The 72,089-nt window shown below is 49.9% G+C and overlaps 1 long non-coding RNA gene across 1 annotated transcript; it reads right to left on the reverse strand.

The window, feature by feature from the left end:
- Positions 1 to 20,334: 20,334 nt before the first annotated feature.
- On the reverse strand, positions 20,335 to 45,173 carry LOC126570152 (uncharacterized). Its single transcript, XR_007607825.1, has 3 exons — positions 45,022 to 45,173; positions 43,381 to 43,460; positions 20,335 to 20,417 (listed from the first exon to the last, which is right to left on the reverse strand). It is a non-coding gene; the product is annotated as an uncharacterized LOC126570152 (long non-coding RNA).
- Positions 45,174 to 72,089: the final 26,916 nt, after the last annotated feature.

The following is a 72,089-nucleotide window of genomic DNA, read 5'->3' on the forward strand; positions in this document are numbered from 1 at the left end:
AATGTCTGTGAATGTGTTCGGATTGCAGTCACACCCAACATCGCTGCCAACAAACGTCATCGGATGTGCATTTCGTTCTGAGCGCGCGACACACATTCTTCTCTGCCTTTTTCCCGTTTTCCGAATGCATTTTCCAGCTGTCCAGCCTGATTTGGGGCACGCGCCTTTTTGGACGAAGAATTTTCCACGCTCCTCACTCAGCTCGCTTGTCACTTTTCTTCGTTCCCTTTTGGTACGGAACTCCTTTCATTTCATTTGACAATAATGGAACGGGGTGGGCCGAGGGGTTTGAAAAGGATTTGGCATGCTGGGTGCAGCAGGGAGCACATTTTTCATCTCAATTGCTCCACCAACCATCCTCACCGTTTCCTTCTTTTTTTCTATAGAGCACATACACCACAAACGGACAGCATTTAACAAAAGAAAAGCCAACGGAATGGATGAAGGATGAAGCGAAGGAGACCCCCCTTCTACCACGGAATGATCCTTTCGCAAGGACAAAACAAAAGGGAGAATGCAGGCAAATATCAGAAATTAAAAACTTATCCTCCTCGAGGCCATTCCGAAATGTGGTGCCCACCAACTCCTGGTGCAGCAGAAAGGAGGACAATGAGGAGAAGATAGCGAGCCAGACAATCCGTTATGAATGAATGGGGCCCGGCCGATGAGTGATCGGATGCGAATGAGCCGGCAGAAGAAGCGATTGTGGCCTTGCCTGCCCGGTGTGCCCGGTTTTTCCACAGGATGCCGGCGACTCAGTGAAGGGAAGAACTCACAGCGCTTCAAGCGGTGTAACCGTTTCGCTCTGATTGTGTTTCCTGTTCGTTCCTCAGGGGTTGGCACAGACGGTGGAAAGACGGCAGAAGCAGAAGCGAACTGAGCCAAGAGACCAACCGACCGACCGACCGACCGACTGACTACCCGCGTTTCCCAGTCGGTGGACAGTTCTGATGTATTGCTGCTTTAATTCCCACCGATGGAGAGGATGATGATGATGATGCTGCTCGGACTGAGATTCACTTCATCTTCTTTCTTCGTCGGGAGCAGCCATTGTTTGGATGAAGCGGAAATTTGTTCCACCCTCTCTTTCGCTACTCAGCGTCCCCGTCTGCGCCTGTTGAATGTGGCCACTAGACGCTGGAAGCTGGCGTAATAAAACATATTTTAGCAAAAGCATAGAACCACCAACACAATGACGACAACTTAAGTGACACAGAATCATGCCACCGAACACAGGGAATCGGAGAGATAAGGTTGGGGATGTGCACGGTGGTGGTGGTGGTGGTGGTGGTCACGCAAATGAGGGTGAGTGAAATCATATCCTCCCCAAGGGGGAAATGGTCATGATTGCGGCGTTTAATTAGCGCGAGCGCACGGTAACTATGATGGCGGGAACTGTCCCGGGACTGAGCCAACTGAGCGGAATCGGACGCTGCGACCCGAGGGACCGTGCTACGCTGAGCTACGCAAGAAACGCACGGTCCTCCCACTCAACATCATCTCCATTAACCAGGGCACCATTCGGTGTGCTCGATTACAACGTGACAACGAAAGTGTTTTTGTTAATCATCCGGCGGAGAGCAGTTCATTTTTGGAACAGGATTTGGAGCCGTCGTAAATATTGGTCTACCTTTCGCTCCGTCGAAGCGATTAATCCATTAAACGCCTGCTAATAACCCAGACTAAACAGCGCGACGGTGTTTCGAAGCGGGCACGTTGGGACTTGTGAGTGAGCTCCAAAACAAACCAAAGTCGAGGATCCCCAAAGAAAAGGGTGAAGAAGTTAGTCTCTTCTGTGACGTAATGTTGAAAAAATCGATAGCTGAAAACTTCAACTCAGCGTCAGAATTCCAGGAGAAGACCTGGATGGTTCACTTCTCGACGATTCAACCACATCGTTCCCGCGCTGATGGAACGGAATCGGTCTGGCGGTGGTGGTGGTGGTGTCTGTTTACTCAAGTAAACTTCTCCCGCCCCCAAAAACCTCGACCGAGTGCAGGAACGGGTTAACCGCGAAATCGCGAGAGAAGCAGAGAAGTGAGAAGGAAGAAGGACCATCATCATCATTGCTCTTGCTTCAATTGAAGCCTCTGTTCGGGGCTGGTATCGTTTGCCCAAGAGATCGGCAGCAAAGAGAAGAAGACATAAGGGAGGACGAGAAGGAGGACGATGAATGCTGCATATTTCCTGATGATAAATTTCATAAAACCCACCCACCACCCAACCACCAAACCGAAACCGCGCATGCAGCACAAGGAATTGGATTCGGCCGATGCATTCCGTCCGTTGGTGAACGATTGTCTGCAGGCATCCGTCCCGGCTAAAGCGAGACTCCGAGGCAGAGTATGCGACCTGGAAGAGCAGAACACTGATCCCGTCCATCCGTCCGTGTGTTGGTGGTCCATCGTTTAGTGCATCCCGTTTGCGTCTCGCTAGGAACGCCAAATTCCTCGCCTCGGCCACTCGAAGCGGACGACGAACAACTTAGTAACATATCAAAATATCTTTCCTTCGCCATCTCCGGAATCGTACAAAGTTTCATCCACTTCGCAGTGACTGAGAAGTTCGCGCGTCAATCCCTCAAGATTGGAGCACCAGCAAACGGTCCACTATCCGTCGCCGTCGCCGTCGCCGTCGCCTTGCACCTTCCCTTTTCTTTTGCTTCCATCTCCACCACGCTCTCTCACTGTTATCTGGCATTCGACAGGCCAAAGCCACACGGCCAGGACGAAGAACATGCATACAGCGTATGCGCACAGAATGGCAATGGCGGGATAAAAATGCCTTCGCTAGAGCGCTCACCACTCACGGATGCTGCAGGCATCCGGAACCAAAACATGGGAATGTGCACCGGGAAGTCACGGGAACTGAATCCCCAAACAACAACGGTGGCACGTGAGCGCGGCTTACGGAGTCCGACTCCTGAAAGTAATACATCAAAATCCCTCCCCAGCACCACCGAATCCAAGCGGGGCATTGTCGGGGCGGAATCCGGAAGTTTCACGGATCCGGAAGACCTCTCCTCTCCTTGCTTTTTCGGTAAGTACAACACGCGCAAGCACCATCAAGCTCTTAAAAGGATTTTTCATTTCATTTTCGTTACTCGCGCAATCGCGCGCACTCGACAGCAGAAGCCGGGAATGGTTTGTGGTGCTGCATTGCACTCCACAAACAGCACAAAACACGGACAACGTTGGGATGCATCTTGGAATTGGCTTTAAAGGCACTTTGACGCAAACGATATGGCAACACAAAACGCCTTCCTGAGCCAGCCAGCCAGCCAACCAGCACGGGATGGATGGCAGAACGGGTCTGCTGAAGAGCTGAAATAAATGTGTGTTCCTCATGCAGGCTAGCAGTGGCGCTCGGGAAGGGAACTGCAGACGATCGCAACGGTTTGCGGTCGCTGCACACAATCAGCCACAGAGCGCCGGAGACAGAACGGCGGACGGAGCAGCTCGTCTCTGCTCTGCACATGCGTGACAGTAAATCATAAATTCTCACCCACTAAGACGTTGATAAAATGGGTGGAGGGAGGTTGGAATGCGCCGTGGATAAGCTTCACACTTCAGAGTCTGGTTCGAGATGGAACTGTGGGGGTGTGGGGGAGAGGGGGTCTTACGATGTTATGTAGAAAGTATTGCAGCAGATGTGTACCATCACAAAACGATTCCGAAATTCGAGGGGACTGCTGTTGGTGGCATAAAAATCCAAATGCCCATCGACGAGAATTACGCAACTTGATCAGGCACACCTCGAAGACATATTTCTGCCAAATGAACTGCACAATTCATGCTAGAAGCCTTTCAATCGGTTCATCATTAATGTAACTATCCGTAACGAACAGAAAATCAGTCAATAGAGAAATCTGTTTGACCCACGGAAATGATGCCAGCTGTCTAGCAAAACGGGGGTGCCAGCTGCGATTCTGGTGACGTGCGTGCGATCACGAGCACCTTTCGATCATCATCGATGGCAGCTGCACCCTTACCCGGTAAGGGCCGGCAGCTCGTGTCCACAAATCCGTACCTCACATTTTCGTCATCCGTCGGAGCATCGGTAATGTCCTTTGTTTACCCGCCTTTCTGTCCCTTTTTTCGGCTCCTTTTCGGGTTTCTCCAGGTAGCTACACTCCCTTGAAGACTCGGAAAGGACTGCTTCGATCGGTTATGCTGGCTGCACACATGCATGCTGAGCTTGTGCTGGTTGTTTGCCCAGATGTCTTTATGGTGGCCGTTCGGAATACCTTTTGTTTTGCATTCAGCAGCCAGCGTAATCATCGGTACTTTTCTTCCAAATTTAATGGAATAACAATAACGGCGGCCCAAGTGAGCTAATTTATGAATGACATTTTGTAACGAGCATCATTTCAAATGTTTGATGTGACCAGGAGCAACAGCAGCAGCAGGCATCGGGGAGAAGGGAATAATTCATTTCAACCCCCGGGAACCCCCCCCGTTCCGGGCACCGATTGGCGGCTCATCCCGCATATTTGGTCGATTGAAAGTGCTGCCCGCTAGCCAGCTAATTAACTGCCACTCGAGCGTATCGACGGAACGAGGTAAATTTGTCAAATTAAACGAACCGATTCTGTGGCCATCGAAGGGGTGGGAAGGGAAACAGAGTTCGGCTTCCGGTTCATCCGGCATTCAACCTCCCCCGAGAGTTAGCCATTTTGCACATGACAGCATAGCACAGCCCAGCGGCAGCAGCAGCAGCAGGAGTGAAGTGCCGTGCGTTGCCGCACAAAAATTATGATCAATTTCAATCATCACAAACTGACACACATACAGCCCCCGCCCCTTCTGGATCGGTAGCACCAGGGAACTGACTGACTGACTGACTGGCTGGCTGCTGCTGCTGTGGCCGCTTTAAAAGCATTTTTTATGCATTTAAAAATTCCTCGACTGATAATTTGCAGATAAAATCAATTAAGTACGCACTCACGCACGCACGCACTGCGGTCGCTCCATCCGCAAAGAGCATAATTGTGTGCAACAATCCGATCCCCACTCGTTCTCCCACCGCTATGGCGGAACACACGCATTACCATTTTGTATCATAATGATTCAATCAATCGCGCATAAATTCCTCGCGTCAATTGAAACGAAGTCCATCATCTTCTTCACATCAGTTCTCGTCTCTCCCTCTCTCTCTCTCTTCCCGTGGCGCGTGAAGCCAATTGCCGCCAAATGGAAAAAAACAAACGCAATTCACGCTCCCCCTTTTCTTCTCAATCTGGCGGCGCGCTGGAACCACAGCACACCGTGGAGTGTCGTTCGAATCTGGTTGGAGTTCGGTTTTGTTTTTCGCGTTTCGTGCTGGCTGGCGGCCACATCGTACGAGTGTGTTCCGGGCATTCCCGTCAGCGACGGCAGTTTCTGTTGATAACCCCTATCGCTCGTCGTCCATCCGTCGCACGGTTTCGGGCTGCTTGCTAGTGGAGCTAGTTGCTGAAAAACACCAAGCGGGGAAAAACAACAAAATGATCGACGATGAAAACGAAGCGGAATACCAGAAGCGGATTTTGGATGGTGTGGTTCCCTAGCTGCAAACGGGGTTTCCATGGCACACAAGTGGTAATCGGATCGCGAGACCGTGGGACCGCCGTGCGTCACTTCTAGGTTCTTCCACAGACCGCCGCCCAGGGGTTCACATCTTCTCGTTCGCCGCACTCTTCGCGGTTACTTTTGGATGACATAAGCGTTCGCTTCACCACCAGCGGCACCCGGGGCGTTCGATCCAAGTGTTCTAAGAACCTCTTAACGGCGACGACAAAGTGCTTAGGCAATTGGATCGCGGCGTCTTGATATCTTGCGGTTTGTAAGGGAGAAGAGGATGCAAACGAACGCGGGGCGCGGGTTAGCGTGAAGGTCCCACGAGCGCGTCGCGAGCACGAGTAACACTTTTCTTATCTTATCGGCGGAACGAACCACATAGCGTCTCGTTATCACACATCTCACACTCTCTACACGACGGCGCAACAACACTCCTGTTGCCTGTCGCCACCGCACGGACCATCTGGTGGTGGTCTGGTCGATATCGTCAGCGAGCGAACGGCGATCGAGCGCGGCTTGTTGTATCCCACGGTGGTTAAAGGTGACCCGGGCCCTTATCAGTTCTCCGTCCAGTCGGTTTGCAATACACACGGGGCGAAAGAATGATAAGGGTTCGAGTGCACCGGTGCATTTCCGATAAAAATGAAAAACCGTTGGAGGGGACGTTCTCTGTTTCAGGAGGTACAGTGGAGAGCAGGAAAGGAGGATACACGCCGTACCGATTGTTATGCTGCGCCGGAAGCGGATTAAGGGCTGGTTGGTTGGTTGATTGGTTGGACTGGGAGGCAAATCACAAAACACTACACAAACAAACGGGAGATTGGTGGTACTAAGCGCTTTTTGTGGGATGAAGCACAAACACATACACACGCAAGGAGAGTGAGAAAAGGGTTTAGGATAAACGGATACACACTACACACTACTACGGGACTACACTACGGGTTTGTGGTTGTTAGGAATATAAAGAGGACAAGAGGAAAGAGGACAACACAACACGACTACAAAGGTACTGGGAGAGCTGGAAGGGAGGGAACCGATATTCATTTTCTGGAAACACACCGCACGATGGATGGCAGGCTCACTTTGATTGTGCCAACTATGATTCACAACGATTTGTCGTTTGCTCGAGCTCTACGATCAGGTTTGTCAACGCATTCTCACTTCCGTTGCGCGCACACTCATCCTAGGAACCATATGTTGCTCGATCAAGAACGATCTCGGCGATCTGTGGAGTATAGAAGAGATGGAAGAAATGGTTTAAAAAAAAAATTAAATGTTTTTTTTCTTAAAATTTTATAAATTCGATTGACAAAAGCTACAACCTCAGTTTATTCGGTCACAATAGACCCGAGATGACCTTCGCCGCAACTACTCTCACTAACTCCTTCCCACGGATCCAGACGAACACAAAGTTATCGAGAAACCATTCCGCCCCAGGCACAGGGAGCTACCAGGAACATCAGCTTCCGCTCTACTTTGCTCCTCTTCCTCTCTCATTAGGCATCCCCGTCAAAAGTCGTGCAAAAAGGGCATACGGCACAACGGTCCGGCATGGTAGGGGCGTAATGGAAAGTTCGTGTTTTGCGTTCCGAGTGGGAAACGAGCGTCGCCAAAGCCAAAGGCCCGAAAAAACCAAAAAGGAAAGTGGAACTTTTCGGGGCGGATGGCAACACAGCCGATGCCCAAGCCGCCAGTCCGTTACAGTCCCGGACAGTGAGATAAGGGAGGCAAAGGCGAAGAAGCGCGCGCCAGAGAGTGAGGAAGAGAAAAAGGAAGCGAAGACCGAGGAAGAACCTTGATAACGGGCTCGCCTCGTGCCGTCGTCTGACATTCGGGCGTTAATTGAGATGTATTTGTGTCTCGCTCGACCGTCCGTCCGTTCGTCCGCCAGAATGCCCTCCAACCTTGAAAGTCAGCGTAGAAGAAAGACGGTTATCGGTATTCGAGGGAGTGGTTTTGTTGGCTTCTAGAAGTGACCGCGGGTTCCAGAGCAGTTCGATGGTCAAACTCGGTTCGGTGGTCAATGTGTTGACCGTCACGTGAGATGGAGAACATAAGAAGCTGCGCTTGCACATTCATTCCTCATAAGAACTCGGATCTGCTGCTGAGATATGTTGAGGCAACGATTGTGTGGAGCCATTTGGCTTACAAATGGTACCCGGATTACGTGGATTGATAACATCCTCTACATCGAGCACCATCTACAGTTATTTGACTGCGAGCATTGAGGCATTGAATTCACCCTGACACACATCTTTCATCGCCATCGTCGTTGTCGTCGTCGTCGTTGGCCTCGGTTGCGTGTCCGTATGCTTTATGGATTGCGATCAGCACCCTGCGCAGCTCTTGGTTGGTCGGCTGCTCTTCTCGGCCACTCGGTATGCTCACGATGCTCAAGAGCATAGCGATGGTGCTTCCATCACCGAGGGAGAAGCTGAAATCGCCTGGAATGAAGGTAATGGAGGATGATAAACTAACTCAGCCTTGTAACAGAGGACCGCGGCACGCTCGCTCGCTCACTAAATTGATGTAACGAAGTACCATGGAGTGCCGGGCAACCGGGCGTCGTGTCCGAGGAACCAGCAGACACTCTCGCCAGCGATGATGATGTCTCATCTGACTGCGAGCAGCGTGGCAGTTGATTTTCACATGTTTTTCGACATGTTTCTGGCGCATTTGGTTTCGATTTTACATACAAAAAGACATTCAAACTGGCATAAAAAGGTTACCTAGCGGGCGTGAGAGTTTACGGAACGGTGCTCGATCGCTCGATGTCATTATCTCCTCCGCCCTCCCCCGTGGGGGCCAAACATAAATTGATTGCAATTTGTAAATCCAACATCACACTCACAACACCCCGCCCTTCGTCCATCCATGCGGATTGGTGACACCATCGCATCTGCGGACAACGAGCGGGGGAGACCGACCGGAAATGGAACGGGAAGTGGGCGATGTTGCGCGATGTTACGCTGGACAGTTATTTATTGCCAGCTAGTGCCAGCCCGCGATGGGGAGTTTTCGAGTGTAAGCGAAGGTCCGCAGAGGGTTTTCGCTGGTCACGGTACGAAGGATGACCGGAAATCGATCTAAAACTCGTGTACAGGCGCGTGTTGCGCACGATGGACGCTTCGATGGAGGCGCCAGGTATGTTTCAGTTTTTTTTTCTTCATTTTTCAGACCATTTAAGCCTACTAGAGGGACCATTACACCCTTTCCACTCGTAGCCCTTCAAACTCAAACCAAAGCAGGCCACGCAACCGGACCGGAATGCACAAATTGGCTACCGACTGGCGATCAACGATGGCTGCTGCCGAGGTCGCGATCCGTGGTGACCCGAGGGAAAGGGAGTCGCGGTACATTATGCGGTGCCGAAATGTGGTATGTTCTGGACACAGCCAAAACACAGCCAAACACACACATGCACACCATAAATTATGTGTTTCCTCTTCACAAAAAAAAGGCGACAAAAAAGCGGCCCGCAACGGCGTAAACGACATTGTGAACGAATCAGATTACGTGAGGCCACCAGCGCGATGCGATGATGCTTGCTCCACACCAAACGGAGGGGAGAAGGTTAAGCTCCAAAGCGACGGGTGTTAGCACCGGAAGTGTGACGCCACGAGCGCGATGCTAGTAGCGAATCAAACAAGCCTGATAACACGAGATTTCACCATAATCACCCCGAAAATTAGAACTCTCGTCGCCCTCTCTCTCTCTCTCTCTTTCGGTGGCAGAGAGTGACGCTTTAAATGACATGCCCCAACGTATGTTAGGCAACTGGGAGGGGGCCTAGAATGCCAAAGAATGCCGCCAGAGCGACCGCCGGAGAGACGCGGAGCGAGCGAGCGAGTATCCAAAAGGGAACCAAATGTGCAACCCATCAGCAGGCAACCCCCCCGCCCCGCTACATAATGTAAACATGCTGGCAGCAGCAGCATGGTCCGCTTCACCTCGCTCCGGATCCACCGCTGGTGGTTAGGTTTCGCGCTTTGGCGTAAACATTTACAAACAACGCGCGCGAGCACCATATGCCCCCCGCAATATGTATGTGTGCTGCGGGGTGGTCTTATCTTGTGACCAACATCTTTGGTCGCACTGCAAACATTCCCCTTTTCTTCGTTGCTCTCTCTCCTTCTCCGTTGGAATAGATGCTTGAGAGGTCTGCAAAAGAGCTGAGAAATCAGTTTTGCCTCCGTTGCAGCCAGCCAGCCGTTACAGGCGTGTGAGGAACGGGGTTCGCCAAGCGCCACGACCACTTGTGCAAGACGATATCACCGCGACGCGACGCGACGCTCCAGGCGCGAACGCCGTTATCGTATGGTGCCGCTCGCTTGCTCGTTCGCGATGACGCGAGTTGCGGCCGCTTGGAGACGTCAAGCCTTTAGGCGCTTCCTCCCCAAACCACCCTTGTGTCAGGGGACATTATAACAATTTATTTATGTTTTATCTAATCAACTGATTAAATATTTGATTGTATGTTTGACGGAGGTAAACAACGATGCAGGGCGCATCGTGGCCGAGTGGTGATGGAGCGTGTGGCTTGCGTTTGGTTCCGTTCCTGGAACTCTTTCCCCGAAAATAAGCGCTAAAAGCTGTGGCCAGCTGGAAAATTAAGGAGCCCAGGATGGAGAAGTGAGGTGATCTCTTCTCTGTGTGGGGCAAATGGCGACCATTTTGTGTGATCTCATCCAATCCCCTCTTTCCTTCTTCCCCCTTTTACTCACGATGTTTTCAAAACGTTTTCCGCGGGGAGGCGGCTATTATGCAGAGAGCATTTTCCGGCCATTTCCGGCCAAATGGAGGGTAGGGAAAAGCGTAAACCAAGAGACGAGAGGCCGAGAAGTGAAGGTAATTTTGTGAGGAAGGTATTTGTGGCCAAACCCGTTGGATCCGTTTGGTCCGTCGGTCCCTTTTCAGTGTCACCCTCGGAAAACTCGAGCAGCAACCACAACCCAAAAAAGGAGCGCAAAAAAACCCAGAAAAAGGTGAACAACGACTGAAGGACGACGTGCCGGAATTGGTGGATTTAGGACGCGCTTCGGATGACCCCAACCGGCGCAAAAAAGGTATTTCCCCGCCCACACCCCCACCACGTGACGGTTCATCTGGCCGCGCAAAATGAGAAAGGTTCGTGGCGTTCCACACGGGCCACGTTGGTGTTTGCGACTATCGAAGAGAACCACCGGAAGAGAGAGTGTGTCAATAGAAAATGAATTGTTTTTTTTTATCGGGGCGTTGTTGTTTGGTTCCACAATTAAAACGAACGCGTTTTGTGGAAATAAAATCATTGACCTGCGGGAAGGGAGAGTGCGCGACTAGGGAACCGGAAGGTTGAAAAGGGACACAAACAGCACACGGGGGCAGCCATAACATTCCGGCATTTACCGCGCGGGACCCCTTATCACTCGAAAGAGACCGAACCGGCGCGCAAACAGAAGAAGTGACTGTATGTGTGCCTTCTTCTTGTGCTGTGATGTAGCTGATAAGACGCCAAAAAAAACTCATGCCAGACCGCGCCACACAACACGTGGTGGCCGCGCTACGCTTGGTGCTTCCAGATGGTTTTCCGAGCTTCGAGTTCCCCCTAAAAACGTTTCTCCATTTTATGCTGTTTGAACATACTTTTTCCAATTTTTCCTTCCTTCAGCGCTAAACGAGTGCAGTGTGGCTGGTGTCCCCTCAAAAAAAAAATATATGGGGTGACGAGAGGACGACGGAGAGTGAGGTGTTGCCACTAATTTCCGCTTCCGGCAGGCGGATGTTGATAAATTCAATACCATGTCGTGGTGTGCGATTGCGCTCAACGTCGTACTGACCTCGCTATACTCCCGAGATGCTGTAACTACACGAGGGGGGGGGGGGGGGGCTGCTGAGTGCATAGCTGACTCTCAGCATGAATTCCTCCTCTCGACCGCACGACCATTGGTCCAGAATGGTGTTTGTGGGATAGAAAAATGGAGAACAATAATTGAAGGGTGTTGTAAAAGCCGATGTTTCGATCTACCGTAACCACCCTCCCTTTGAAGGTGCTTGAACTTTATCCCATAAATTGTATCCCCATGGGGGATTGGCGACAACGAAGAGGACGGTCAACTTTCTTATCCAGTGCTCCATACAGCCACAGGTCAAAGCGTGCGCGACTTTTGCTCCACAGAAAATCGAAACTCGGAAACCAGGAAGGTAATCTCGAACCCCAAAAAGGATACTCAGTCGACCTTTGTTTCTTGAGCCAGCATACGGCCCGATGCTCCACAGGGCTCTGCTGCTCGGTGTAAATCATTTAAATCAATTATCCTTTCTCTTCCCACCGAAAAGCAAAGGACGGAGACTTCCTTCTCGTTCGTTCAGTTTTGGAGAAGGAGATTCTACTCCATCTTGACCGCACAATAAGGTAATCGGGGACCGTGAGCCCATGCGGGCTTTAATTGAATTTCGAAGTCCACCTCTCGGTCACGAGGTTCGAGGACACTCTCTCCGGTTGAGGAGGGTTGTTGGTCGTGCCAAAACAGCAACAACGGCAACCGCCATAAAGTAGGCTGAAATGTGCTGAATTGGCAGATCCTTTTTTTAAGGTGGAGGTCGACGCACTGCGGCGGATTCTTCGTAAATCATCGAAGCAAACCACGTCACAAGGTGTTAACGACGACGAGTGGGGGTTCTTGAAGAGTTATGGAAGATTGTTTCTTGTGAAAAAGGAAGGTAAGTTACTAAAAGTACAATTTCTTTGGAACACTTCAATCAAATACGCAAGTCCGGTGGAGTACCATATGGTAGCGAAGTGTGTCTGGGGATCCGGGATACGAACACTCACCACGCGGGCGCCCCGCAGGTCATCCAGCGGTATGTGTGATGTATGTGAACGAGTTTAGCTTCCACCGGATCGTGACATCATCTTTTCTTCATCGTCATCATCATCATCTTGCTCATCGGTAATTCCGGAATACGCACACGGGGACTCTCCGTCACTAATTATCCTTCACCACCACCCATTCCCTGTCACCGAATATTTAAATTCAACGGATTCTCGTCCCCTGCATTCCGTGGCAGCTGCTGCAGAGTGGAAGGAGCGGGGGACATGTCTGGCCAGTCAGCCGTGGTGGTGATAGATTCGCGAGAGGAAAAGCGAACGGAAAAAACTGCTCCGTCGTGCCGTCGCGCGGAACGAGGGCAAAAATTTGCACATTTTAGAGCGAGTGAGATAGACAAAGAGTCAGAGCACGCGAGTGAAAGAGATGGCACACGAACACACACTGTTTAGATAAACGCACACAGGGACGGGAACGAGCGCACACGGGAATGCACACAAAAGCGCGCGCAGGCAACCAAGAAGCGAACGGCGATGGATGCGTCACGCGGAAGGCCAACTCAACGCACGTGCTCCCTTCTTTCCTTCCACGCCACGGATCTCTGGAAGCAACAGGGTGACCAGCTTTTCTCTCGCCGCTAATTTGTCTCTTGGCCACAAACGCGACAAACTTGGGCACACTGAACGCACTGAGGACACCGCGGCACGACTTTCTCCGTCGACGGACGCTGGCGAAATGAAAAAAAACCTTTTTTTTTCGTGCGTCCGTGCGTGCGTGCGAGACGAGGGACACTCCTCGTTCATCGTAGTAACCCGATTCCGAACCGAACCTGTCGTCGTCGCCGGAACGCACACCACGGTACAGTCGCGTGCGATATGGTTCTCGGACACCACCACTAGCACAATCCGTTCGGCCACACTTCGGAACACCGTCGGGGTCGGGTCTTTGGCCGAATTGCCATCCTTCCATTCAGCATCCTGCCCCGCTGGCTTCTGCCACCCCGGCTCTCTTGAACACGTTTCGACAGCGGCCTTTTGTTCGTGTTTTCTGTGTGAGTGCGGCACAGTCCTGGCCACACACACCGATGGGTTGATTTTCTGCGAAAAGATTATCGCCCAATCCTTCATTACACCATCGTTCGCAACGGAATCCCGTCCAGGGGAGGAAACTGTTGAATGCGAACTGCGCTGCGAAAATCCGAAAAAAGGAGGAAAAGAACAAGGACACGTCCGTTCCTGGCCATGCGGGACGGTTTTTGGCGGATTCCGTGGCGTCTGTCGTGCCGTCTGTGATGCTGCCTGAACGTTGGAGGGGCGCGCGGAATATCTGTTTGTCTGCCAGGGTGCCTATTGTCTTCGGTGTCTGGTGCGATGCGATGCAAGAAGGGGTAAAGCGGACGCAGGACACGAAAACTGCTCAACAAATAAGGATTATACGCACGCACACAGACATTCCGACGAGTCTCAGCAACCATGTGCGCCACCGAAGCACGCTGGATTCACAATTTGTTGGTTAGGTTGACGAGCGAATCCAGCAAAGAAAATCATTGAACTGCTAGTCTTTAATGTTTCCTGATGGGCCCAAAAAAGACGCAGCAAAGGATTCGGGATGCGAATGTAAATCCTGACTCACATCACATTAATGCTCACAAGCATCATAAAGTATGCTGTAACTGAAGGTATGCTTTATGCTACCGAACCGCCGATAAATGCCACCACGGATCTGTACCTCTCTCTTTCTCTGTGTGCTAAGATGTTTGAAAAGACGAATAAATCGGGCAGCCACCGTTCATGCCATGCCGCGACCCAGTCATTTGACGAAAGCATAATCACCGCTAGCATAAATACATAATTGTGAGCCCCGTTTCCATATGAAAGGCATGGATTCCCGCATTTGAACCAAACCACAGAACCAAACGGCCCCGGACCGGAGAAAACGGGAGCAATGAGAGTGGAGAAGAGAAGAAAAGGGGCAACTGGAAAAAGAAGAAGCAACCCAACAATCCCAACATCCGTTCGCATATGCTGCTGCTTTCGGTCGGTTCACATTTTTATGGCCCTGGAAGCTCGCGCGGCCGGCAAACAAATCATGTCGACGGCGATGACGACGACCTGGTCCACAACGCTATGTTGAATGATTTCCTCCTCTCGTCGCCGTCGCTTCACCCCCACCCACCCACCAGGAAGAGCGAGGCTGGAAATGTACGCCACATTACCCCCGGGGACCGTGTCTGCATGTGTGTGAACGTAGGTGGACGCATGACGAACCGGTGAGGAATTGGATAAACGTGTTGTATCTGCCCCCGGGATGGCCAACAGAGTTCCACTCAATTATGGATTGTTTCCATTAATTTAAATCCTTTTCACGTTCCACCACCACCACCACCACCGCCACGTCACGGCGGTTCAATCGTGCGTGCAATGTGTAAAGATGATGATGCTCCACATCGTAGAGATCCGATCCGATTTACGGCCGGTGGGGATGGCAAGCGGAGCGAAGGCAGCGAAGTGAGGTCCGCATTATGTTTTGGCGTGCCCTCGCATACGCTTACACGTCCATATTGCCCGTCCTGTGTCCCACGAGAATAAAGGATTCGGAACGCGACGGAAGAGACGCGTTTCGTTTCTTTGGAAACTTTGCTCGCGAGACTTCCTTTGAAGAAGACGTGCTGTCGCGATTAAACCATTCGTCTTTAAAGTATGTTCCTGGGTGCGTCGGGAGCAGGAAAAATGCTTTCCGCTTCATGCGAAGCAACGCCGAGCAGGGATGCGCGGGATGATGTGTAGGTGTTGATTTAATCATTGACACCATTCAGTGGGGTGAGGGAGGCGGTGGAGGGTAATCAGTGCTTTAAGCCGCGTGTTGTACATTCACGCGCCTCCCGGCTAGCTGGCTCGACGCACCGGGAGGCAGGATTATGTTCGACACCTTCCGTGCTCGGTGGCATTAAAACATAATATCTACGTGCACATTTATGTATTTGCGTTTTTGTGTTGAGCATAACAAATGCGGTATGGCTGCTCTGTTGATGTATGTTTTCGCTTCGGCTAAAGCTGGTTGTCATGTTACTGATATCCTATCCATTCTATTATCTATTCTATTAGTCACTTTTACACTTTTTTGATGTTCGGTTCAACGGAAATTGGTAAATTTTCCATTTTACAAGTTTTGCGAATCCTTATGACTTTTTAAGATTTGAATTAAATTTTTTTTTCCAAAAGTAATTTTCGTCAGTTTCCACAAAAATCAATCCAGTTTGCTGGTAATTTTTGGTCTTGTATATTTACAAACACTGAGTTTCAAATGCTTTTTTTTAATTATGGGAGCTTTACTCAGATTTGGTTTATTTGCAAACATCTCTTAGCTAATCAAATAAATATTTTACGTCATTTATCCTCGACTATTATTGGATTTAATATTCAAGTTAGTATTTCTACTCTCAGAGACACTTGTTCCATTTTTAAGTTCCTTTCTTTAATTAAAATTAATATTCATCTAATAATATGCAAAAAGGGCGGCTCCAGGCTTCAGTTTCACTAATGACCTCCAACTTGCTCTCTTTCGTCCAGTGCGCATTCAGAGTCGGAAAATTGTTTAACGCCCTAACTGTGCTCCGACGCACAAAATTTCAATAACTTCCAGCCCTTTAAACGCCACCAGCCATCGTCGCGACTAATCGCTTAGCGAGTCCAACCGAGACCGAGTTCAGTGACGCGTCTCGCGAACCAGCCCACCATCCCACCTCCCACTCGCGGAGAGGGAATAGTTTGACGTGCGGACGAGCAGAGACATTCCACCGTGCAGTCGTCGCTTTTCCTTCAAATTATTTCTAATCAAACGTGCACGAAGGCTCCGTTGGATGCCGCGAGTGAGTTTTTGGCCTTTCGGAAAACTTACTTTCCCGAACTTGAACGTGAAACACACAGGCACACGTGCACGCCCAGCTCACGGAATGGAGGGTGGATCGAAAGTAACCTTCACCCCCTTTCCCACAACGAAACAATGGAAAATGGAACTTTTGCCAGCATTATTTCCTGCCCGGGCGCGCGTAATGAATTATTTGGAAGCTCCGAGACCGAACACAAACGTGGGTGGGCCACACACAGATACACACGAATCGTTATCGTCTGTTCCGGCACATCCTCGGCCTGCGCGTGGTTTTGGGACCACCCGAAATCCGGAAAGTGAACCGAAAAGTTGATCCAGCAGCAGCAGCCGCCCGTCCATTTCCATTTCTCACATTCGACGACGGTGGGTGAGAAGGGGTGCCGGAGGGTGGTGGCCATGCCACGTATTCATAATTTTCCACCCACCCCTTGAACCGAACCGGACATGGAAGGCCAGCTAAACGGCCAAATGGCGCTCATCCGCTGACCAAGCACCATCCGCACTCCCGTCCCTTCAACAACAACAGGAACCTAAATGGACCCCTGGACTGTGTCCATGTGTCTGTGTGGGTGGTTGTGTGTTCCCGGGGTTTTAATTATTGTTGTAGCTACACGATGGTGAGATGGCCTTCGGGGGGCTTTCGGGTGTTGCAAACAACATTTAACGGAAAACCAAGAGACTACCACCAGTGGGAGGATGATGCTACCCACTCCCCCCTCCCGCCCACACATGGAGCGGCCAACACATCATCATATGCTTCACGGTTGGGCGATGCTGGGTGCCGGAATGAATGATATATGGCAATCATGGTGCTGTGGTGTGTGCTGTAAAGTGCTGATAAGCTACCGCTCAAGGACCACTCGCTGGCTCGCTGGTATCGTTTTGTGGTGCGCTTCTCGCTCTTCTCTATTTCTTGGAACCACCAGAGAAGCGTTTAGTGTGCTTATTGTTTTAGATCAAATTCTTATTTTATGTTTTCCTTTTTTTCACACGCCAATAGACGACCTAAATACCGAACACACGGAGCACGAGGGTTCGAGAGTTTAATTTCACTTGGCGTACCAATTGGAAAATGTCTGCTTTTCCGACCATCCGCCTACCACCATCCGGCTCCTGATGTCCTAATGTCTGTGACCCATTCACTCGGAAACGATCGAGTGTGAAAGGAAGAATTATGCTTGGGCCTGGTGTGGCCTGGCCACTCCAAAAAGTAAAGTGATTTATGATGGCCAACCGCCCCCCCCTCCCACGAAAGGATCGCCAGGATTAGTTCCCACGGAATGAGCATTGGCAGCCAATGGGGGAGGGGTGGCCAATGCTCGCCATGGCTCGTTTGCTCCGTTTTTGCGATCCTGAAGCCCAGGAAATCCTAGGAAATGACCAAAAAACGGAGTGGAAGGGAGCAGACCACACTCATACACAAGCACAAAGCAAGCAAAAACCAATTTTAGGACATTTCATTCAACGGAGGTCCGAACGGGAGCTCCAAGCTTCAAGCATTGCTCTCTCTGCTCTGTTCTGTTCTGTTCTGCTTTTCGATATGTTTCGACTGGAGATTGGACTGAAGCAAAAAGCGCCAATAAACAAAACATCATCAGCGTCCTCTCCGTGTGCTTGGTATTGGACAACCACCCGCTCGAGGAGAGACAGAGGTTGTGCCTCCATTGGTGGTTCGGTAAATATCGGAAAAGTTGGTCAAACAAACACCATATACAAGCTGGACGCCGGAGGGAGGAAGGATCGTGAGGATTGCATATAAGATGGAGCATAAGAAATATGCAAGGCACCACACCACCCCGAATTTCCCGGGAATGTCAAACACGGGACCAATCCCGGACTAACCTACAATCGGATCGTCAGGATATGTGTTTTTGCAGAAAACGGAAAACAGGAAAAATGAAAAAAAATCAAAACATTTGTCCCCAAAGCTTTGTGAGCGTTGGCGAGAACGTTGCTGGCCAGTGGTCAGTGGCAGCGGTGGCGGCATTCCGTTTATTGTTTATCCTGCGATGATGATATTTTTTTCATCTATTTTGTGGTGACCGTACACGGGTTTTCAAATTTTCCTTTTTCATTCGAAGCGCTCTCTCTCTTTCTATCTCTCTATCTTCTATTCTTTTCGTGCTGGACTCTGAGCTTCAAGTCGCATAGAATCATGAGGTACAAGGAGTACCTAAGTCTCGTTCTATCTCGGAAGGGCGCACTCCCGAATTTCCCGCAAAAGCGCACACGGAACCGTAACCACGGACAATTCATTTCCCACAAATACGATTAATGTGGAGACCACCTCACTCCTTATATGCCCCCTCGTCCAGTACGCCCTCGAAGAATCGGATCTTAAATCCAACGAACGAAGGAACGAATTAAAGGGAAAAAGAGAGGAAAAATCTCTGTCCATTCCAGCATCCATTTTGTCCTCGTGCTTGCCCCCCACCCAACTGGGCTGTGCTCGCAGCGGGTCTGCAAATGAGTGAGTCACGGGGTTTTTTGGCACCCGAATGTCCGGTTGCCGGGAGATTGTCAGGAATTAGCTACCGGAAGGGACTGGAGCGCAGAGAGAGGGAGCCACGTGCCAAATGCACATCCTCTGCGTCCCGTGGTGCTTTGATTTTCCAAAATGGTGGTCCCGGTCCGGTGTTTTTGGGGTACGGGCTCCACTCCACGATATGACACTCCGGGAGGACCGGTCTCGAACCAATTTGGCACGATGCCACCGCTGCCGGCTTGTTATTAAATCTCGATCTCTTCAGTGAGCTCGCGCGCTCTCTCTCTCTCTCTCTCTCAAACTCCTCTTCCAAGCGACACCTAAGCGTTGGAGCATCCATTTTGCAGCCCGAATAAATATGTCGTATCCGTCCGATTGGGACTGGCGGGTTGCTGGTGCTTTACGTAAGCCTTGGCCACCCCTATAATGCTCTGCCACGGCTGTGGAATTGATAATGATAAGAACTTTCCGGTGTTCACTGAGGTGGAACCGGTGTTCACTGAGTGGTTCTTGATTTGTTCTTCTACGAACGCTGTTCGTTCTGATCAGACGCTGCGCTTAAAGCTGCGTCAACGAGGAAAAGGGCATTCCCGGGAAGTACATTTAATTACCACCGCTAGGCGTTCCGGGGAATCACTAGCTCCGAGTCACGGCTAATCAGCATCAGCATCATTCATCATCCAGGAGATGAGAACCCTTGGACCCTTGGAGGATAGCCAGAACCGTGCCATGCCGTGTCGTGTCGTGGCATGTCGCGGGACAAATGTCCAAGATCACAAACATCCGGACACTTGTGTTGCAGACGGGGCAAGACCTGTTCATCCCGACACCGGTCCTGTGACTTGTGCTCGTCCTCGTCGACGTGTGTGATACGCGAACCATTTATCATCGTGGCATCGTGGCGACTGGACATTTGCGCGACACCCAGCGATCCCGGGGCTGGCCAGCAGCGGTTGCAACATCTTTCCGGACATGATCTGGCCTGGTAACGGTGCTGTCTAAGCAGACTGCCGTTTAGACACCCCCCCCTTTTGTGCTGAATGAACCGGATGAGCGAGACTGATTAACAGTGGAATGTGGAGTGGCGCGTGGAATGTCACCGAAACCGCTCCAGGTCACAGGACGCGCGCCGCTGGCGACTTGACAGTGTGGCGCACTCATCATTTATCACTCCGAAAAGGGGCTGTAGATCCGAGCGAAGCGTGGGTTTGTTTGTTGTTTGGTGATAAAATTTTGATTTAAAATTAGAAACCAAATCCTAAGCCAAGTTTGTAGCCTTCGAGCCTGAGCCCAGAATCTCCATAACGCGTCATCGTAGCTTATCGCATTCTTGCTGCAAATCCTCCATCAAATGGCCATTTAGCTTACTTCAAAACACTTGCCAAGTGCCAACGATTCCGATAATACCAAAAGAGCCACTCCCGGGTCCTGGTTCGGCATCTGGCGAGCCTCTAGTGTCCTATCCGGATCCCCAAAGCACACAACTTACCTGGCCTGGGTGTCCTTGCGTCGCTACGGAGCTTGTTATTCTTTGTTTGATGGCATCTTTCCGACAGATTCTTATCTGCTTCTCCTGGACTGGAGGCCTGGACGACGACGACGATGGCGTCATAAATTCTAAGAACACTTCACCTTACGCTCACAGGTGGGCTCGGTGGGTGGTTCTGGTGGTGTTGGAATCTGCAAGAACAACAAGAAAATGCAAATCAATTGCTATTTGTTTCGCATAACGAGTCACCCTAGCTGCTGCTGCTGCTGCTGCTGCTGCTTGCATAATTTATCTCCCTTCTCCTCACTAACTTCTGGACAGCTCAGCTGGTGTATGTGTATTTTGTCTGGTTTTCTAGTACACACCAGCATGTCTGCGCTTATGGTTTTTGCATTGCGAAGATTTAGCACGATCTTATGGCTGCGGTTAGCTTTCGGAATGTTGGAAAGAGATGCCGGATCGAAATCGATTTTACATTCATCCATTCTGAAGGCCCCGTTGCTCGCGATACTGACCAGCAGCGGAACGGGGATTAGAGCGCCACCAGCGTCGCACATCTCGGCACATAACGACCGATAGCACCTCACACCCCAACGAGCACAGAGCAATCGAGGCGCTGTCGGCTCCATCTTCAGGGCGGGCCCGTGAAGAAGACCAAGTAGGCCACTAAAGAAGAGCAGTTTGCATAGCGACAACCGCTTGCCTTGCTACTAAGCCGCCTTCCAGGAAAGACTCAATCGCAACCGTGAAAGTCATAGCGCGAAAAGAACATTTCGAGGGCTTATCGATGGCGTAAATGATGATGATGACGACGGCTACGATGCGGGCTGATCATCGCATCCGATGGAGATGATTAAGGAGGGACCAGAATCCGGGCCAGGCGAAGCGTTAATCCTCGAAGCGTTAAATGGCCACCGTCGCCGTCCCAGGGGCGATCGATCGTCGGTCACATCGTTTTGCGTGTGTTTGCTGATGTCTATGCTGCTGCTGCTGCCGCTACTTCGGTTGCTCATTGTTGTTTGGAACATAAATTCACACAAACACCCACCCAGGTCCCCATTTAGGTAGCCTTCGACCACATTCCCGCTTATGCTCCTGCCTTACGCCGAAAGATGAGCCACCGCAAAGCAAACGTTTCGGTTTCGGTGCGCACCAACCTTGAGCGTATGCTTTTAATGCCTCCGTTTGGAGAGATTTATCTACCGTGGGCTGAGCGCTCACTACGATGCCAAAGCTTTAAATCTGGCAATGGGCCCTTGGCAGGATCGAGAGAGAGAGAGAGAGAGAGAGAGAGAGAGAGAGAGAGAGAAAGAGAGAGAGAGAGAGAGAGAGAGAGAGAGAGATAGAGAGAGAGCAACTTTCCAAAAAACACAATTCAATCCCCTACGCTGTGTTCGGACATTTGTTTTTTTTCTGCGATTTTCTCCAAAGCACCCGAGGCTGCCAGGTTGGGTGAAACTTTACAACTTTATCACTTGGCGGTTTTTGGCGGACCGGTACGCACGGCACCATCAAGCCGGAATGCCCACAAATCGGATGGAATGCAGGGGCCCCAAGATGAATATTTCATTGGGATCGATTCAATTTGCGAGGTCGGTCTCGGCGGAGAAGCGGAGACAGAGTGTTGCCGTTGGGAGTCGCTTACATGATCACCTTCCAAGGAGCGCACGAAGGAGGATGAGGTAGGAAAAACAAAGAATCACTAATACCTATTGCATTGCTACTTCTCTCAGCGTCTCCTTTTCCACCTCTACGTCTTTTGTTCACCGCGGAAAACGATTCCTTCTGGGTGCTTGGAAGCTTCGCTGATGTCGAGCCCGAGACCAAGTTTTCTGCCGCAGTGCACCGGCCACCGGTCGATGTGCCTGCCTCTCCGCCTTCAAGTTAGCTGGTAGTAAATAAAATTGATAAACAGGTTCTGGTCCTTGGTCCTCTTCGATCTCACACTCAAACCTCTCCACGAGCATAGTGGCAGGGAAACTGGTAAAACTTTCATTAGCCTCTCCACGACACAAGGGTGCTAGAGCGAATAGAGCGTCCAAGTTGCGAATGTGCTCTCCGCTAACCAATTCCCGGAAGTCATTCGTTTTTTCCCGGGCCACTCCAGATTCCAGAGGCCAACTCTTGACTCTCTCGAACAGTGGTACAGCGCACTCCGAGCTCCGAAGAGACCAAACAAAAGCACACGAAGCACACTGTGCTCGTTCCACCAACCTCACCATCTGCAGCGAGACGAAACCGTCGTGGTCGAGGTCGTGGGATTCTGCGGAAAATGCGAATTAATTTGCATAAACAAAATAACGAACCAACCCAACACACACAACACAGTTTTGTACAGCACCAGACCAGACTTCGAGAGACGAAGGACCGGGACCGGAAGTGCTTGGCTGGAAACAAGGTCTGTTGAGACCAGATGACCCAAATGACACTCTACTACACTGCACACAGCATCGCATCGCATCGCATCGCAGAGTAGGTAATGGCAGACCACTGCAGCCACCACACCCAGGAGTGTCCAGGAGTGATGTATCACTTAGTGTGGTCCAGCAAGTTGCCCGCCAGCAAGCAAGTGGTGGCAGAGAGAGAGAGAGAGAGTGTGGCAGGGAGATGGTCGAGTTACGAGTGAAGTTTGGGCCTCCTCCCATATCATGTAACCTGCCCGTCGCAACCAGGCGCGGTAGAACGCAATTAATTTGTTTGCCAAACCAGAACCGAAGAGGCGACCACCGGGAGTCGCTCTCTAGCTTCTACGAGCTGTTCCCGGGGTCTACATTTGTAACAGGAATCAAACGTTACGCTCGAAAGTTTACCTCAGAAGAACCTGGGAAGGGACTGAAAGACTTTCCCCAAACACCAGGGGAGCGACCGATACCGTCTGCTAAACAACTGTTCTGCCACTGTTCGCTTCTCGATGGAGGCGCTTCGCAGTGATTATTTCGAACTTACACCTTCCCGACGTTCTCGTCCTACTCTCTGGTGGGCCGCTGACACCGCTGACAAAAGGCCACACTGCACACGTTGCGATAGGGGCAAATTAGAATTGGAAATTGGTCTGCTCGTTCGGTGTGCGCTGCGCTCGGTTATATCGGATCGTCACGTGGTGCGTACGGTGGACCGGCGCACCGATGTACGATGTCTATTCCAAATTCCACGACATGGCGCACCCTGGGTGCTATCGATGACGAGCAGACAGACGACCTCGGATGGAAGAGCTCGGTGCGTAACGGCGAACTGATGGCCAGTACCGATGGCGAAACTCTTGTCTAACCTTCCGGAAGACCGGAGACGCGCTGGGTGCGCACTGACTCGCCATTCTTCGCCGCTCGAAAGGCAATCAAAAGTCGAACACTTCGGGTTTCGGGGGAAGGACTGAGAGGAAACTTTGCTGCCAAATTGCGGGCACAGAGAAGGGATGGAGAGGACCAGGGAGGAAGTGAGCAGATGTTCCGTTTCGCTGGAGGATTTCCTTACGGGTTTTCGGATTTCCGACGCGGTGCGTGAAGTGTGGAGGTGGTGGTGGTGGTGGTGGTGGTGGTAGCCAACAAACTTTTCCGGCCAACAAATCGCTGACGCCCGACACGCCCCGGGGTACATTAATTGTTCGGCAAGATTGCCTCGGTCCCCTCCCTCCACCACAACTCACAAGGTGTCTGTGTTTCGGCTGGAAAGATTTGGCGCAGCGGTCCAAACTTGCCCGGCGGAGCCCGAGCTTGGTCCCATCGCCCGAGAAATTTGGGGTGGGTGTCCGTTCGGGGGTTGTCCGCTTTCACACGCATCGGGCGTTGGGTTTGGGTTTTAATTTATCCGCAAAAATGTCTGGTCAACTTTTTCAGCTAAGCGAGAGATGTTTTGATTTAATTTCAAGTTTCAAGGGACAAGTATTTTTGTAACGAAAGACCATCGAGAGAATGCAAGAAAGTTTGCATTTTAAAGGTGATTTTTGGGATGTGGAGATGATAATTCAATTAGAAAAAATGTAAGAAAGGTTGTTTTTGGTTTTTGGATTATATTTCATATTTCGATTTAAAAAGGGTATAACAATACATGAAATATAATATTATAATGTTATAAAATGCAAGCAAATCTATTAATCGAGTGATAAAATAGTAAAAGTTCATCAGTAAAACAAACAACTTTCAAACCCCTAAATCCTTACGAAATAAAAGTTTACCGACAAATGAAAACCATTGGGCAAACGAAGCAACAGCTAACCAGATGAAAACAGAGTGGAAAATCATAAATTTAATTAAGAAATTAAAGACAAACGAATGAAGCTAAAGCTAAACCGTTTACCCAAGCATCTTGCTCCATGTTTTCTTTCTTTTTTCCGCTTTTTTGTTCGTTCCCTCAGGTCCAACGTGCACGAGACAAATGTCAAAGACATGTTTTTCTTTTTGTACTAATCCCACATTTCCTCACAAAGGCTCCCTGGCTCCGTATGGCACCGTGTATGTATGTGTGTCTCCGTGAGGTGATTATACGGAAAACCGGAAAAATCGGCCTACGTAGTGACGGCCCACAGAGCGCGACAGAGAGAGAGAGCACGGGAGGGAGGTGTTAGCGAGAACGAAGCTGAATTAATTAGCTCATTAGGGGGAAACATAATTAACGCTGTCGCGCAGAAGGACGCATCGAGCGCGACATTTCCAGCTTCACCTTCACCTCTCCCTGCATCACCACCATTGCCATCCGGTAGACCGTTGGTTCCGGTGTGGTTCGCCGGGCTCGGCCAGCATTTTCTGTTTTCGCATTTTTTCCCTCCCGGCTTTCTGCTGAATTGCAGGCCACGGTCCTTGTGGTAAGAACCTTGTTCAGTATTTCCCACGATTCTCAACATTCCCAGTAGCGTTTTTCCGAAGGTTGAAAAAATCGAACACTGAAGGCATACAATTGGCAAAGATTTTCCAGCTTCCAGAGTGTGTCACACCCACACCCACACGCTGTAACGCACTGTGGAGGTGTGAAATATCAAAGAAAGTAGTTCCAATTAGCTTTTAATTAAGGCTACACTCTTGGTGCGATCTTTTCGGTTTTTAGGGCGACCGCCCCAATCGCCTCACCATGCCCACGGGACGTGACTGCGCTGACGCAACCAAACCCGGTTAAAGGATCTGCCTGGCACCAAAAAAAAAGGAAACCCAGAACCGAGCCACCAAATGCCGCTCCGGAAAATGGTCCGGATAAGTGGTTTTGGTCGAAATTAAACAAAACAAAAGGCGGCGGCCAAAAATGGGCATTATCCCTGGCGAGGGCAGCTCATTTTCAGCCATCGTCCGGTCCGGTCCGGTCCGGGCCAGTGGTCAGGCAGACCGATGGGAGAGAACATTCAAAGAAGTAGCCGCCTACACCGAGATACGCTCGCTTTTGCCGTGCGAAAGGTGGAGACAATGGATCGAAGAAGGGAGAGCGGGCTAGAAAACGCGATTCACGAGAGATGATCGCGGTCGCACACTCCCGGAACGTACGTATTAGCTCCGCAAAGGGAAATGGTACGGAGGGAGCAGATCTGCAAATAAAATTCTTCCATTCGTCGGCCATTCGGGGCTTTCGGGGGGCGCTAGATCGTTGCCTACTCAGTTTTTTTTTTGCGCTCCGTTTGTCCTTTCCGTTCGTTCATCTCTGAGAAGCCCCGACCACCGATAACGGCATCCAACGGCCTGGCCGGAGAGGTTCACTTCATTATTTTTCCCTTTTTTCCGTGCATTTCCAGTACAGGGTCCACTACGGGTTCACATCGAAGGACCAAGGGTCCATTTGTGGTGTCGGCGAACGGTCAACGGTCACACAACACGCGGCGGTTACCACTACAAAGTGTCGGAAATGTGGGCACACGACTCCAGCCTACCAGCGTTGCCCCCTTTGGCCTCTTGGTGAGGTTGAGGTGAGTAAATTTGAAAATTAAACATTCCATTTCGTGCCATTCTCGAGCGGCATTTGCTGGTGCTGCTGCTGTTCCAACGAAGTGACCAATCCCCAGTGCGTCCGCCCTTAGGGATGTGGTTTTTCCGGGGGCCATTTGCTGAACGAGGCCAGTTTCCACATGAGAAAGCAAACCAAGCTGCAACCCCGGGGGTAACACCGACACCAGAACCTACAGTCCGGCCTACTAGTGTCACTGTAAGCATGTGTGTTGGCATGTAGGCAAAGGTCGTCACCGGCCATGCTGGTAGACTGGTGATTAGTGGGTGGCCGGCCGAAAAACGGGTTACAACAAGGCCCCGGTTCACCGAAAGGCCGGCTGCCGAATGTGATCACGTAATCACACAGATACACATTCCTCGGTTGGAGTGCCCCAAAGGGACACTAGGGTGCACTAGAGGACCGGACTAGATGGAGCATCTGATAATTCCGACTCCAACTGTTTCGTGGTTTCGCCAACTGCTACAACTGCTGCATAGCGTAGGAGTTTGGGAGTGTTGTTCAGGTGGCAGGAAGTGCCTGAAAATGCTTATGACTAATTAAGATTATCTCGCAATTGTTGGCCAACTATCACGCTGTTGTAGCGGAGCCGATATAATGTCGGGCGTCGCTGTTTTTCGGGAAATTAAAAAATACTTGCAGATGAAAATTGTCTTTGCATAAAACAAAATTCAAATGTTTTTTTATATAAGTTAGAGAATGAATGTTTTGCTATTTTACAACATACTTAAATATTCTTTAGGCATAGAATTATTACTTTTTATTTTTAAAAAATCTTTACAAAAAGTTCCATCATCGAAAGTGAATTCGAACCACAACGATGGCTGCTCAGTTTTCGAAATAAGTGTTCCAAACCCCAATCAGTCACCCTTAACGATCGCAAGCCGCGCTAAGTGAAGTCACTGCTCACTCGCGTCACTGGGAGTGCACATAACATCGCCGTATAAGCGATAACACCTTCCCAGCAGAGCGTACGCGGTGCAATCTCAGCTCCGGAAAGGATGGAATCGAGAAGATTAAAAATACCGAACTACGGATTCAGGGATTCGGAAAAATGTCGAAATGTTGTGGTTGAGTGCAGCTCCAGTGCAGCATCCAGGTGATGTTACATTCTTCCTGCAGTAAGTGCAGTGTTGCAGCACCATTACACCTTCACCACCGTCGCCGCCCCGTTGCCGCTTCGGGCTGTTTGGCTGTTTTGGAATTACATTTTTCATAAAACCGACATATTCGCCATTCAGCTTCAGCCCATGGAGCAATATACGGTGGTTCCCTCTATCTCCTCTACTCCACTAGAACCTTCATTGAAATGTTCTTTCGCCACCGAAATCGTTGAGTTTCGGATGGTGCGCTGGCATGCTAAACGGTGGAGAGTTCGGAGAGTCGTTCATAGCATCGGTTTTGCGGATTGGCCGTTGGATGGTTGCAATTTCGTGTGGCCGTGGCCATTCTATCGCCCTGCAGCTGCAACGAGCGAACTGTGAGCCCAAGAGAGGTACCCCTTTCACTGGTATGCGCCCCCCCCCCCCCCCCTCAGAGAACGCGATATGCAATCATGGTTTTTAGTACCTTCCCTTCGTTGCCAGATTTGAATTCAATCCAGCTCGTTGTTTTCCTTCCTTACCTCTCTCTTTCTCTCTCTCTCTCTCTAGTCTTTCAGCACGGTGCGTTTGTCCAACGTGTTTCGAAATCCGCTATCGGTGGGAAAATCGAGCATACCGCACACATACACCTACAGAAGGACACCGACACGAAGGACCTTTCGGCGATGGGGCCAATTGGAGCGGCTCAATGGTTCAGACGGGGTTTAGAAGTTCAGTAAATATACGGTTATTGATTTTACGATTCCTTCGCCAACGCCAACGCCAACAGCCGGTACAACCGGGCCCCCGGGGCTGGCAGGAGTCCACTTTTTAGCGGGGTGACCACCCCCTAACCCGACTTTACACTCCCGGTGGTCGCCACTCAGTACTCAACCAAAGCAACTGTAGAGGTGCGACATTGGGGATGGAATTTCTTCGTTTTTCCTATTCCCGGACTTTATTTGCATATTTTGAAATTGAAAAACAGCTCTCCCGTCGGCCAGTTGCCAGGAGTGTTGCATCGACCGGTGCGATAAGGAAGAAGGGGGCCAATTCCGATCCAGGTCTACAGATCGCAATGACAGCGAGCGAGCGAGGGAGAGAGTGATGTGTGCAATATTGTCAGTCCCGGCTCGTCTATATTGCCTGATTGCGAATCGTTTCTCGCCCTTTTTACGTTTTACTATTTTATTCCGGGTTTTCCTGGGCTATCTTCCGGCACTTCTTCGTGCGGACAGTTTCCGGGGATCGAGTGGAAGCGAGTGGCAATGAGTAGACGAGTTTTAGGGGGAACAGCTCAATCTGTTCGGCACATGATCACCGACGGTCCGGGAAGGAAAATGCATTTTGCTGACGAATTTGTCTTTTTTAATTTATGTAGACTTTGAGGGATTTTTTATTATGTTTTGTACACGCCATGAATGTCAACCAGACGAAGAATATATAATTTTGAATAAAAAATAAAGAGGAATTTTTAAAAAGACAATTATGTTACTAAAAGAATGCTCCATTGAGGGAAGGAATAAATTTGAATAATTGAATTTGAATATTTAAAAACAGGCTGTTCAGCATAAGAAACATGTGTCCACCATCAATTCGTCTGTGTTTAAATGAGACAGCAATTTGGCAGAATTTTGCCCAAAATTTTCAAATCTCTCACAGTAAAACATAAAATCTACCTACATTTGGCTTTACATATGGCTACCAGATGATAGGGATGGTAAGGTACCCGGGCCAGAGTCCCGTGCAACAAGCTGAGCCCTCGGGCATCTTTCATCCCTTGATATGCCCATGCCTGGGATTTGGTTTTCTTTTTGGCATAGCGCCACCGAGACACGCTGCGAATTATATGGAAGCGGCCGTGAGTAGGGTCCTGGTGCTGCATCCATGCATGACAGTGCCCACTTACTGCCTCCGGCCATGGTGGCCAACCAGCATCGAGGAAGCCAGCTCTGGCCACCGGTTTTCCCCTTCTCGGACTGGATGCAATGCACAGCAGCGGGAGGGAGCGGTCGGTAGCCGAAACAAAAAAAAGGCACGAAAATGCAAGCATAAAAAGCATCCCGCGGTTTCCAAAACACGTCGTGTGTTCGTCAAGCCGGAGAGAGAGAGAGAAGCGAAGAGACGAAGGCTCATAAAGTGGCATCAAGTGCTACAAACTCGAGGCTCAGGCTGCCCGGTCCCGGATGGATGGAATGTGGACAGCATATGTTTACAGTCCTTGGCCCCCCCGCGTGTGCTGCGCTGCCGAGACATATTATGCTCGCGCCACCCTCGAGCCCGTGCGAACCATAATGTGCCGAAATGAAACCATCAGTCGAACGAACGAACGAACGAACGTTGGCCTGGTCTCGTTCCGTTAGATTGAGATGACAGCGTGCGCCACAATGGCAGGAGGAGAAAAACAAAAAGAAGAAAAAAACCCACGAGTAGCAAGAGGCCGAGCGGCCGAAAGGCCACGGAAACATGCGGGCGGATTGGCCATGCATCGCTAGAGCATTAGAAGCATTAGGGGCTGGTTGGCTCGGCCTGGTCGCCGTATCGCTTGCAGTTCCCCCTCCCGCCTCTGTAGCCCCCCCACCCACCCCAACGTAAGTGGCCTTCGCATCGTTAGGATGTCGATTGCCTTCTGCTTCGGGTAGCATAAAATGTGCTGCGCTCGGTCTCGGTAGACGACATGACGACGAGGACGACGACAACAGCAGCAGCACTGGCAGCAGCAGCAACAAGGAACAACATTTTATGTCGGAAAAATGATGTTTCTCGGGAATGTTTATAGTTTTCCAAGGAGCGCTCGAGTTCTCGAGCCCGTGGCTGCTCCTTGTCCGCCACCAGCACCACCACCACGGGCACACCAGCATCATCATCATCGTCGTCGTCGTCGTGTGCCGCCTCCGCCGCCACCGGTTTGTGGTTGAGGCCGGTGTTTGCAATCAACAACATTGCATTAATGCGAGATTCCGTTGTTGCCAGGACCTTCCTCTTCCCTTAGAGAGAGTGCAAGTTTGAAAGAGAGATAGAAACAGAGTGAGAACAGAAGCGCCGAGAGCTGAACAGAGGTCAACTGTGCCAACGGGCTATCAAAGTGTTATGGCGATGATCATTCGCTTCCTCGCTCACCGGAGTTCCCGGTCGACCGACCGACCGACCGACGGTACCGGATTGCGGGCAATAAAACAGAAAGATGCGTCCCGGATCCTGCTGCTTCTGCTGCACACGAAGCTGCTGGCTATGTTGCGCTGGCTTTGGGTTTGCCGTTAAAAGTTTGCCCCGGGAAAAGTTGCGAACAAGCGACGATGCTTTACGACGAGCCAGCCTCCGATGATGGTACGGGTAGGGGCAGGAATTCAATTAGCTAAAATTGGCTAACTAATTTGTGTCAACTTTCACTTTCCTGCCCAACGATCTCAGCTCGCACGCCCACCGTTTGATGGTGAGGCGTTTATCAATATTCACGGACGATTTGTGGAGGGTGTGCGTAGAGACAAAGTGAGAGTATGAGGGCTGCTGGTGGGTTGCTGATTGCGCCGGATTCGTGATTAGAATTCCGGAAGCGTCTGTGATTAACAGCCCAGCGTGATTTTGGTTTGTGCTTAATTGGGTAAATCTGTCGCTTGTAAGCTGTTAATGTTGGTTAACCATTTGTTATGTTTTTTGTTTTTTTTTCTTGGTTGCACACAGCTCCCGTTAGGACTGATTCTGTGGCGTAGTTGTGATAGTTATGCTGCAGCATTGGCATATGAATGTGTGTTAGTCGGAAACATTTATAAAATCAAAACTATGTTAGCAAAATCCGTATGAAAATGACTGCAAGGAAGTAAAATGAGTGTAAAATGATTAGATTGCTGAGAATGTTTCTTAATTAAAGCTTATGCAAGAAAGGAATAAATTGTCCCATTCAGCTGTTTGTTATCTAAAAATCACAATTTAATAAAAAAAAATGCAGCATGAAGAACGTGAAACATGATTTTGTTTCATAAAAACGAGCTCATTGATTCAAAATTAATGTATTAGCTGCCAAGAAATTTCTTAAAACTATTTTAAAATAACTACAATTCAAACAGCTAGTCACAAAACTGAAAACTGTTGAGCATGCCATTGATAAATTTTGTGAATATTTCATCAATTGCATTACTCTGTAGCAACGTACATCCTTTTATCGTCCGTTCAGAAACAGTAACTGGTCTCGCCAAGCAGAAACAATGCATTCGAAACGGTTGGGAATGCATTTTTAATCCCAACATCACTGTCGGCCTGTCGCGACTATTTTCACCGGCAAGCATGTTTTATGTTTACTTTTCAACAAATTCCATCAGTGCCACTGGCATTCCATGGTATCGCGCACGGCAGGAGATGCCAACTGCACCTAGCCATTGATCCCGCGGTTTGATGCAGAAGCGCAGAGCGAATTGGCGAAATCGCACTGGCCCCACTGCAGTTTAATGCTTGATTTGGTTATTCGTTTCGCATTTTTTGTGCACGCTGGCTTCATGGAGTGTTAGCTACGATGATGAAAAAGGCCCAACCGAGGACATGCATCTCGCTAACATATGGCCACCACCGACAGTGAGGACGACAAAGGCCCAAACGCACCACACAATGTTCCTTTTTTGGGATTCGCGCGTTTGTGTTTGGAGCATCAACGCATCAGCAGCAGCCTGGTGCTATATCATCGATCATGCTGCCGCCACATTCTGATGCCCTCCACGCGTTCATGTCCACGTTGGTGTTCGTCAGCATCAACTCGCAACGCTCGCGTGTGGCCCTGGATTCAATCACGCTGCTACTGCTGCTGCTGCTGCTGCTGAACACTTCACCAGCGACAGAGAGTAAATTGATGTTGATTAAAACAATATAAATAAAATTCTCGTTCCGTGCCCAGCATGCGCACCATCATGCTGGGAGAGTGGACCACCGAGCGCCGCAGTCGGAGTCGGAGCCAGCTAGCCAGCGATCTGGGAAGCCCCCGCAATGGCCGACGCCGGCAGTTTATTTGTTTTTATTATGAGACCGAAACCGGGGCCTGGCGAGGTGGTGGTAGCGGAGTCAATGCGTTGACACCGGTCGATCCGACGGATCTGTGTCCATGATTAACAGCCCGCAGAACCCTGGGGCCGGTTATCGGGGGGGCAAGAGCAGGCGCAAGAGGAAATGTCGCATCATTCGTCCGTCGAACATGTCCAATGTGGGTGTTTGATGGTGAAAAGGGGGCCTCGGCGGGGTGTGAAAAAGGGAGAAAGAGGGTTGCTGGACCACCGATGAGCTCGGACATGCCCCACGAGGATGGGAGGGTTGATGGTTCCATTTTTGCTCTTTTCTACTGCCGAACTGCTGCTACTGCGTTCCTCCTTCCTTTCTGCATCAGACCATTATGATCTCCGGTTTTCTGCAACATAAAAAAAAACCCGTCGAGGGTGGAACGACCCCCTCTTCTACGACGCGAGTGCGCGCGCCTGTGTAACGAGAAGCTTCCGTCGTGACATACATCGGATGAGCTCATTCCGGCCCGCGAACGCAGCAAACGGCATCATCCGGTCTACCGGAGAAGGGGTTTTTGGGGGGAAGCATCGAATAGGATCGAATATCGGAGCAGAAAAGGGGTGCAAAACCAGATCGTGCACCGTGCTAGGCGCACAGAAGCGCGTGTGAAAACATGTGTCCACTGTGTGGCTTTACATCGTCGGTGTAAAGCGCGAAGGTGATGTCGGATTAGCTTGTCGACAGGTTCGCGGTGGTGGTCCGTCACTTCACTCCTAACGATTCGATTGATTGGTGTCTAATCCGTTTCCGAAATGTCATCCGAAGAGGCCATCGTGCTGTCGTGCACTGGATGCACTCGCAACGGCATTCTACATTCCTTACGGTAAACGGTATTACACATAACATGCCATGGTATGCCATTTCTCTCACTGATAGTGCGCTGGTCGTGGTAGAATGTGTTCGCCCTCGCGTTTCTGGTGCAGCAATATGCACCACCGCAATATCAAGTAACACGGGGATGACACAGTTCGGAGTGGAATGTGTTTGAATTCCGAACCGTTAACCAATCGAGCGCTTATAATCTTAACTTTATCGGCTTTGGTATGTTATGTTGGCATTTCGGTATTTCGACATTCCGTATTGATTTACAGGATAAAGGGTTTTTGCTTCATAAGATTCGAGAAGCAACATAAGACATCATAGAATAGTAAGAGCGATTCACTATTTCATTTACAGCAAACATTATTATGCTGGGTTAAAGCGCGTTCTTGCTCAGTGAGTGAAGCGGCAAACCGTGCGCCGCAGAATGCTTTTGGAGAATTTATGAAATAACCGGAAGCTCGACATCAAATCGGCAGACAGAATGGCACACATGCGGTGGCACGATGTAGTTATGCTGTTTGCAATTTGCGTTATTTGCTGAGGCCGCAGGCGGCTGAGTTCACAGGTGGGACCGGTGGGGACGGCAACGGTGACGGTGGAGCTTTCCATCTAGTTGATGGAAATAACGAAAGGTTTGTGGCTACGGCTCGGCAACGTACACGAGGCCAGCAGTTACGGTTTTTTTGCTTCTCTCTTCTCTTCCTTTTTCACCATTTTGCTGGCGACCATTTCGTTATGTTCCGGCTCCATTTCATATCATTTCGTTCACGGTTACTGCCACCAGCATTCCACTGATAAGCCCGGAACTCGGCCACAGAGAGCGAGCCCGGAGCGAGCGCTGCTAGCAAGCGAAAAGAGTGCACGAGAAACGCAAACGGCTTCGTTCCTTTGCAGTGTTGAGGTCAATTCTCACGTTACCGGTTGGTTGCCGTTATCCCGGGGAAAAGAGGGAAAGGGTAGAAGGTGCTCGGTGAGTGATGGTAAAATGTAAAATGTAAAAACAAGCAGCGTGAGTTTCAAAAAGCAACAACTCTCGGGCCACCGGATAAAACCGACAATTTTCATCATTTTACCACCGGGGTTGGAGGTTTTTTTTTTGGGGTGAACAATTTGTTTGTTTTACATTCAACGAAATGTTACATTTTTATGATCGAGCCACTTTACAGAGAGAGAGAGAGAGAGAGAGCGCTCGTCCTCCTCACCGAGCGAGGAGTGAGTGATGCGCCGGCACCTGGATGGCAGGTTGAAGGTTTTTTGGACTTTTCCGGTACACGATCACTGTCTAGCATTCCGAGATTTGGAACGTACGAAACTGTACTCCAAACATGGATACATGTTGCGCTATGTTTTGCAAGAGAGCGAGGGGATGGGGGTGGCAATAAAACCAAGCATCTAATGCGTGACTAAGAGATGTGTAATTTCAAAATTCTTTCCATAACGAGCAGTTGGTTTCTGGGGCGTAGGAATTGGGGCACGGCTGTCCACAGCATAACCACCCTCTCGCAATCAGCATCAGACAAAGTAGTCAAATATTTTAATTTAATCACACCTCCCCGCTCGCTGGAGTCTGCTGCTGGATCAAAGGAGAAGGGAGCATACATTCGGCGCAACACATATTTGAATAAAGTAATCCAACAAATGGTAGCAGCAGCAACGAGCAGCACCCTTTTGGAGCTCGAAGGGGTGTTGAAGGGTAGTTCACTCGTTTAAACCCCCTACCCCCCTTTCCCCTGTTCCTGCCAGTTCCCGGTTAGATGAAAGGAAATAATAAAAAAAAGGAAAGGCAAATGCTTTTTCATCTCAGTCGCCTGTTTGCCCCGGCCCCCCGGTCGACGCACTAAGCTATTTGTGATGATTTAAAATGGGTCGGTCCTCGCACTTCCTGACTGCGAGTAATGAGGGACCCGGAGCGGAACGGGGGGGGGGGGGGGGTCTGTTGGCCCACAAAATGTTCCAAATCGTTTACGTGTTGATGAGAACCAGAGAGCACACGGACGCACACACAGGCACAGGGCAGGAAAGAACGATTTTTCCGTTTTGCAAAAGCGCTTTCGCCGTTGGAAACTCTGGGGTTTTCCGTTTTCGAAGCGACCTTCGCTTTGGTTGGCTGGTTGCGCTGGCTGAGGGCTACATCACCGCCACCATCACCACCACCACCACCACCGTCACTCGTACATTTCGTGTCTGCATCATAAAAGTGTTTGTGTGCGATCGTAAAATTTTAGTATCTCCCGCATTCCGAGGGCCGTTCGAGGGGTTTTCGGGGGCCTGATCATCTGTTGCTAGTTTTATGGACACGGAACCACAGGCCACGGAGAAGGCGGATGTGCGGATCAGATCGAAGCGAACATAAAGCCGGGTGATGGAATGATGGAAATGGCGGACGAACTGCGTGGCATCGTGGCCACACGTTTTCGGATGTGAAAATGATGAGCCGAAGGGTGTTTTATTTCGGTGCGCCAGTTATTAGCGAATGATGACCATCAAGAACGCCTAGCAGCAGCAGCAGCTCGCACGACTGGAAGTGCTTGTCGGAGTTGGGTGGTTTCAGTGGTCAAACAGTAAACCGTAAGGGGTATGAGGGGCCTCAATTGGCGATGAAAGCATTGCAGGGAAAGCGATGATGATGATTTCGATAAAAAGTTTCATCCATTCCATTAACTCACTTGGGGTTTGTTTGGTAACAACGGCTTTATCTCAACAAGAAGATTGTTGGTGACGTTATTAAACAAAATAAAATACTCCAAAGAATCAATTGAAAGTCAATTGAAAACATAATAATCGTGTAAAGGGCTCAACAACAGACAGCCTGGACATTATTTCTGGAGAAAAAGATTCTTTACAATGTCTACAATTGTGTTTGAAAGAGTTTTAAGAGATGATAAGCTGTCACTGTTATCTGTTCCCGCTCGAGCTCGAAAAGGACTACACATTTCGATAGAGCCATGTCCATCCAACAACTAACTACATCAATAGCTTAAGCGGAGACCTCAACGGACTACCGATCAGTAAATGTTTCCGATTCCGTGGGGACTAGTCAAACGACGCACGGTAATGGAGTACTCTATCGTCTTGTACATGAGCTATTCCATCGCTGAAGTCACCTCTCAGCCGTGGGAGTACCGACCATCAAGCATCCTTGCTGTGCTGTACAGCCAAACCCATCCATCTCCTTGCGGCCATCGCTGTCTTATCTCGCTACCCTCACCGTCAAATATGATGTTGTTGCTTCGTGGTCGGGTGTCCAAAAAATATGTCGAGAAAAAGGTAAAAACATATCGCACGATACGCACAAACACACTCACCTTTCAGACAAGATGGCGGTTGTGGTGGATCTTTCGAGCCCTATACAATCTGTGCACCGCCGGGAAGTTGGAGTTGATTGTTCTCGAGTTTCCCCTTCTCTGGCTCAGTCGATCGAAAGAACAGAACAGCATAAGTGGGAGCAAGATAGCACAAACATCGGTACTCTAAACCAAGGACAGGTGAGTCTCACGATGAGTCTACAGGTCAATTGGGGTCCTTCAGATGAGACAGAGCTTCTCGACTCGACACCCCCCCGCTCTTGACACCATGGATTCGGTCTTCTTTTTTCGCTAACATCCTTTGGCGGAGGGTCGAGCAATCGTTTTAGGAAATTTATCGATAAGCAGGACGATGTCTGTGTGCCTGTGTGTGCATGTCCTGTGTTACAACTATCTGCCATTATCTACCATCCCCATCTTCCGATCCGCTTCATGGTTTTGCCTTTCACCGGCTGGCAGCCGTCGTTGTTTGTTACTAATCAAGTCCAGAAGCGGACCATCCCTTCCCGTGATGGTCCAATAGTGCCGTGCCGAGGGGGAAAATGGGGGAAAAGTGGTACCGAAAAGCGATAGAACTGAGCTGATGGACACGTAACGGAACCAAAGGAGCAGCAGCAGCAGGTGACTCCATCGCCAAACGCTTCGTTAAGCACTGGGTAGGGTCAGATCGAAGCGAAAGGAAGAAGAATGGTGGTTGGTGGTGGACGGAAAGTACGTGAAAATGATACTATCCGGTGTGATGTTCGACGTAATCGATTGAGTTGGCGAATGGAGGAACGGCAGGAGCAGCAGCCAGGAAGCCAAGCAAGGACAAGCAGCACATAAATCGTAGCACAGCACTCACCAGGAGCAGGAAGACGACCGAAAGGAAAAAAAAAGGATGGGAATGGATCACACTATCCATCCACTAGGAGGAAGAGTGTTACTAGATATGTTTCCAATATGTTTGTCGGGGAATCCCTTTCCATTCGTTTCTCCACCTTCTTCCTCGGTTTTACCTTCTTTTTGGCGTGGAAAGGAAGAATTCAATTAAGATATAAACCACCCAAAGCAACCCATTTGTACGTCGTCTCCCTAAATGGCAGAGATATCGGTTGGTCCCCTGGCACTGGACGGCTGGCTGGCTGGTTGGCTGGCAGGCATAAAGTACAAATAGTTGTCCGTATCGCAGACAGTCCCCATTCCCAACCACTTCCGCAAGACGACCGCATTGATACACATCCCTAGATAGGTCGCTAAGGAAGTTACCGCGACCAGAACGCGCTCCGACACGGTAAACCATTACAACCGAGGGCATGCCACGGTGCGGTGACCAGCACCAGCAATGCTGCCAACAACAAGAAGGAGAAAAAGGGAAGAGATTATCGCCACCAATCCTGCAACACACACCAGCGGCTGACGACACACTGTTCGTCGTCTGATCCACTGTTGGACCATTTTCACAATTGTCTCGCCCTCGCACCTCCACCGACTGCTTCCTTATTTTACGACCTTTGCGTCAACGCAGACGCTTGTCGGTGGATGTTCCATCGCCCATTCCATCAATCGCGTCAAGGCATCGTCGTCACTCTGCGCACAACGCAACAGGAAAGGAAGGAAAGGAAGGAAGGAAGGAAGGTGGGTAAACGGTGTGGGACCAGCGATGGATCGATACTGTAAATAATTGACAAGCTTAAGTATTCAAACACTGTTCGGGTTAATTAAATTTGGACCCCCCTCCTCCCTTTTCAGCCTCTTCTTCTACTGCTTCTCCCTCCGGGTCTGGGATTAGCAGAATAGCGTCAGGGGATGATGCGGATCCGAGCGGATCAGAGTTCAGGTTCGAGCAGCCCAATGTTTGACTTATCGTGGACGGAATGTTTGACTTGTGTCACAATCGGCGCAGTTCCGCAGTATTAAATCTGTCATCCAGAGTGTTTTTTTCCACGCTCTTCCTATCCCCTTTTTTTTACCAGTCCAACCCCTTTCGCTACCTTCGCGAACCTCAACGGAAAGGAGTCTTTCAAATGCCCTAATTGGGACACTTTTGAAGCCTGTGAAACCTGAAGAGCAGTTGTGTTTCATGGTGTCGGTTTGTGATTCGATTGTTTTGACCTCGCTGCGAAATGCTAAAGTTCACTGAAGTGGCCACCAAGTGGCAGGAGAGTTCCAGGTTACCAATTACGCTCGCTCAGGAAGTCCGTTGTGTTTCGCGCTAGTAATCCAATCCGGCGCACCAGCTAGCTGCGGCCTTTCCTAGCGATCACCCAGTGCGCGATCACAAAAAGTGAATTTCAAAACTGGTCGCACGAAGAACGAATCCGGTCCGGTACCGTAACAAGGCCTGGTGACCGGGCATTCGGGCGCGACATTTCGCCAATTAGTAGTCGTCACCGTTTGGCGCCCGCTGAAAGGTGGCCTCGGTTTTCTGGGGAACAGAATCCGGGGGAAAAAAGACAAAAAAAACGGAACCAGCTGGAACCAGCGTACCGGCGTTCAGTCAACAATTTCAGTTTCTAGTTCCGTTCGAAACTTCAAAACTTTTGACACACAGACACACAATCACAGGCCCAGGAACGCGCTGGGTCTACCACACTCTGCCTCTGGTGTCCTTACCCCCTTTTTTCTCCAGCCCGGGGTAATTGCTGGGGATTCCATTTTAATGAAGTTCAAAGTAGTGAGTGTAATGTGCCCCCGCTTGCCGTAAGCTTTTTCGGCGGTGGGGAAGGGATTTTCGCATCGTTTGTTTTGGGGGTTTTCCCGGGTTTTTCCACTGGTTTTTCCTGTTTTTATTTTCCTGCACGTTTCCCCCGTTACGTTCCGTCCGGTCCGTTCGTTCCGGCTTTTCACTCTATATATTGTCCCGATCCTCATCATCATCATCATCGTCGTCGTCGGCCAGGCGCGTTTGTTGGCATTTTTGCGAGAGCATTAAGCGTCCTTGCAGCGTCCTGAGTCCTCCAGCCGTGGATCGATGCGCTTTTCATTATTGCGCTGCTTCGCTATGTTGCCTGTTGGGTGGCACACGAAGAGGGAGGTTTTTTCCATCCCCCGCGAACGCTATCACAACATTACCGCACACAAACATACTGACAGAGACAAACACAAACGCAGAGAGCAGAGCAGCGAGGCGCATCCTTCGCTGGGGTGGAACCGCTTCGCTGCTTACTTTTTAATTAGGGCAACCGACGGTCCTTCCTCTCCTTCTCGCTCGTCCTGATGGTGACGGTGAAACCAAGGACATGAACAGGACACAAGCACAAAATGTCCTGTGGACGATGAGCCAGAAGCGAGCGAGAGGAGTCATTGTTTGCTTGGAATATCCTTCCTTGCGAGTCCGCAAGGTGAGTTTTCGCTCCCTGGACTCGACTGCGACACGGCAATCGAAATGGTTGGATCCACCCCACCTTCACTTTGGTGTTTAGTACTTTTAAAGAACTTTTTATCATTCCATTAGCTCCGATTGCTCAATGATACCACTGCCATCGCCGTGGACGGTCGGTCAATGCTTTCTCCGGTTCGCGGATAGTGTACCTCATTAATGGCAATTGTTGGCAATTTGCAAAACAAAAGGTAGAGTTGGATTTGGTTTTGATAAGGTCCCGGACTGCCGGCCCCGACAACACCCTCCCAACTACGTTCTGCAAAGTCGCGTAACCGAATAGTGCGAGAAAATCCACGAGAATTCCGCACGATTCTGACCGTGGCCGACTCCAGAGACCGAAACCGAGACCGAGTATGCTACATAAATTTCAATGTAGCCGGCAACCATGGCTTTGCACCCAATTCAATGGCCGTTCGCTGGGTGTGAGGGGCGCGCACGGACCGTTTCAATTATGAATTGAAATTAAAACGATTTTAATTGGATTACGATTCTCGAGCGCGCGCGAGCGCACCCGCTCAGCTTCCACAGCATAATTTGGCGGTGAAGTGTGGTGGCGGCGTCACGGTGGTGGCAAACGAGTGGCATTACACAGACACACAAACATACACAGGACCTGCTTTCGGCACTCGGAAAACCCCTTTCGTGGCTGCTCTTCGTCCGGTTCGTCATATGGAGCGGGAGGAAGGAATTTTTATTAAAAGCAGCATCGACCCACGCCAGCTTCTCCTCTTTTTCCTTTACTCCTCTTTTAAAGGACTTTAGTATTCACATCGCCAGCAGTGGAAAAAAAGGGAACGGTTGTTCAAATGTTTCACCAGTTCGCGCGCGCATTCGATTCATTTGCAGCCTTCCGTGGTGAAGACGTAAGAAAAGGAGGAAGGGAAAAGAGGTGTTTTTGGGCCGGGATCGGATCGCACGTCATGAATGTTTAAAAATGGTAAAATGAGGACCAAACCTCGTGCTGTGATCCTCTCCGTTTCTGTCTCCTTCCGAGCGTGATGGCGTTCCATCCAAGCCGGAAAATCCGGATGGATGGACGGACGGAAGGACGGACTGGAAGGCGCCACGGATGCCCCTTGCCCCAGCGGTATGAATCATAATGAAGTAGACATCTGTCAATCAGCGACAGACAGCTCCCACAATCACCCCGCCTCCCAGCCACGCATTCAATGTGGAACGCGAAGGATTATCAAATCATCCGCAGATAATGAGGTTATGAAGTGTAATTGCTGCTGCCGATGCTCGCCACTATGCTAAAGGCATAAGGTGTTTTAAAGAGGTTCAGAGAGCAGAGCCCTGAAGGGAAGTTTCTGCCGTTGTGTTGCTCGCAGACACTGAATGCCGGAAGAATGCCATCAGATAGTAGCAGCTGTCATCGATAGTGCTGACCCCGGAATCGGGTTTTTGGTTAAATTCAAGCCACCGAGCCGAGCCGACCGATTGGTCGCTTCGATCGAACTGGGCGCCGAAAAATCGGGATCAGAAAAGTTAAACATTCAGCACCTTTTGGCTGTGGGACCCCTTTTATTCCGTTCCATCGCCTTCCGACGCCAGCAGCGCTATCGTTGGGTGCTTCCGCCAGAGCTCGGCAAACATGAGGATCAGGAAGGAGCCACACCAGTCCGTAAGTCCGCCGGGGGGGCGCCACGGCAACAGCAGCAGCAGCTTATGTTTATTCTTTACACTCTTTGACTTTATTTATCTTTTATCTCGCTTCTTATCAGTTTCGTTGTGACTTTTTTTCCTTCCTTCTGTTATGCTCTTGGAGGAAGTCATGCGTTTCATTTGCAAACACAAGCACACCACACGCTTGTCCATTGGAAGCACGTGGCCGTCGATTTTTTTTCCTTGAATGTTTTGCGCTTCTCTCTCTCTCTCTCTCTCTCTCTCTCTCTCTCTCTCTCTCTCTCTCTCTCTCGCGCGCGCACTCTGTTGCATCGACGGTGTCCGATGCCTGAGATACGGTGCGAAGACAGCTAGGCCCAGTTTAAGAAGGAGAAGTAGACTAACCGTAAGCCCCTTCCCGGGTATTCCGTACCATATGGACCGGTTTGTAGGCCTGGGCGAGGTGAAGGAATGTGCCGGCATGACAAATAGACTTAGAGGCCAGGCTTCGTATGACAGGGTACTAGGATAGACCGTAGCTTGGAAAAAAAGGAAAGAAAACGAAAAATGAACGCCGAAACCCTGGGGAAAAAAGGCCGAAGGGTTCAGAGCGGTTCAGACTGAAGCCGCACGCACGGGGGTCGCGTCACTGTTTGTCGAGCGATAAGCATGACTTTACATTCATTTGCATGTCAATGCCGGAGACTTCTTCTGCTCGATGTCGCTAGGCAGTGGTGGTGTTGGTGGATAGTGGGATACCCGAAATACAACTCGGCGACTAGCGACGATGGCGATTAGACGGCGTGCGACGATGACACGATGAACCTCGTGCGAGGAACCTTACGCCATCGAAGCAGCCGCCGCCGCCGTTCACCACACCGGGACCGGGACCGGGACCGGGCGAGTGTTTAAAAGTCTAAAATTTCACCTTTACCCCCCGTCCGCCGGGAGCAGCCGAAGCCCGATGAGACACAGGCATGGCTGGTACGGTGTAAGGTTATCATCGATAAACACCGGCAACGAAAGGAGATCGAAGCAACAAAAGAAAGGGGGAAGGGGAAACGGTTGGGAAGCACTTTTTTGGGGCGCATGTGTCGTTAGCATATTGCTTCCGTTGTCACCGTTCGTAAACGGTTCAAGCATGATTATGGGAACCGTTGTCACGTTTACAATGATACTTGTACGGAGTTGTGCCTCGTGAAGGTATCCGTGAGGGTCGAAAAACTATTTTAAATCTAGCATCGATCTCATTTGGGATTACCACTAGACTTTTTTGTCTTTTTCGTGTTTTTTTGTGGGGGAACACTATACTTCTCGCTGATAGGATAAAGACCTGAAATGGGCTGAATGATTGGTTGGTTCTCGCGTCGTTCCACTAAGACCTTCTTTGTCTGCTGCTTAGCAACGTACTTGCCACAAACAAACTAGAAGCGTTCTTATTGGTCACCGAAGCTTCCGTGTTCTTTTGTGAGCAGGAGCAGGCGTGCTAAAAACCCGCAAAACAGCTCTAAAGTCCTTCCAATCAACAGACTCCTCCCCGTGGCTAAAACAACTCGTAGGAATAAATGCTATACGGTCATTAACAAACACGAAATGGCCAGCGCGCACGCAAAGTGTAAGGCACTAGGCCTGCGCGTCTACAAAATGGTGGACTGCATAATAATGTGGCTAATGTTCTCGGATGAATGGTGCTTTAATCTCTACTCAAAGCAGAGCTGTTCGCTTTAAAGGGTCCGGCGTAAAATCCGGCCATGGTATGCAATTTGCAAAAACAGAAGGGTGCATGCCGCCAAAGGCAGGAAGAACGCGCATAAAAGAGGCTCGCCGAGCGAGGCTGATAAATGTTGAAAATTTATTACCATCTGCACGGTGGCCATCAACTGCAGACAATGTGGTTAATATTTAAAACTGGTAGCCGGGGCACTGCCGTTCATTAGCAAACATTCTGCACTCGAGAGGGCTATCGTAGCAGCAGCAGCAGCAGCAGCATAATAATAAGTCCGCATGAATCACCTACCTTTTCAGTAGCCAGCAGCATCGTAGCGAACCCTGTGGCGAGCAAGGACGATGGCGACCGGCGATGTGTTCGTCGTGTTTCTGAAAAGCAGAGCAAGAGAGAAGTAGGTGAGAAAAATGAGTTCAAGAATTGGAAGCTTATGTTGTCCATTTCGTTAGCTAGTTACTGTACGGGGCGTTTGGCCATCGTATTCGCGCGCCAGTTTTCATTGCTGCGAGACTGCGAGTCGCAACGGAGCACAATGTTGGCTGAATTGCTTAATAAACAGTTCGCTTTATCATCATCAAATTACAGCTCGGGAGAAGTGTGCACTCCTCCATCCAAAGCAAACACTAACCAGCCGTTTGGTAGTGTGCTTGCCTTGTTGTGCCAGTGTATATGTGTGATTGTGTTGAGCAGCATATCGAGCAGGAGGAGCAGCAGCAGCATACGCCACCATCACATCACATCACATCGCATCGCATCGCATTAAAATAAACCCATTAAGTGTCGATGGTGCAAAACGAATCCCCATCGACAGGCTGGACCAAGACGGCCAGCGAGCGTGAGAGAGACAGAGAAGAAATCGTCTCAAAGAAAATAAAAAAAACAAAATGGGTATTATAAGGAGAAGGCAGCGACGGGCTGTGAAGAAGTGCCGCTCAGCGTAAGGCGGAACGAACTGCTTCCTGCCGGTACACCGAGCACATCGACGAGGACCGTGGACCGAAACAAAAGAGCAACCCATTAGAAGTCGGGATTATGATGATAAAGTAATTCGAGTGGATCCGGACCGGAGCGTGTGCGTTTCGCTCATGAATCATTGGAATATATATCCCCCCACGGCTCCTAACACCCTACTCGACTGGTGTCGGTGGTGATGATGGCGTCTTTGCGCACCATTTATGTCCCTACAGCAATCGTATCCGAGGATTGTTCCATGGTTGGTTCGCTACCGGGGTTGTGCGGCTTTTCATTGCTTTCCCTTTTCCTATTTGCGTTGGAGTAGGTTTATGGTGAGGATTGCTTCTGCTCGTCTGCTTCCGCACGCTGTTCGCGGTGATATATTGATAATATTTTCATTGCCGATCCACCGATAATCGATCATCGATGCCTTTGAGCCACCGCTGATTCGCTGTGTGATACTGCGATTCATTCCGCTTGTCATCGCGAAAACCTCGAAAGTGTTGGTTAGATAACCAGCGCGCCCGGGGTGGCGTTGCGTGGAGAGAGTATTCGATTTATTCAAAATGGTATCCTGTGGTCTGTGAGCTCACAGCTCGGTTGCTGCCCAATTTTAACGTAGATTCAAAGCATCGCCGAACTGATAAAACAGATGCTAGCGGTCGAGTCGATGGCGGTGTCCGTTGACCGTTTGGGTGGTTTTGAATCCAAAATTCCACTCACATTCTGCTAGAGCGTCACGATGTTTCAGAATTGAAATGTGCTTATCGTTGCAGAGAACGTAATAGAGGCACACGCGCTGTTCACACGATCCCTTCCACACGTGTTGGTGGGGGCGGCGTTAGGAACCTTTCTCCTTGGAACCGACTGGGCGTCGTTGTCGTCTTGCGTCGGTATGCCATATGTTACATGTGTCGCCGCATCACCAGCAGTGTCTCGTTCTCTTTGGCCTCACTTTACAGCCGCTTTGGAACCTACCATCGCTTGGACACTACTTGGCACTACTTTGCACACCGATAACGCACCAGCAGCAGTATTGGTTCCGGACAATTCTATCCCGGTCCTGGTGATGGTTCGACGGTATCATTTGAATGCATTCCGCCCACAAAAAGCCACACATTTGCACACACGCGGTCGGTCACTACTGGATACTATCCAATGGCACGGGTTAAATGTGTCGTCACGCGAGAAATGAAGTTCCAATCGCCACAGATCGATCGATATCGTTCCACTACCAGACACGCGCGCCTTTCGCCGATCGAGATCGAGACCACCCTCGGGGACACGAGACTCCCGGCCACTTGTACGACTCCTCGGGGAACGGGCGCGCGCGTCTCGACCGCACAACGTCGACGCGATAACTGATAACACGCGCTGCCAAAGGCACGGAGTTTGGCTTCGCAACCAGGCGCTTTGTGGCCATCACAGACACACTCAGGCCAGTAGCCGTCGGTCCAGTGCCTGCGGTGACCGAGAACGGTGGTTCTGTTCCGAGCTGGGCGTTTAGTAAGAACTTGGCCAACTCGCTGGTACTACTACCACTACCAGCGAATCCACTACACTCTGAGACTGAGTGTGTTGAGTGACCAGGCCATCAGGAACGACTGGCAAGTCCCGATGATGATGACGACGAGACCACGATAAGCAAAGTTCTTGTGGATGAGCAAGCGAGAGACCGAGAGAGAGAGAGAGAGAGAGAGAGAGAGAGTGAACCGAGTGGTCCGTACAGTTGTTTAAGTGGATAGCATAAACCAAAAGGGGGAACTGATGAGGCGACGGAGCAGAGAAGGCGGATTCACACACCACACAAACACCATCCGGTGACAACACCATCATCGACGGATCGGGTTTTCGACGGTGCTGCAGCTGCAACGCGACCAACGCGTCGACGACGACGACAAACCACCGACCGCTCGATTGGATCCTTCCGGTGTGGAGCGGAGACCGTCGGAGAAGTAATAAAAATGCTGTTGCTGGCCGTACTACTCACGTTGATGACGGATCCGCCACACCTCAGCTTAGCTCCTCTTCTCGTCTCTTTCCCTTTCGCCACCAGCTGCGCTTCCGGTGATGGTAGTGGCTGCGTCGCTGCCGCCACCACCGCCGCCGTCGCGTGATATTTTTTAGCGATTTCTGGCTCACAATCTTTTCGATTAGCAAAATGCTGCGCCACCGATGCTCCGGAATGTGCACCAGCCCCCAACGTGCTCCCCTTTGGCGCATTCATCACACTGGCAGATGGCCGCACTGGTGATCCCCGTGCGTGGTAGTTGTCACATCAAATGTCACGAACGACGACGATGAACGCACACCGTTATGCCAGTGCAGTATGTATCCGGATGGTTGGTGGTGGATCGTCTGGGCTGAGGTCAAGCGGGTGGCGTTCTTGGGTCAAGCGCGAGAACCGCCGAGACGCGAGAACCGAACGCACACGTTGCAGGGCGAACGGACATTCGCGCATGCTCGGCACTGGACTCTCGCCCGTTCGCTCGCTCGCTCGCTCGGACCGTGGCGAGCTGCTGGAGCTGCTTAATGTTGGGCGGTTGTTGGCCTCGAAGAAACACACTCCTGGACTGCAGGGTGTCTCGAGGGTGAACCCGAGACGAGTTGATCTGCACTCGCTCTCGCGCTGGCCACGACCGCGAAGCTGTTTGACGTCAAAAGGGGAGCGTGTTTGCTCCAGTTTACCGATGGTTCCGCATTCTGAGATAGTTTTGAAGGATTATGACGCCAACAGGGAAGGTTCGCGTACAGCTCATCTGCATCTTTCTCATCCAAGGAGTCTTGGCGTAAATGTTGGAGCAATTATTATTGTCTTGGTTTGTCAAGATGGTCCGTGTCACGTTAAAATCCTATGAAGTATTACAATAAAAGGTGATCATCTGGTTGATCATTGTTGCATTAAGGCTAAGAGAACACGATAGTCGTGCACCTATGTTGTAGCAACAAAAATCAAAATACAGAGCAAGGAATTCTCTTGGGTAAAATTTAACTCCAAATTATTTGGATGTTACTGCTCGGTTCTCGTGTAAATTCCTCCCCAAACCACCCAAAAACCATGATCGCAATCACAATGGATTGCGTCTCTAACGAGCATCGCAACCAACGGCAATCTAGCGGCAACATGCGTGCGACGATACGGCACGATGCTGCTACCGCCGTTACTTTATCGCCATCGATCGACCCGATACGGCACACGTTGTGCGCTGCCTGCCAGGAGATTCGATTCGCCGAGGAACTTTACACGCCATGCCAGTGAATTTTCTCGGTAAAACGGAAAACTTTATCCTCCATGGAATCGGCGGTTTGTCGTTTTGGTCGTGGTACCAGCCGTATCATCACCACCATCACCGATTACGATCTCACATCATCCGGGGAGCAGTTACCGGTGCTGCTGGAAGTGCAGGGGTGCAGTGTGGAGTCGCGGCCACGGGGAAATCCGCGTTCCATTCGGCTAATGGCGCTGAATCGCCGACATTTCATTTCGCCGACGTTAATTTGGCAGCGGTGTTAATGAGTGAATGGGGATATCCTTAAATGAATTACGCATTTATGCTGCCATTTGAAGCGAGCGGTATGTGGGGGTTGAGAGGGGGGCGGGTTGGGAGCTGTTTCCTGTTTCCCATTGTTTCGCACCTCCGCGTACATCCGATTCACGCACACACATGCGCACGTATACCGCATGATTCCCCGGTCGGTATGAGGCGGTAATTGCACGCGATATCGCAGCATCGCGCTGCTCCCTTGGTACCGGATTGGTAGCGCGGCGGTTGGGTTTGCGTACGTCCGACCTGCGCCCGGGCCTCGGTTGCTCGCTTGTCAAACTGGGTGACAGGCGGCAGCAAACGAAAATATATGACCATTTAACAGCTGTGCATTGCGGCATATTTGTTGAAGAGAATGCGCGAGCACTGGCGGTGTGTGAAACGGGCCAAACGTGGACGCGCGGGGTTAGAGGTGTGAATGATGGCCACCGGACACTTACACATCGCAAATGATTTCCTGCGTCCAGTACGGCGGCATTGCCATAGCTTACGCAACGGTTTAACGTAGGAACGGTTCATCAGATCGCTCGTCGAGGTGGACACTGTGCCCCGATCTGGGCGTTAATCCTTCGGCTAAATCCGTGCAATTGCAGATGAAATGTTAATAACGCATCAAGAGCTCATGCGAGCTTCCCAAAACCATGGAAGTCCATCAGGAAGTCCACAGGTCTACGTCAAAAATTTCAGGGAATTCAAAATCGCTCCATCGATCCACCGGGCGCGTCCAGATGCTCCGGAAGTGTTAGGTTGTCGGTGCCAAATCCGGCAAAAAACAGGCCTATCCGTGACTCCGGACATGACAACGTGACAACGCGACTGGTACCGTGCCACCGGTCCATTGCTAACATTCGGCGACCTAAAACCGGTACGCCAGACCGTGCACATGTCCGTCAGGTCTAGTTTTTCAGAACGACTGCTTCATCTCGCGTGGCGTTTCGACAAAACAGTGGAACCGGCGAGATGGAACCGTTTGGCAAGGAATCAATTTTAATTATTACGCCATCATTTCCGGCCAGGCCTGGGAGGAGCGAGAGAGATAGAGTGGACGGTGTGCGGTAAGGGCTTATTAATCGATTCGATTTGGCTGAGTTTCCGGAATTCCGTGACGGGATCCGAACCATCGATCCATCCATCGATGTCCATCAGCAGGAAAGGAACCATCGCAACGTCGGTGCGGTGCGCTTAGATCGTGTCCAATCGTGTCGTTGTGAAGGAATCGATATGCCAGTGAAGCGGTCGGTCGCTCGGTTGGTCTTGTTTGTCAAAGGGCAACGCGGACGGGACGCGTGGAGCTCCGATGGGAATGGCGCGAATCGGCGCACTGGGAGCACCGAAATTAGATTCCCATCACGTTCACTTATAAATTCTTAATTCCATCGATTGACAAACATGCGGTCGGTCGGGTTGTTGGTTGGTTTGTGCCCGGCTTCCGGAAGAGCCGCTGTGTGTCGTGCGGCAAACCAGCAACCCGCGGCTTTTCGCAACCGTTTTTCCGGCCACAGCGCCGAGGTTGGGTGAACCACGCGGACACGCGGCCCACTCCGCCAACCACAAACAAACGAACGGTCGAGATGGGGTTTTCCCGGAAACACCGGAAGCAGCCAGCATCATCGAACAGATCGGCATCGAAACGGCGAACCGAAGTCCCTAGACAGAGCGAGAGTGCGAACGAGTGAGCAAGCGAGTTGTCGGCCATCGATAATCGAATATGCGCGTATGGTTTGTAGTTTGTCAACGAGTCAGCGAATTCAGGTCGTCCTCGGACTCGCAGTGTTTCGCAGCATGTGACGCCTGGGCCGCGAAATGCTTCGCTGTTGACCACACATTCGGGAACGACCGATAAGGTTAAATAATGATGAAAAGAACACACTCCTCGAGGACTCCACTGTACTGTTGGCGAGGTGCCTTGTAGATGATAGACCCGCTGCTAAAGGTCATTTTGCAGATTAGTTAGGAAGAAGGACGACGGTATCGAGATGGGTTATCGAGAAATTAGTGAGTGACATTAGAGGTTAGCAAGACAACATTCTCGAGACACCATTTTAAGATAGATAGCATATTCCAATATTTGAATTGGTTGGAGTTTAACTAATTTAATAGACATTAATGATAGTTGATTGATTAAAGCACCTAGCTTTTTATATAATATGAATTTCAATTGGTGTTCAACAAAGAATTGAAGGCGGGCATTAAAAACACTTGAAAAAGAAATAAAGGATATTTGATAAATATTCTAGAAATTGTTATTTTAAAATTATGTAAGTTTGTAATGTGTTGTCTAAAGTAGAGAAGTTCAACTCAAGAACCTCCTAAGCGGCTTTCCAAAGGTTGCTCTGCTAAGGAAACACTAAATTCCTTTGGCCAGGTTTAATGTCTAGCGTCACCAACTTATGTCAAACGACATTCATTAATGTCAGCGTTAATGTCAAATCGCATTTTTGAGAATCTACTTCCAGCCACACATAATCTCACTACGAATGTTTCCTCCACAGCTACTAAGCTGCGGCAATGAAATTGGAGTTTGCAAAACACCAACAAAACCCCCCAGCTCATGCGTTACACCTTGATTCAATCAACAATATGGCACCCCGAGGGGGGCGCACATACCACCGACTGCAGAGGAAAACATTTACCTGTTTGCACGCCAGTAAAGCGAATGCAACAGACCGGCCACGAATCCCTCCTTCTCGCTCGTAAATGTTTCATAACGACCGACCATCCATCAGCGATGAGGTGTGTGTCCACCCGTGAGTGCGGTTCTGGTGTGGTTAGTGTGAAAAATCTAAATAATTACTAAATGACTTGCCGCACAATCACTTCACACCCCCGGCGGCCCAGGGAGCACCAAACCGCCCGCGTCGCCCAACAACAAATGCGAATGCCCTTCTCGTTCACCGGCAGCACCAGTGGATTGCAAATTTGCCTCATTAAATATCATGAAGTGAAATGCTATTAAGTAGATTTCCACTGCTGGTCCTGATGGTCCTGTGCGCCCTAGCTTCTAGCCCTGGGATATGGGCAGGAAAATCCGTTCACTCTTCCCCGTCCAGCTCCACCAGTGAACTCACTGCTCGCGATATTTACACTTCTTTTATGCTCCCTCCCCATTCGAAGCGCATTGAGGAAACTGCAGCAGCATAATTCTCGAGGCACGAAGCCACTACTGGCTGGTGGCTTGTCCTTTGTTCCAGAGTTTTCCCGGCGAACGCATTACAGCGTGAGCGAGGCGTTTTCCCGGGGGGAGGTTGCTTGTTCGTTTCACCTAACCAAACCCGCACCATCTCTCTCTTTCCTTCACGAGAGGACACATAAACCCATACCATGGACCTAGTACCTAGTGGCGTGTGTACATAATCCTTCTGTGAATTGCATTCCACTCATCATCACCATCCCCGGTTTTTTTCCTTCGTCAGTTCATCCCCCTTGAGCTTCATCCTGGTTGGCGGCACCAGCAGTTCCGTTTCGGTTGCAGTTCCGTTTTTCAATCCTCCTTCCTGCCAGCGTGCCTAGTTCATGGCGTTGATGGAAAAGAGCATCCCGTTTTTTTTTCTACTTCTACTTCTGCCATGCAGCTCCGGCCATTACTGGGTTTGGTTTTCGGGTTGGCTGGATGGCAGGAAGGCAACGGTGACACCGAATCCGTCTCGGCACCGTACGGTGCTGTGGGCTCCACCGTCTATTTGCCTTCTGGTAAGATAATTTTAATTAAGCGACAATTTTTATTTGCAGCCTGGAATCGTTATCACTTCTTGTCGCGCTCGCGTTTTTACGCCAAGAACTTCCAGTGGTCGAGGAAGGCGTTTGGGAGCGTGGAATGAAGCATCAACGCGCGTTCAACCGTCGAGTATGCGCGCACCAGGCTTTGAGGCTTGAAGCAGCGTGCAAAGAAAACTGTTTGTACGGCCATTTTGTGTGCCTCAAGAGACTGGGTGCCCTGGGCCCGTTGCACCATGTGGCGAGACCACGTGGATGGAGGATGCACTTCGCTGGATGCAGAGTGCAAGCGCCGACGGTGGACCATCGTGGCGTGGATGAGAAATGGGTTTCGGGAAAGGAAGGGGCATAACACAAAAAAACACCCCCCTCCCGGACTGCTGGAGGAATAAAGCGAGCGGGAATGCTATGCTTGCAGACCCAAGCGGTAAAGCCGCTCGTTATGGCGTTCGGTTATGGTGACTGGTTTGGGGCCATGGGCCGTTGGTCGCAGCAAAAAGTGGAAACTCCCGAAAAAGCGTAATGAAAATTTTGATTAAGATTCTTGAATTAATGAGCGTGCGAGAACGGCCTCCGTGTTAGTTTGGAGTGTGCTACGAGATTTGAAGAAATTAAATCAAAGTCAAATAGTCTAACGCACGACCATTTGCATGCCACGACCGTGGCCTTAGTGCCATCTTACAGGGAATTAAATATTTTCCACGGTCCCTTCGGTGAGTTATCGTTTGCTCATATCTTTCGGTTCGCTGCATCAGGTTGGTTGGCCACACTAGCCGGTTTAATAATGCAGATGCAGAACGCTGGACACCGAACGCCACCGCACTGCCACCTTTAGCGTAAACGATGCACAAGGAGCATCATCCTTTTGGGAGAACTTCTCCCTAAATGTCCTCACAGACTCTCTCTTCTTCTCTCCCTCGAGGTGCCAGGGCGAAATTGCTTCGATCAGCGATTATGCTAGCCACCATTCCGATTAGCAGCAAAAGGGGCCTCGGAAAATGCAAATTAATTAGCCCAAGTTAATTTTTGCGATCCACCAAAGATTAGACCCAGAACCAAGTTCCGGAACGGCCCCGGCTGCCTGGTAAGGGCGGCTTTATGAGGTTCTCGAGGCGGGTTGGCTGAGCTTTCACTGTTGTGGAAAAACTCCCGGACCGAAAAGCCAAACTGCTCGACGGTTCTACTGCGACCGAGGTGGAGGAGTCTTATCTTCCAACTTGGCGACCAACTCCCGGCCGGACCGGACCGATTAAAGCAATCCGATCAGGCCGGACAAACGCCGGACAACCTCCGGGACTGTACTAGTTTTGCAGGATTAAACGAAATTTTGTTTATTCATCAAACGTTTGCCGTTCCGTTGGCGTTGGGCCAACTTGACCCACCGTCCTAATACCCGAAGCCGAAGGTATACTGTTCGGACTGCTGCTTTTTGCCAAGCGTGCGTGGTGAAACAGAGACCCCAGGAGCCATGATGATCGGACGGACGAACGGACGGACGAATGTGTTTTCATTATTTAATAATTGCTCTTACGAAGTGGCAAGAGGCGCTGTGTGAGTTCCAGTGGAAGTGTCTAGGTCTGGCCGTCAGTTGTTTAGATTCCTCCCAAAAAGGGATGACTGGTGGGACTGTGCCGGTGTGCCTCGCTAGTGCAGAAAGGCATGGTAGCAGATCTTGCTTCAAGTCTGACTCCGTTTCACTGAACCGAACTGGTTCAACTCTCAGCCAGGGTGCTTTTCCAGCGACCAACTCAATTCACGGCATCGGATCAACCCTGGTGTAGGGTCGCTGAGTGTGTCTGTGTCATGTGAGGAAGGATTTATGAACAGAACATAAAGGCCACATCCTCATATCTGCCGACTTCCATATGGTCACCGGCATGCCGGACCGAACTTGTCGACCTGTCACAACAGGCGAGGCGTGTAAATTGTCGCCACCAACAACGCGCTGCCAACAATCACACCCTCCTGGCGTGCCATCGGCGCAAACGCCAACAAACGGGATAGCTTATGAGAGGGCAGGATTTGACACATCCCTTAGTTGGATGTCGGACGCTACATATCTGTCACAGATATCGCGCAAAAGCTATAAATATCGACGAAAATGGTGCATGGCGATGCATGAACGGTTGCTGCTGCTGCTAATTATCGCGACGCTTCTTCGGTCGTGACATGACCAGTGCGTGACCTGGTGACCATGCACGCTAGGACGATGAGTTTGTGAAATTTTAATTCCTCCAACATTTCTCCCAGTTACATCCGGTTCAGTCATAGACCTGTGGTCCTCTGGTATACGGAGTCACGAGATTATGACCGTGGTGGCCAGGGGACTGTACCCGAGGGCCGTGTGGTTCGGTGCCGGATGGTAGGTGCTAATCGCTTGCCAAGTGATGAGGTTACCTTCTCGAGAAGAGTGCGAGAGAGGCGTACGACGCCTGAGAGAGCGCCATCGGAACATGTAAACGGTATGCATCTTTGATGGGAGGGCCTTTTCGTGCGAAAGAGGGAACGACTTCGTCCGATGAAGCTGCTTCGTAGCCCTTTCCTACCACAGTTTCCCCGGGAACCTGGCGAGGCGAAGTCTCGACTCTCGTCGACTGCTCTTTTGCTGCAGCAAAGCACCAAGGCGCCCTGGGCTTATAAAATATTCACACACTACGCTCGGTAGCTCTGGCCATATCCCCAGCATATATCCCACGTACTGGCCATACATCCAGCGATGCCCGACCGACCGAGGGCTCACCCACACGTGCCAGAGTTATTGGTTTCTGCAGGACTTGGCCGTGGGACGACGGGTCGTGGCGAACGGATGGCAAAAACACATTTGCTCGGTCCTGCACCACCCGGCAAACCCCTCATGTCATGACACGATCTGGGGGGAGGGGTCTTCTCAAAAGCCAGCTCGTGTCCTGGCCACCCTCTTCGGCACCGGCTCCCGCTCGTCATAAAGTGTAATTTATTTTGGAGGAAAATTTATTAGGTCGCCTGATCCGAAGTGAGCGTAGCTCGGCAATCCAGCTCGGCCATCGCCATCTGCCTGCCTGCCAGTGCCTGCACAGGTCCAGCTCCGGGAGCGATCGATTCCATTAGGCAAATAGTTTATTAGTGATAATGGAAGGGAGTTGTTTCGATCAGCGTTATGGGATCGCCCTCGCATGTGTCGGGGGGAATTGCTTCTGGCGGTGGATGCTGCTGCTTAGTGAAATGAGCTCCGGTGGTACACAGGTTAAGTGACCACGTATCGATGTCTTCATGCCTTCGATGTTGGGAAGCGTGCTGGGAGGTTTCGGCGCACGAGAAGCTTGTGATTGATTTTAAGCTATTTAAAATATGTTTACCATTTGTTTGGTGAGCATTCTGTACATGTTTTTCTCGGTTTTTTTAAGTTGAGTTTTACTTATTGAAAAATAAACTACAGTTTTGATCAAACGATATGTACTCACAGTTATCCCATATTAATGGAAAATTCTGCACTCAGTTTGTGATGAAAATATGGCTGATTATTAATTGTAGTATCACTGAAGAACTGTTTTTTTTTGTCTCAAATGGCGTAATAATACACTGCTGATATTGAAGAAGTAATATTGGGAATTGTGTAGTAACCAGAATTGCTATTTAAGATTTATTGTAGGTGATAAAATGAATGGCACTAATACTAGTGATACCATTTTGATTAACTCTCTACCTCCCTCCCTTTTCGTTGAGCTCGATGAAGATAGTATTTTCAAATAAAAAAAAGGATCATCACCGTTCTTTTGGATCCCTCCAATGTCGACATGATCCGAAGCAGACCAAGTGCCACTCGACTTTCACAGCATATGGAGCGCTTTCAATCCCTCTGATCCCGTTACAGAGCGCATACCGCCATCCACTCACTCTGCTCCTCCTGCCCACTGTTTCTCCCCCTTGGGTGCCAACAATAGGACATGCAATTGGAGAGTGTTGCAAAGTATCAAACGTTCGTTAGGACGCCAGTCAAATGTCATTCCTTTAATCTTGCAATCTTGGCAAAAAAACGGAGGAAAAACAGAGGAAAAGCGGTGGTATGGGGTCCCCAGTCACACATGCTCTTCCGTTTGGGGAGTCTCTTTGCGTGTTGGGCGAAAAGAAAATAGAGCAAAGAAAAGAAGAGAGAGATAGAGAGAGAGAGAGAGAGAGCGAGAGAGAGAGAGCGGACGAATCCTTCCATCTTTCTCGTTGGTTGCGCTGCGTTGAAAATTGGAAACAAAACCCTCCCCTTCAGTGGCGTGCGCGGGACAAGTGCGGGAATAACAAGTTAAATAAATGGCACCGACACCACCAACTGCCAGCCAGTCAACGAGCCAGCCAGCCAGACAAGAAGGATTTGATTGAGCCATGCATCGTGCGATGGGCGTCACAAGGATGTAGCGGTGGCTCGATGATGATGGTACTTGGCGTTAATTTGTGTTCACACGAATCGTCAAGAGGTGGCACGTGGCCACAGACCCGCTTTTTAATCCTGTCCTGGCGTGTCTGTATAATACCGGAATCAATCACACAGCCGCTGGTCCGTTTTTTTTTTGTCAAAAGAAGCAAACATCTTATGAATCATGCAAGTCCATCGAGATCGAGAAGAGGAACACCTCGAAAGGACATCCTTGGCACCGTGTCGCGCGAAAGTTGATTTATCGCGAGTTAGCTAGGACGTAAGGACATCGGCCACCGGGGTGTCTGACTGGTGTTACCTGAATGGCGTGTGCCGAGGTGTGCGAGAAGTATTTAAATTTCATTTCGCCAGCGTACCGAAAGAACGCAAAAGTGCAATCAAGTCGTTCATAAATCTTCATTCCGCGCGACCTACTGCTGGCTGGCGTGGAAGCCCCCAAAACAAGACTAGACCATCCTGCGGGCCACCCAGTTCAGTGGTAAAGGAGCACATCATAACGCAAGAGTCGCGCCAGAGAAGCGGAGCAGAGCTGAGCCAGTAATTTATCTTCCTATTGGCTTATTACGTTTTCCCTGAAATCCGATTTTTTTCTCTCTTCTCGTTTTCTCTCTTTCGAATGTTATTTTTTGCTGAGCAGTGGCTAGAGCAGTTGCTAGAGAGGCACGGGAGGCTCACTTGAGGGTTCCAGTTAACGAAATCAACGCTCTCTTGGGTACCGTAATTCCGGTGACGCTTGCACCTTCGGCGCCGGGTTTGATGCCCCTTGGCTTCCTCCAGCCTAGCGATTGGTGTCCTAAAATGATGAAAAATTGATGTTCGCTACTGAGAATGCCTATCCACCTCGTCTTCCCTCGTCACAAGGAATTCAACCAACCGAGCAGGTGGTGTAGCAGCAGCGGCAGAAACAAAACTTTTCGCATCGAGTCCCAAAAAAAACCCATCTCTCCCCCGAAAACATTCCCAGGTCCCGGGAATTCTTGGGAACGAAAGTTCCTGCCGGGATGTGGCTCCGAATCGAGCGGCGAGTGGAGTGCCAGATCCTATCGGACGGAATTCGAAAGGAAAATCCTGGTAACTGAAAGGACGTGAACACCCCGTCGTTTGCGTAAAGGTAACAGCGACAGCGAAGGCAAGACGAAAGGAAAACCCCAAATGCTTGAGCCCTGGGTGTGCGATATGCTGGCGGCGGCGACGGCGGCGGCGATGGAAGCAATCTTGGTGCCTTTCGAAGTGGTCCAGAAACCGAAAGAAAGATTCACAAATTACCAGGAAAATCAATTCGGTAAATATTTTCCATTTCCCCGTTTTTTTTTTGCTTTACATCAACAACATCAACAACAATAAAAAAATTACCAAGGGATGGAAAACCGAGGAAAAACTTTTACCCCCAAAATGGCCTAAAATGGCCGGGGTATAAAATATTTGAAAATACACTTGTTTACACAGGATCACAGGACGAATGATGTGGTGGAGTGTTAAGGAGGATGAGAGTTGGGGGAGATGCAAAAACTGGCCAACTACCCCACATCCGGGTAGGCTAACGACCTGTGTATGGGTTACTGAGGTTTTTTGCTTAGAGTTTTTTTTCTCTGTTCGTGGTCAAGCAAAGGAAGAACTCTCCACCGATAGATCAATAGAAAACCGTCGACCCCGTTGTCCCCGAGTTCCAGTTCTCACCGCCAAACAAAAATCGACCCGGGTTGGTGGCTTCCGTAACTTTCTCAGATCCCTCGAAACATCAAATAGTTTCTCCTGCTTAACGAGTGTGTCCCAGTACTGGGCTCTTTGTGGTGCTGGATTACAGACAGAAAAGGTAACCGTTGGATAGCTTGATTGACCGAAAGTGCGTGCCACTGTGGTGTGCTGGTAGCTATTCGCTTTTAATCGATCAATCTTCGTTAAGATGGCGACCGTCTCTCTCACCATCGAGTGAACGTCTGTTACTTGTTGTGCTGATGGTTTTTAACATAAATCCATTATTATTGGTAACTTTTGACGAGCCCACCACCAGTGCGCAGAAGAAAGAACAGCAAAGAAAACATGAACGGACAGACCTCGCTTCGATGTTCGTTTAATTTACTTTTTAATTCTTTTCCAGTTGGTCGCCGATCCGATCGAAGCATTCTGCGTCCAGCTCGAAAACTTTCCGATTGAATTTCTCGCGCTTCTACTCTCTGGTTCGGGCTACTCGGTTGCCACTTTTCACTTTATTGCCTTTGACGGACGCTTCCGAAGAATCCGCGGATTACTCGGACGGCCGTTACTGGTTTCACGGAACCATCGACCATCGATCGATACTGGTCCGGCGACCGGTGGCAAGCAGCTTAAATGTCACCGTCAAGTTTATGCTACGTTGTGTCTTCGTTTTTCAGCTGTCCAGACGACCAGCACAGCCGGCATTCCCGGAGCTAGAGAGACGCATTCATCGCGATCGCGCACTTCCTTCACTCAGTTTACTTTCCACACCATTTTACACCCTTCAACGCATCCTGTAAGTCCTTTTTCTATGACAGACAGGAAGAGACAGAGAAAGATTGGGGGTGTATTTTGCATCCCTCATCCCCCCGAGGCTCAACCGATACTGCAGCTACTAGTACAGTCGGCTTGGTCCGTCTGCTCTTCTGTTTCTGTTCGCTTCTACAATCCGCAACCTTACAAGCGTTCATCTCACACCCCAAAAGCACCCCCTTTCTCCATCCCTTCCTTTTTTATGGGTGAAATGAAAATGTCGTGATATTTTCATAATTTATGATTTGGAGAATGCCTCCCTTGCTGCTCCGTATTAGCAAGCGTCAGTGCCGGTGTTCCGAAGCCTTCTGGAAATTTTCTCACCTCCCATTGGCCGCCGCTCCCACTCCCACTCTACTGTATCTGGGGCCCTTTACGGTGAAGTGGAGAGGTGAACTGAGGCGTGATGAGGTTGCGATTTCACTTCTTCGGTGAAAAGGGCGGCTACCCGCCCGGAGGGGGAGGTTGCTCGAGTGTCGAGTCAAGTCACGGGAGTGGTGGCGGTGGTACATGGGCTTTTGGGGCCATCACTGGGCTGGAAATAGAAACTGGCATTTCCCGATTCGCTAGCCGCCAAAGCCAAGGGATCGCAAGAAGCACCACCAATCAGCACAGATCCTTTCGCTGTTGCTGTTGCTACTGCTGCTGATGATGATGATGATGATGATGATGATTATGACTAGCGATGAAGTAATCCGTAATGATGGGAAGGTGCCGACGGGGGGTGTGGAAAGTAAAGAGAGGGAGTTAACTCCTTCACAGCACTCTCGCAGCTTTGATCAACCAAGTGAAGCGCTGTTTGAAGAACGGAAACGCCACTCGTACCGCGCCGTGCACACGATTAGCACCATCGCTGCTGACATGAAATTCCTTTCACGCGATGAACTGGAGAGAGCGATGGAAAGAGGTTGATAAAACGAAAGGCAGAGTGATTTTCCGCTAATTGTTCGTACGGGACACCATTGTATCTTGAAAGATGGTGGCTTCCAAGCATTGGCGGCTTCTTTGGATGACCTTGATTGCACAATGGTGGTGGTGGTGGGATCCTGATGTCCTGCTACTAATTGGTGCTGGTGCTTTCCAAAGTAGCCACCATTTTGAGATTGAGATTGACAGGAAGGAATGATTTGCCTAAAACTGGTCCCACCCACCTTCCAAATGGCCCCATCCCTGAGTGAACAGAAGAAAGGACGCATGTTTGACGCGTGGAAGACGATTATGGTGCTTGTTTAACAACTGTTCTCGAGCTACAGTAATGCTGTCGTAATGATTAATGAGTTTTCGGCGCCGGAAGCGTCATGCTGATTGAGCGTCTATTAGCCTGGCGGCTGGCGGACTGGAGGAGAAAGTGCTAAAAATGAAGTGACTGACGTAGTGAAAGACGACCAGCAGCACACCTCCAGCACTTCTTTCGCAAGGAACGGAACCAGAACGGTCCCCCGGTGGACGGGGAAATGACTTCCAATTTGTAGCAAGTAAGTGATAAAGCTAACCTGCCACAAAACAAGGACCTCCCAGAGGGACCGCAAAACCGGACGCAATCGCTGCAATTGACCGCACTTCACTCTTGCGATTCCCTCTTTTTGTGTCGATTCCCCACTCCAGGGAATCCGGGATTACCCGGTGGAGTCCAGTGAGTACTCTGGAGTGCCATTGTGTGCCACCGTCGCAACAATAGGGAAAGAATATGCCACCAGCAAGAGACAGCCACCCATTTATCCTCCGAAACACCACGGTTTGGGGCACTACCGTCCGTTCGTCCGCTGATAAGGCTCGGGGAATCGAAATCCTTTAAATCTATACAATCAGAAAGCTTACCAACACACAGCCTCGGTCTCGATCAGGCATTACTGTGAACGACGACGACGAAAAGGACAAAAGAATGGATCCGGGTGTCTATCGTTTTGCGTTGATCCCCGTTGCTCCCTTTCGTCGGCATCCGTCGACGGCGTCGAAAGGATACGGGCCACGGGGCGGTGTACGGTACCTAATGGCTTGCTGTGTTGCTTCGTGTTGGGCAATGGCTGCACAAAATACAATTTGCATAAATTTACTTAATTTTATTACATTACGACGACACGAACACACAACGCACAGAGAGGGAGAGAGGAGTGAACAGCGACAGTCTGACCGAACCTGATCGGTTGGTGTGGCTGGATGCGAGTGAACGGTTCTCCTGGGCCACATCCGCGTACCAGCACAGAGCCAGGATCGTGGCGAGATCAGAGAGTATGTTTTCCGCCTTTTAGGGCCCTCCATTTACCACTTTCCTCCCTCCCGGACGTCCTTCAGGAGTGCGGCGAACGCATTCACGACTGGCAGAGTGTTGGGTTCTCGCTTTTTGTCGCCTCGCACACAGTAGTCACAAATCGTTACATCGTTTTACGCCCCCATCACCCTCCATTTCGGTACCAAAAGTGGAAGAAAAGGAGATAGAAACAGAGAGAGAGAGAGTGAAAGGCAGAGGAAGGATTCTTTAAGATGCTGACAAATTTACAGTGTCTGGTCGTTCGGTCGCACGCGACGAAGGCGAAAAAGACGAGGATTTGCTTGGAGATTTTAAGTAGATGCGGCTAGAAGAGCCTTTAGCCGCTGGTACTACAACACCGTTGATAACGTTGCTTGTCAACGCGTAATGCTCTCGTACTCGGCTCGGCATCGCAATGCATGACGAGCTTTCTATCACTCCCTTCGCTTTGCACAAACTTTACGAGACCATCGCGCAGTGTCCACGGTTCCTTCTATCCTTCGTGGAATGGATGTGCCGGAACACATTTTGATGCTTAATGCGCCCTTGGTGTTGAGGCTGAGCTGACATCGCACGTTCGCCGGGCAGGTCCACGGTGTTTATGTGGAGGAATTTAAAAGCCGAGATTTTTCCCACACCCCACAGGTCCACAAGGGGGAAATGCTCTGACTGGTGGCGAGTGCCACGACCACGATTCTCACCACAAATCCTCCGGCCGGGAAAGTGGGAAAGGAACCTCTGGGTCCATTTAAAAAGAGATTGACGGTGAAAAAATATGTGTCGAAGCGGAAGCTCAGCGTGTGTGGTGGTGTGAGTGGAGGTTGAAGACACCATTGAGCACACCATCAAAGACACTTTTGCACGCGCGAGCACTATAGCAAGGAAGATGCTTTATGGCGTCACTTAAAAGTAATGAAAATCGTAGCTAACACCCCATTTCTCTTCCTTGTCCGTGCCTGGTGTGTTCGTTTGCTTGTTCCCTGAGTTCCCACACACTTTCCCTCGTTTCCCAGAAGTCTGCCCTCCCGGTTGATGTCGGTTTTTTGGAGTGTGAAAGTGCTGCCTGCACAACGGGCAAAACTTTTTGGTCAAAAAGCACACCACCAAAGATTCCCAACCGACACGCTCCCTCCCGGAAAAACCACAAATGAAGACACGAGTCGGACACGCAAGGGTGGCGTGAAAATGGGAAACTTTTCCGCAAACAAAATATCCAAGAAAGGGATGCAAAATGGCCACCGTTACACTCCGGAGACCGGGCATTAGACATCGTCGGGGACCGGGCACTAAGACGCATGGTCAAAGTTTTATCAATCATACAATGGTGACCGGACCAGGGGGGGAGGGGCACTGCGATCTCCTCGGGTGTTGCTGCTCTGTGCTGACTGCCTGAAAGTGAGGTGATAAGTGTGAGTTGACACAAAGTTTCACTATCTTTCATTCTTAATGGTCCATGCAGGCACCATCCGTAGGGCGACGGAGAGGGAACCCCTTGGAACCGGCAGCAAATTGTCCGAAGACTATTAAAGCCAGCTCTTTTGTTGTAATTTTCGCCTAATTACCGAAAGGTAAAGTTTATGTGTATGCGCGGAAACTCGGGAAATTCATACAACTCATCATTCGGTGCGAGAATTTGGCGAGAACAGCTCGAGTTCTGCTTGAACGAAAAAACCAAAAAAAAAAACAAACCATCTCCAAAAGGAACAGACCGGCTGATTAGCATTCCAGTCCAGAGTCCTAGAATTCATCGAACACGCGATGGGTCCACCGTGGCTCGGAAAACATCAAAGACATTTCTCGGTAACGGTTGGCAACAGCTAGCACCACCTACAATGAGATGGTGGTGGTTGGAGCAAAAGTTGGACAAATAATTGCATTGCGCGTTAGCGCGCTGTCACTAATCCACTAGGTCAATAAGAAGGTCTTCTGCTTTGTGCCTGCTGCTGTACTTACACCATTAAACCTTAAAGCCCCTTTTTTTCGGTCCCCTTTTCTCCCTCGTATCTTTCGCTTTCGAAGCCCAAGCCCAAGGGAAAGGGGAAAAAGGGGGAAAAAGTGAGAGGTCGTCTGTGGTGGGCGCGATGATCCGACGGAGAGGCGCACCATTTCAGCGTGAAGGAGGACGCTAATTTGCGTAAAGGGGGCCCCCTTTGATCCATTATGAGCGGCGATGTTCTGAGCCGAGTAAAATTTAATAACGCCATTGTTAGGCCATCCCGACACGATGACACGATCCGGTCCCCCCATTAAGAAGAAGTGGTTCATGATTGTGTCTGCCTTTCATTAGCTTGTGGACCCATTCCGTATGCGGTGTCTTTTACGAGGAAAACTCCTGGTGAAAAAAAAAACGACACCGGCCACGGAAAGAAAAACAAACTGGTTGGAAGGATTTTTGGCTAAATGATCCATTATTCGTTTTTAAAACCTTCCTCAGGTGTTCTGGGAGGGATGGCGAGGACCGGACCGAGGGAAGGAATCCCTAGAACTGAACAAAACATTGTCCTTTTGGTCCCTCTCCATTCCTTCCCCATTTCGTTCGTGCGATTAATTTCGGTCTTTCCAACACGCTCGCTCCCAAAGCAGCATAGTAGCCGGGAGTTTAAAAGTAATCCAAACAAAGCCAGCCAGGGGTAAGTGCGAACATCAAACGGAATGGTGCCGGACCCATGGCCGGACCCAGGGCGTCTCCCGGGCCCACCCGCAGGGCAACAGTATTCCTCCATCAGGGTGCGGTGACGTCTGCTCCCACGTAAACGTGATAGCTGGCGAAACTTTTGCATCAGCATCAGCATGGTGGTGGTGGCGTGGATGGTTGGTTGGACCGAACGCACTAACCCGGAACGGATTCGTCTTACTCGATGGTTGCTCCGTGGCTCCGTCGGTGAGAAGTGTGGCCGCTGGCAACACTGTGTGCGTTCACACGCTGTCTCTGTGTGTCCGTGAGTATGTCCTTTTGCTCGATAACACTCCGTTAACATGCAAATAATTTACTTTCATGGGGAAAAGTTGGAGAATGGATGGTTGTCCGCTACTCCAGTATTTGTCTTTGACGTTGTTCGTCCTTCCACTGGAATGTTGGTATGCTTTCTATCGTTTCTTTAAAGCCGTAAAAGTAATGTGTTAACAACTGATGATTAAAACGTCCTTTCAACAGGAGCTTTCATACAATGTGGGTTAAATCCTAACTATTGTTCAAAGAAGAGTATTTTACAATACGCACACTCAATTTAAAAACCCTCGTCAATCCTGTAATGTTTTCTAAAGTGAAATATGATTTAGTCACTTTTGGAAAATAATCAATACTATTTCTTTAAAACACTAAGAAAACAGTTTTCTTCTCATGTGTTTCCACAGAGCTTTCAAGCGTGTCTCAGACGAATCAAAAGGAGCACTCAAAAAAATCCTATTTCCTGCTTAACCACAAAGCCTCTAAAGTACACACTTGACATCGAAGCCAGCTGGCGAGCGTGGAGCATCTAAAGCAATTGTGTATTGACGAAGGTGACACATTTCTTGCCAGCTTCTCGCCTGCCAGCGGAAACTCTCAACCACACTCTGGTATAAAACCACAGAGCAAAAAAAAAAACAATCCTCCCCGAGAATGTCCTTTGTCGATTGTGTAGCCGTGTTCTGGTGCAGCCGCAAGTTGCACCATCATACGAAATGGCAATCGCTCTTCATTGCACCGCCAGACATCCTGGGCCAACGAACTGAATCGCAAAAGGGATTGTAAGCATCACTGTCAATGCTAGGATGGGGCCCGGGGGTTCCGTAAATTATCGTCAGAAACGTCCTGCGCTCAACCGAACCCACCTGTACCATGATGCGCGCCCATTGATCGATATTGTGTCAAGCGCGTTGGCGAAGGCGCATGCACACATCAAGTGCACTCACGCCCTCGTCCTTCTGCTTTTCTTTTTCTTATCTGACAAAATTGCAAATCCCTCATACAAGAGGCACTACAACAGCGACAAGATATCGATCGCGGTGTTCGTGGTGCTGCCCCGTGGTGTCCTGTCCTCAAAACAAGGACGGGCCCTCGCGTTGCCCTACATTTGTGTGCAGCATTCCATGGTTCTTCCGGTGCCAGCACAATCGATTGGCACCTTGGGCAGATGTGATGCTACTAGCAGCATGCACTCCACTCCAGCTGAAGGTGGTTCGAAGAGTAATGTGCTCTCCTTCCTTGGCAGATACAATCGGCAGGAGCAGCGCAAGCATCCTTTCTTGAACACTGAGTGGTGCTGGTTGTGTATCGGTGAACTCCATTTTTCGCTCGAATTTTTCCACCTCTTAAGTGAATCCTGGAATCATCGTCGCGGATCGCGCGGGCGAAATGGAGCGCAAAGTGTGGTGTCCTTGCTGTGGAAAATGGAAGTGAAAGAGACAGAGAGAGAGAGGAGGTCGCGAAGAAGGAGTGGTAGGAACCGACAATGTGCACCAACTCGTTTGTCGTCAGTCCGCCATTCCCCGAGTATGCACTGTCACTTGCACCCAACCTGTAGTTACATCATGGTGGAATGACGAAGGAACGACGTTAGCAAAAAGATGTGAAAGTAGAGCACCAAGTCTGCTGCATCCTTTGGTTTTTCTTCTTCTTTTTTTGTACCGAAAAGTCATTCTTTGCGATCTCTTGTGACTCTCTCTCCATGTTTTTCTCCCTGAAAGTGAACTGAAACAGTGGAGTTGACTTGGACTGTCCAAGCGGAAGTTACCTTCAGCTAACGGTTGCAAAGGACAAACTTTAAATAACTTGATTGCACACAGGTAATTAGATTCTTCGCCCTGGGTCCACAACAAACCCACTCTCCGGAAAAGTTAGCCCCGCAGTCACAGTATTCACGTCTTCACAAAACAGATACAGGCCATCGGGAAGTACTTACTGCAAACGATTACCACGAATGGTAAGAAGAGCTGCAGCAGCAGCAGTCTGGCTGTTGGTCGATAAAGTTTTAACGTAGCTTTTCGGTTGCTTGTGAGCGTGAGGTTTGTTTGTGTTTGTGCCATTACCCGCCTCGGGATTCGGGATGATCGGTTTTCTTGAGGAAAATCGAGGAGAAAGTTGCTGATTCCAACATCCAGCCAGTGCATTTCTCGATTGGCCACTCCGTGCACGTGCACTGATCTAGGCTAGGCTAGGGAAGGAATTAAAAAACTTTCTTCCAGCCTTCTTAAGTAGAATGTTTGATTAAAAATTATTATGCTTAGCTATGCGAACCGTGACTCTTCGGTGGGTCGGCACGGCACGCTGGAGCTAATCCAATGCCTGTGAGGAAGGTTGGAATTATCCTTTTTAAATTAATCGTCCAACAAGTGCACTCTGGTTGCCTCGGAGTGAAAGTTAATTATGGCGATTACGGTGACGCGACGGTGAGACAGTGTCTTTAAGGATAAGGGGACGTCGTTCCGTTCCGTTCGTGCTGCACTTGTCAGACTTTGATTGTGTTTTAAGTGTAGGTCATTTGTCCACGGTACCTGCCACGGGCAACTGGACTGGTCGATTTACTCTCGCGAGTTGAGAGTTGATTACGATATTAAGGACAGATAAAGACAGAGAAGAGAAAAGTGGATTATCGGTCGATACTTACCATTCCGTGACGTCTTTCCGTTGTCCATTTCTGGAAAAATAAAACGTTTTTCCCGGTTTTAGTGGCGAATAGTGTTATTGTTGCATTTTCCTCATTTCCCTTTTTGGCTGTTTATTCTTTCGAACTGATCCTGTCCTGCCTGCACACGCCAACAATCTTTTATTGATTTTTCCAACCAACGCCATAATTAAAAGAAAATATCTTTTCACCTCGAAGATGCCTCGAGTGGCTAAAGTTCAAGCGAGCGACTGGCGACAATGACGGTGGCCTCGAGAAGCGACGTGATGGAGACGTTCGAGGGCAGGAAAATCAGTTCACACTTTGCTCCCCCCACCCCAAAAAACCATCTTCAGCCGCGGCCAATGAAGCGCACTGAGCCGGAATGATCGCCCGACCGAAAATGCCTTCATTTTCATTCCGAAGCGTTCCGTTCCGTGGCGGATACCTTCCTTCGTTTCCTGTACCGCGTGTCTGCCGATGACAATCCGCAAAAGTTTCCACAGAGCTCCCTTGCCCCGTCCTTCTCCTCAGCATTCCGAGTGCGCGCGGTATTGTCGCAGTGGCATCGGGGGGGTTTCGGTTTTCACTGTCAACGAACGAAAACACAAATCGCGTGTTCGCGTCTTTTGCGTGGGAAAATGAAGAAAAGACAGAGTTTTCCGCTCCCCCCTCCCCGGCAACTGCTGGTGGCTGGGATGATTTTTCTTTATAAGACCGACAGTGATGCTGCTCGGTTCGGTTGGAAGCTGCGAGTTTTCCCGGTCTTTTTCTTCACCCATCGTCTTCAAGAATCCACCGAGCCGAGAGGGCTTACCGCAACACAACCACACCGAGCTCCCCTTCCCTCCTCTCCACGGTGGTAGTGCGGAAAATTGGGTCCCGCCGAGCCGAGACTTTTGAGGTTAACCACAGCAAAATCCAACGACACGCCAGTGGAAAACCAGCGCCAAAGGAAGGAAGGGGAACGCGGGGATCGCCATCAAGAGTGAGCCACTCGAGCTGCCTTGTACTCCGCGGGGAAGGAGGAGGAGGAGTCAGTGTGGCGTGCCGTTCCAGATTTTCCCGGAGTGCAAAGAGGATGCTGTTTTCCGGAGGGTAACGAGTGGAAGGTTGGTCGTCGGGCCTACTGCCTGAGCTGTGGTTGCTTTAACGCACCACACGGAACCGGACGTTAGCCCCCGGCGGGTGCTCCAAGGGATGTCTTTGGCGAAGAAGAAGATCTCGACGTCGTTGCACCGGACGTATTTTCTTTCATTTTCCATGGTTTCTGCTTGCAAGGAAGACCTTTTAAAGGAGAGCCAGAGAGGGAGAGAGCCACGCTGTGCTTTAGTTCTAGTTGGCGATGGTAAGAAGCAACGAAATGCTTCTACTCCGGAGGAGTTTAAGGGGTTCTCGTGTGCCAGAGCGTAGCGTTTTCTCCCCTCGCCACGCAGTGGGTGAAAGTGAGCCTTGGATCGTAAAACACTGTCTCGAGTGGCTGCAAATGAAACCCCGGGCCCTGGGATTGGTCCTCCCTCGTAAGCTGCCTAGGCTGCCATACAGTCGGGAGTAAAGTTTTTCGGCCCAAAATTACGTGTCAATTGTGAACGTGGCTGAATGGCCTCGTCCGCCTTCGCCCTCAAGAGGGCTGCAGCAGCCTGATGCAATGGACCGTTTGGAAGCATTTTCACACTCCAAGTCCTTGGGAAGAGGACTCCCGAAATTCGCCCAAAGACTTTAATCAGCGGCCATATTTTATGAGCAGCGTAGCTGGATGCCAAATTTTGAGCTCTAGACAATTTTCAAAACAATTCACGCCAGCATACATTTCCTAATTGCATCCCGTTTTTCCAAGGGTCTCTCTCTCCGTCTCTCTTTCTCTCCCTCTCTCTCTCTTTCGGGCTTCAAAACTTCCGCATCCTGTCCCAAAAATTCCACCCCCGCCGTCATTTTTATGATGATTATCGATTTGGACGAGAGAAGATTTTCTAATTAAATCCATTCCGCCTCCGCTTCCCTCGTGGCACCGGTGGGTGGGCCAATAAAAATTTTATTTCTAATTAAGGAAAACCATCCGCTACTACAGAGCGGTGCGTCGGCATCGTCGTCGTCAAAAGTTGTGTCGCTGGCTTTCCCGTTGACACTTCCGGCTGGGCAGGGTGGGCTGGGAGGGGTGTCCAATGATCGGATTCCGTCAGGATGAAGTTTGCCCAGTATCCGGATACCCGGGGGTACCAGGAAACAAATGACAGTTTGCTAATAAAATTATAAATGAGTCCAAATTAGCTGGGCCATAAAATTGGCACCAAGGCCCCGCCCCGGGTGGCACCGAAATCCGGGCTGAACGATGAGCTGTGTGTGCGGTGTGTGCGCAGCGGCGTGACATTGGCGTCTTGGCGGAAGCTAGGACGTAACACGCGGAACTAATCGAGCAAAGTTTGCTACCGCGACCACGATGGTAAACCTTTTTCCACGCTCCGGAAAATTGTTGTGAAGAAAGAGCAAATCTCTCGTGCTTAGCGTTGGCTGATAACCGACTTATAGCTTGCCGGGGTGTTGTGGTTTTTTGGTTGTGGAAGTGCAAGTTTTCAAACCCAAAAAAAATCCTCAACCAGCTAGAGGCCAAGCAACCGACAGATTAGCAACACGACGAACCGTTTTGCTACGAGTATTTAAACAGCGACAGGGACTCTTCTCCTCCGGAATTGTGGAAAGCCTCTCTACTTCATCATAATCGCTGGACTGTGGAACAAAATCCATTCCATTTTCCCACTAACCTTCTAGGCAGCTCATCATCGTTGCGTTCCGAGAAACGTGGAAACGTGCCGCTACAACCAAGCACAGCCCATTTTTCACACATCGTTGCGCCCGGAAAACAGGGAAAATCGCTTAAAAATTTAACATCTCTTTAGTGAGGTATAGGGCACCCAAGGACGAGGTGGTTGGCTGTTTTTTTTTTGTTGGAAATGGATTCTCCTCGCTTCCTTGTTTCGATTTCCTGCTTGCTACTGGCCACCAGGCCCACCGCACTTAGGAGGCAATACATGAACTCAAGGGAGCGTTGGCATGTGTGTGGTTGGCACCCTTTCGAGGGCTGAGCGGAATTTTGAGAAGCCAAAGAAAGGTCGGTCCAATCGGTTCGGCAGGGCATCGATTAGATTTCCTTTCATTTTTCCTTCAGCTCCCCGATAGTTTAACCACTTAAAAGCTCGCCTTCTGCCCCGTGATAAAATGGTGTTCTGGGCGTTCTGGGCGTTCTCTCTCATCGGAATAATCAGCCAACCTGATGTGAGGTTGATGGTCAGCAACCCCCGGGGAAGGAAAATGGGCCCAGCATCATCGACTCGGAGATTTTTCCGGAGGACGAAAAGGGCTTCTCGCCCTCAAGGGATGATGCGGAACGGAACCGGAAAAGGCGTTGTATGATTTATTTTCACCTGCCCACGGAAGTGGAAATTAATTAAAATAAATAATTGATGTTGCTGCTGCTTAGGATATTGCGCATTAGGGAAGAGGAAGAGATGGTTTTTCCCGGGGATTCAACAGAGCCTCTAAGCTACAGCATACAGCACTAGGCACAAGCTGGATCAAGCTGACCATCAGCGCCCACCGGAACCGGAAGAAGCCTGGCTGATGCTGGTTGGAATGTTGGCTTCTGCTTTCCACAGATGAAAGCGTGCATCCGCTGCCCCCATTTTCCGTATTCGGGCCAATAAAATGTGTTGTATAAAGTGTAAAATCAAAACACTCTCGCTACTTTGGAAGGGGGAAATGCTTGCGCTAAAAAAAATTACTTTTCTCGTCACAACGATGGTGGTTGGTGTGCTTTATTGCTTCGATGAGATGCGATTTCAAATTCCACGCAATATCGGTCACCGCATCGCCAACAACGTCAAGTAACTTTGCTGGCCTTCTTGTGCCAGTTCTCTTTTAGCTTATTGGCCAACCAACCATTCGAATTGAATTTCTTCCAGTTTCAAGGGGAAGCTGAAGGATGGATTAGCACTCTCATCCGGAACACAACATTTCGCGCGCCCTCCTTGAACCCATAAATCGACGATCGACGATGAGGACGCAATCGAGCGAATTGTAATCGAAATCGTAGTGCGAGTGCCGTGTCGGTGCAGCAGCAGCAGCGACAATTCAACTTAAAATCGGGTCAAAGCGTGTGAGGGGCTTCTGTTGGGGGCAATCAATCTTCGTGTAATTGGACCTCACCCTGGAACTCGAAAGGAACCTCGTTGCCGCTGGTTCCGTGATTCTGGCTCGGCTCTGTTCGCTGCACTGGCCAGGAAGCGAGAATTTATGTTGCTCTGGCGCTGGGCATGCCCTACATAAAATGGTGCGCACACACCGGCGAACAGGCGACCGGCCACCGACCGGTGCTGATGGCCGGATGGATCGGATGTGTATATTCAACTAATTGGAAAGATAATTAATTAACACCCCGGGAAGCGTGAACGCGATGACGACGATCGACGCGGTCCACTGGAGCCTGCCAGCGAGCCACCGAAGGCATGGTGGAAATGGAGGAACAAAAAGAGGCCAACAGGCTCAAAGTTCAATAGTGGTTGCCTGCAGCACCGCGATGCACGGTACGGGGCCACCGGGAAAGGGGTTTGAAACAGGAGCAGCCGCGCTTTTCCTCGGCACACCCCGGGAAACTGCGCTCGCAGCTATTTACGCGAGGGTGTTAATTGTTGTTATTGGCAGTGTTGACGGTGGTGTTGGTGTTGCTGCCGCGAGCCTCGGTGTCGATTATTGCGCCAAGATGAAACCAAAAGGCCTGGGAAAAGGTGATTCTTTTTCCCCCAGAGAAATGCGAGACGCTGTTGATGCCCACTTTCCACCGTGGAGTAAATAAGGCTCATTATGAGATTATATTCGCTGTCGCTTCCGCTTGTGTGACGTTGAGGTGGTTCTTAGCGAGCAACTAAGATTGTGCTAATTTGTGATGCGATGTGCAGTGAGTGTGGTACCGATGCGATGGATTCGCTGGGAAAAAATGCACGCATCAAATGAAGTGTAGGCCAGCTCAGTGAGGAACTGACTGCAGTTTGTGATTGGTGAACTGTTGAAAGTATAATTAGATCCCGGAGTTATCCTTTTCCTCATCAAGCTTTTCTTTTGAATATGTTTGTTAAGCTTGGTCTTTAATTGTATGTTCTATATAATTTTATTCTATGCATGTGATGGAACTGAAGATTGGTGGTACATCTGCAATGACAGTGGTGCTTGAAAAATTGAATGAAAAAACATTTTTTTAACATTTCAACATTCACCACTAGATGGAGTTTGAAATTTCAGAGTTATTAACCGATTTAAATTGCTATTGAAATCCCCTTGAAACTACCGGCTACCTGGCGCCTCCATTTCGAAGAGGGCGCCTCCATCCTGCGGTTTTGAAAAAAACATTTCAAATTCCCGGCGCGGCGACCTGTTTTGGAATTGCCTTTATCTCACTGACCATGAGCACCAGCACTAGATGGAATTGGTGGGAAAAAACATGCTCAATAAAGCTATGCACCTCCAAATTCTGTGGTAAAATGGCCGGCGGACTGGTTGATATTTTCTTAAGACTTTCGCAAGCTAATATGAGTTTGGGACCCCCATTCTACTACTTGTTCTGACCAAATATCATAAAACATTTCATGATTTTGTAACAAACCCGGGAGCTTGGTGAAATGTTAATCATTGCTTCATAACACAAACTTCAAACTTCGATTCAATTTTCTTCCAAAGTTTTGACAGCATTGGCATTTCTGATAAAATATCCTATTGTCCTCTAATTTCAGCAGGTTTCTCTCGTAGCATTCGTAGCGTCTGTCACGATCAATACCGGACCACCGGTTGGTGACGTTTGAGGCTAGGATCCGAGGAATGTACTACCTCTTCAAAGCTCTGCCCTACAGCTTTACTCATTCGCTCTCTCCCATTTGGTGGTCGTTCTTATCATTTCCCTCTCGGGAGTGCTCTCTCGGAAAAGAAAGGATTCGTCATTGCGGCACTCGTACGCCATGTGATTCTTGAACCGAGCTGACTTGCCACAACTTGGTCTG

Source organism: Anopheles aquasalis, chromosome 2, assembly GCF_943734665.1.
Source record: "Anopheles aquasalis chromosome 2, idAnoAquaMG_Q_19, whole genome shotgun sequence".
Classification (NCBI taxonomy): domain Eukaryota; kingdom Metazoa; phylum Arthropoda; class Insecta; order Diptera; family Culicidae; genus Anopheles; species Anopheles aquasalis.